The sequence below is a fragment of the Pleuronectes platessa genome, chromosome 3 (assembly GCF_947347685.1).
Source record: "Pleuronectes platessa chromosome 3, fPlePla1.1, whole genome shotgun sequence".
NCBI lineage: Eukaryota > Metazoa > Chordata > Actinopteri > Pleuronectiformes > Pleuronectidae > Pleuronectes > Pleuronectes platessa.
Genome location: NC_070628.1, coordinates 30,840,508 through 30,912,596, shown reverse-complemented (window position 1 = coordinate 30,912,596; position 72,089 = coordinate 30,840,508). Strand labels below are relative to the sequence as shown.

Below are 72,089 nucleotides of genomic sequence, written 5' to 3'. Positions count from 1 at the left end.
CTATTGTTGCTAATAATTCTAGTTGAACGTTCTTTGTTGAAATTTTAAGAATTTCTTTTAACATTTGAATATCACATATTCAATGTTAACTGGTCAAGCTGCAAAATTGCCTGTAACTGTTAAATGCTTTTGAATTAAGACATAGCGTGCCACCGGCCCTATGTAACAGAGCTTGTACCCGGCTGTTACTGCCTAGCATATCAGCCAAAGTTGGATAAGAGAACATGAGAAAGAGCCACAGCGTGCTTACAGCCCTGTGAATTTATAGAACCCTTAACTGTTACTGCCCTGCATATCAGTTATTGTGATTCAAAGTTTGGTGAATTGTTTTACTCACCATAGTTTTGGTTAGGCTAGTGTACAATCAAATCCACACTACAAGGTGTCTGCCATCGCAACACCAAAGCCAACCACACTGTTTTTGATTTATAAAATTAAATCTAATCACTACATTTCAGATCCAACAATGGAGAATCCCTGTGTAGAACAATTTGTTTCTTCCCTAGCACCAAGCCTGACCCCTGGCTATCCTGAATTCATCAACAAGTTGAACTTCAATGAGTGTAATAAAGAAATAGATTCTTTACTTAATGACAGGTGTGATGCACAAACAGCATCAAAGGGTCCATTGTTGAGATGTATGATTCTTAATTTCCACAGGCAAATCAACCTTGCCTGTCAGAGCAAAGCAGCCATGGAACAGGAGGTAAATGCCCTTAGAGCACAAAATGCTTTTCTCCTCCAGGAGGTTCAGACTGCTAGTAAGAAAACTCTGCACTATTTGGAAGACCTGCACTCAGCAGAGTCAGATCTGTTTTCACACAAGGAGGAATTGTTAAAACTTAGATTAGAAGGCGCGGCCTCACATCAGTTTTTGAACCAATGTGATTCTGGTTACTCCGATTCATACTCCTCTGATAGTGTACGGTTAACTCCCTCTTCACTCCCAAGATGGGACAGAATCCCATCCGACCCGAAGTCTTTGGGAATGAAGTCACTTTCTGATCCTCCACTGACAGGAAGAGGTAACAGCTTCCTAACCGCCCATCTTTCTGACTCTGAGACTGACATTGATGACACATGTAGTTTATCTTCAAGAACACATTGTGCCTCATACACTTCTCATCCACTGCTGCATGACACATTGCTCCGTGCACAACTCTCGAAAGGGGGGACTTCAACATTCAAAAATATTTTAGCACCTCCCCCTCAACCAGAAAGACCTGTAGCAGGTGATGCACGCAGCCGGACCTCACAGTGTCCGCGCTTCAAGTTGCTGGAGTTTCTAGCTAAAGATATTGAACAATTTGATCCAGACAACTGTGATCACAACATTGATAATTACTTCAGAGAACTAGATCTCAGCTTAAGTGATGTGGCAAATGCAACAGAAAGAGAGAGGGTTAGACTTGTGTTAAAAACCAGCTCTACAGCTGTTCACAAGTTAATTCGGTCACTTCCTTCCAGTGTCACAAGTAACTACACAGAGCTCCGTCAAGCACTAGTCGAGGAATTCTCTTCTACTGCTAATGAGATAACAGCCATTGTTACAGCATCCGAAATTAAACATTCACGTCGCGAAAATCCCAAGGATTATTTCAAACGTTTGAGGCATGTTTATTTTCAAGGAAAGAACGAACCAGGCCTAGAAGAAAATCCCACCTTCAAGGCCATGTTCTTACGCAATTTACATCCATGTATACGCACACATGTTGTACTGATGACCCAGGAAGGAAAACCTTCAATGCAGCAGATCAGGAAGATGTCACAGGTGGCTTGGGAAACTGTTATCACTCTCAAGGCTACAGTTGGTGCAATCGAGCCTGTCAGAACAAACACCAAGGTGTCAAATTTATCCACAGCCTCAAAAAGGCCCCCTCAAAACAAAACGAGGGGGGGTGACAACAGGCAGCATGGGGACACAGAGCGTATCCGCCATGTTCACCAACTGCCCAGAGATAGGCATTCCCACAATAGAAGCTGCAGGAAGCCGTACTCTGACATTCTGGCCCAAACAGACAACCACTACTCAGAAGATGATGACAGCATCTCTGAGTACAGTTCAAAATATGGTTGTGACCGAGCACACAGTGACAGCGCCTCTGAACGCAACTTAGAGCCTTGCCCCGCAGCGCGTTACAGCCCTGAGCCGAGACACGGGCGATCAAGAGCTCGCTCCTCACGGCCATAACCAACACACAGTTAAATCCTGTACGGACAGTCAGTATTAAGTTTCATGCAGTTAAATAGGAAAACTGTTTTTGTTAGCAACAGCAGCAAACTCAAAAACCTAAATTCTGATTAAACTTATATACCACTGCCAACTTTGTAAATATGTTTGGATCGAACACCTTTCATATCATAATAAAAGTCCATACCACACAGGTTAGGACATTAGCATATTATTACAGAAACAATGATACAGTCATTTGAATTTTGAGATTATGAAAATTATGACATCCCTCTGCAGGAAACCTGAGGAGTTTAAAATTGTTAAGTCTAACAGATACGACTGAGTACTACATTAAGTAAGATCCAATGAGGTAACAAAACTCTTGGACATTCCCCAAAAAAAGATGACCTTACCAATGTACGTGTCTCTCTCTTCATCTTGTCTTACAATTTACAAATGTCACATTTTTTCAGTTTTCTCCTTAAACCTAGTGAACAGCAGAGGTTATTCATATTGTACTGTTACTTTACTCTGAATGATTTGTCTAATTTGAATCTTGCTTAGCTTAACTAGATAGTATATACAAATGCCCAGATGTTACCGTCCAAATGAACTGACAATTGACTTTTCCAGCCTTGCACTAAACATGTTCAGATATGCCCTCAGGAACACACGTCAGGTGCGATCCCTGAAGCCACAGGGGGGATGTTGGGATATGTTTTTTGTGCAAACCACAGGCCTCCCTTCAGTCAAACTTGAAACAAGGGAGCCGCATGTTCTGGAGTGAACTCAGTCTCCCAGAGTGCCACATGTTCCCTTTGTCTTAAGACAGTCAAGGAACTCAGTCTCCCAGAGGATGTTACAGGATGCTGCATGTCCTGGGATCCGGGCAATATCACACAAAGGTGTCAAGAACCTGGGGGGTCACTCCTATTGGTCACTCTGGTCCAAGACCTGTGAGGTCACCGGTGCCAATATAAGGAGAGGTCTGCCTAAAATCTCTTTTCTTTCTCTTCTTCCATCCCGCCGAGGGCGGAAGGCTGCTCTCTTTCTCCAATCCTTCAAGGGCCTGGCTGATCCAGCTCCCTTCTCTATCCAACCCACAACTGGAGGTGAGAGGTGCAGCTCCCAGCTCACCCCTCTCAAGGAAATCTCCTCGCCCTTCAAGCTCTACAAAACTCCTCGTAGCGACGCGATGTCCTGCAGGAAAACTTCAACCAGCATCTGAGCACACGGCTCGACAGAATCGCGAATGCAGAACTCTACGACCACCAACCCAGGAGACGTCACAGAACTGCAACTGGACTGCAACTTCTTTTCCCCTTTCCCTCGGACTGGTAACATAATCTGGGCTTAATAATTATACTACGCTAAGCAAGACTGTTTATTTGATCGGTGTGTGTTTATAAGTTTGATATATGCTGTGATGTTGTAGGTATGAGTTAAATGAAGGTTAATGGCAGTTAGGCTCGCCACAGGCTTTGTCCCTGACTATCATTATCTGATTAACATACACACAGACACGCATAACATCTCACCAAGTTAAACCTTCCCCCTCAGCCGTAAAGCAACGGCCATAAAGCAACCTCAGAAGAAGGGGGGGGGGGCTCTTATCTTAGGGACCATTTTTAAAGCATGCTAATTTACATTCACACACACACACACCTCCTTGTTAGTTAGTTTGATTGTTTAGTAATTTGTGTTTTTATACTTTATTATGTTCATAATAAATGTTCTTCTTTCACAAATGTGCTGTCATTAATATTGCATAAGTGAATCTTGCCAACTGTTACACTGTTAAGAACTCCATAAACCTTCATTGTTCATTATATAATCTTTAATGGTAAAATATTGAGATTTCTAATTGAACTAGATCTAAATGAGACTGATCTTAATCAATAAATTGGCTCTCTTTTCCCTTCTATGAAGGGTGGTGCCCCGCGAGAACTTTAACCAATTAAAGTTATGATTTAATATTAATATTTTAAATATTAATGTTTTACATTTTATTTTGATAACCAAATTTATTGAGTGCCTAAAGGCACACCATTCTATGGTAACACTTTTTAAGCACTATTGCACAACAGCAATATGCACTAAGACAGGAGAAACCACACAGTTGCACCTTTTTCTTTGGGGACTCGAGAACTTTACAAACTTTGTATTAAATACACAATTAAGAAGAAAACAAGATGGTGTTCCAGCCTCTTGTATTTCCAGATGTCCATCACAAAAGGCACTGTGAATGAATAGGCCATAGGACAAAATTATTGCAATTTGTTTTCCATTAACGACTGCTTCCCTATGGTGAGGCCACTTAAAGAGGACATGTGATAGATGAATGTGCAACTCATTCTGCTGCTGCCTAGAAATGTCCAACACTTTTGGTTAGGGAAATAAAATACATGGGACACTTGTAGGCACTTTACATTAAAGCAAAATGCCTAGCAATGTCCCACACTAGTGGTTACAGAAGTGCAATACTTGGGACACTTCTAGGCACTTTTCATTAAGGCAATATGCCCTGAAATGTCCAACGTTTGTGGTTAGGTATCTGCAATACTTGGGAGTCTTGTAGGAACTTATCAATTCAGCAAAATGCCTTGAATTGTCCCACACTTGTTGATAGGGATGCACAATACGTTGGACACTTGTAGGTACTTTACATTAAGCTAAAATGCCTAAAAATGTCCAACTCTTGTGGTTAGGTATCTGCAATACTTGGGACACTTGTAGGAACTTATCTTTACAGCAAAATGCCTTGAATGGTCCTGACCAATCAGAATGAGCTTGACACTTCCAGGCACTTATCATTAAGGCAAAATCTAGAAATTTTCCACACTTTTGGTAAGGGAAATACAATACATGGGACACTTGTAGGCACTTTAAATTAAAGCAAAATGCCTAGAAATGTTCCCCACTAGTGGCTACAGAAGTGCACAACTTGAGACACTTATCGTAGTAGCAAAATGCCTAGAAATGTCCCGACGAATCAGAATGAGCCGGACACTTCTAGGCACTTATCATTGAAGCCAAATGCCTAGAAATATCCCACACTTGTGGTTCAGGTATCTGCAATACTTGGGACACTTGTAGGAACTCATCATTATTGCTAAATAAAATAAAACAGGTGAAACCAAACAATAGGCGTGGTGAATGAATAGGCCATAGGACAAAATTATTGCTAAATTGTATTGATTAACGTCTGTTTCCCTATCATGAGGCCAATTAAAGAGGACATGTGAAAGATGAATGTGCAACTCACGCTGCTGCTGCTGCTGCTGCCTCTGCTGCTGCTGCTGTTGTTGTCTAACTATCAAGCTGGGCCCCTGTCAATCCGAACTATAGGAGCCCCCCCTACAGACCACCTCCACTGCCTCAGTCAATGATCTCCAGGAGCCCTTACGTACTTACCACCTCCACTTGAGCCTGAGTCAGTGAGCTCCACGAACCTGGTCCCCCTAGACTTATCACACCGTTTCCAGCCTTTTTATGCACTTTGAGCAAATAAGACAGGAGAAACCACACAATTGCCTCTCTTTCATGGGTGACTCCAAACTTAAAAACATTGTTTTAAAGAATTAATTTAAAGTTGACCCAAATATTTCAACGAATCATTAATCATGATAAACATACACTGTCTGAATGTTAGGTATCAGGTAGTTTGACCGAAGAAGTTTTGCGAAAATACTACAATGAGTGACCCTATTTTTATTATGGCAGCCAAATAGCACTGATTTTGAGCTTTTGTCCATAAAACCTCCAAACCTTAAACATAGTTGCAAATTTAGTCTTATCTTGCCGTTTCCAGCCTTTTTTGTGCAACCCAGAGCATCTCTGTGATGAAAATGTGAAGATTTTAACCTTGTTGCAAATTTAGTATTATCTCACCGTTTCCAGCGCTTTTGTGCACCTTGAGCATCTCTTTGATGGAGGGGGTTCGGCCAGAGGGCCTGTGGAGACTGGCTTGAGGATTGAAACATGAAAAGATGAGTAGACAGTCAAAGTGTGGGGGGGGGGGGGGGGCAGTTCAGTCTAACCATACACAGATTAATGACACATTCAATTTCATATGGGCCAATATACCTTGGTGCCAGTTTCCAGGATTCAGTTTGAAGAGGGATGGCACAGGAGGATAGCCAGACCCTTTGGCCGGGTAGGTAATTTGGGGCTGGAGTGCGGAGGCGATCAGCCAATCTCTGGTTCCGAGCAGGGGTGTGTGTGAGAGCTGTCCAGGTTTTGTGCCGGACTCGGCAGGCAAGCCGGAGATGCCCCTGTAGAGAGGGGACTGCCAGTAAACCAGGGAGTTGTTGGCATATTTAACCTAGGTGAGGTGGATCGACCAGGAAGCCAGGTGACGAGAGATTACACAACAAAGGCCTGACTCCAGGTCCTAACCTGTTGGTTTGTGGGTAGTAACCTGATGACAGGCTGAACGATTCCCCAAAGCCTGGCAAAAGGTTTTCCATACCCGGAAGGAGAACTGTGGACCCCTGTCTGACACAAAATCCTGTCAGATGCCATGCTGTCTAGGCAGAGTAGCAGTCTTGAGGGCAGAAGGTAGTTTAGGCAGCGGAATGTAGTGAACAGCCTATGAAAAATGGTCAACTACTATCAAAATGGTAGTGTTACCTTTGAAGGAGGCAGGCTAATGACAAAAGGCCGGTGAGGAATTGGAAGGGGACACGTTACTGTGGGCGCAGACAGAGCAGGCAGAAGCGTACTGTTTAGTGTCTGCAGACATGGAGGGTCACCAGAAGCGTTAAGTCCGATGGAAACCTTGATGGCATGCGACCTTTGTAGCTTGTCACCACTGGAGCACTGATGATCTCACAGACAGACTGCTCCCATTAGAGAGAAGGGTGCCATCCTCTGATGAATCCTCAGCTGAAGGGGCAAACTGACGTGAATGGGCGTCTGGCTTGATGTTCCTGGGGCCTGGTCAGTAGGTGAGTTTGAAGTTGAACCTACCCAGGAACAAGCCTTGCGTGAATTGAGTCACCGAGTGGAACGGAGGTAAGACAGGTTCCTATGGTCATTCCAAACCAGAAAAATGGGTGAATAGAACCCTACAGTCAGTGCCTCCATTCTTGAGGGCTAACACAACCGCCAGCAGCTCTTGGTTCCGCACATCATATTTGCTCTCTGCTGGGGTGAGCCGGCAGGAGAAAAAAGTTCAGGGATGCTACTTCTGGTCAGAGGTGGATCGTTGGGAGAGGACCGCCCCAACACCAGAGGCTGACACTGCATACAAATACAATTTTTGGTTAACGGCTGTACAAAGGAATCTGCAGGCAGCACAGATAACTGCCAGGAACTGCCGGGAATTGACACAGGGTTCCAGTTTCTGGCAGTTCTACAATGCTTTCACATGTAAATGAAAATTCTGTGAGCTTTACAAATGCACAGAACCGCAAGAATCATGTAAGATAGATAGATAGATAGATTACTTTATTCATCCCCGAAGGGAAATTAAGTCGTCATAGCCGCAGGTATATTTGAATACAATAAAATACAATACAAAAGAATAAAATAAAAAATATTGAGGTAGAAAGACTAAAAAAAAATTTAAAAAATAAAATAAAAGTACATTTAGTTATCACCAGAAAGAATAAACTTGTCCTCAGTCACCTACTCATCCCATATAAAAGTACAATTTAAAAACTGTTATAACCGCTGCTTCAAAAGTGAGAAGGACATTTGTGAAGTTTAACTCTGAAAACGTCACATCAGTCGTTAACGACATTACCTGAGGGCTCGTCCAATCAAAGCCTCGTGAATGAATGAATGTCCCACCGACATGAAACTTCAGGCTCGTGTTTTGCGTGGTTCGAGGAGTGACTCTGTTTTCGGTGTAAAAAACTTCCTGTAGTCGACAAGACACCATTTCCCTGGAAGAGACATTGCTAACTGCTAAGCTAACTCTTAGATCTGAATAGCGTGTTAACAACTGGGATTAGAGCTAAAAGAAGAAGAGACCATCGAGTGCCTGAGCAGAACTAGTGCATGTTTAAATATGTATAAACTGCTTAAACTTAAGAGTTTGTTCTAGTGATGTGTCCTTCTGTGTCGAGGCTTCGAAGTTGGTGTCCTGTAAACGGTGTGGGCTTTATAGATAATTGGCTAACTTTTTTGAGAAAACCTGGTCTTGTTAGGAGAGACTGCGTTCATCCCACTTGGGATGGAGCAGCTCTCTTATCTAGGAATATTACTCAGTCTATAACATGACAACCCATAGTTGGGACCAGGAAGCAGAGCTGCAGTGCTAAACACTTCTCTGCGCTCCCTCTGGATCAGTCACAAAACCCCATAGAGACTGTGTCTGTTCACTGTCCGATTAAATTATTGAAATTAAACAAAAACAGAGCGAGAACTCCACACAAAAATCTAAGACAAATTAAAACAACCTCTGAAACAACACAGGAAACTCAGACTTTTAAATGTGGTCTTTTAAACATTAGATCACTGTCAAAAAAGGCTCTTTTAGTTAATGAAATAGTCTCCGATTACAACATAGATTTATTGTCCCTCACTGAGACGTGGCTGCATCCTGATGAATATGTCAGTCTAAATTAATCTACTCCCCCCAGTCATATCAATTCACAGGTTCCTAGAGAAATTGGGCAAGGAGGTGGAGTTGCTGCCATTTTTAACTCCAGTCTATCAATTAATCCTAAACCTAAACTCAGCTACAAATCATTTGAATGTCTGGTTCTTAGTCTTCCACGCCAATCCAGTAACCACCAACAGCCAATCATATTTGCTGTAGTTTACCTTGCTCCCAGGGCTTATTCTGAATTTTTAAAGGAATTCCCTGAGTTTTTATCAAACTTAGTCCTAAAGACCGATAAAATTATTATTGTTGGTGACTTTAATATTCATGTTGACAATAATAAAGATTGCCTTAGCGTAGCATTTATTTCAATAATAGACTCTATTGGTTGCAGTCAGTGTGTGCACTAACCTACTCATTGTTGTAACCACACACTTGACTTGGTATTATCGTACGGTGTCGGATTTGAAAATTTAACAGTACTTCCGCGCAATCCAGTTCTATTAGACCATAATTTAATAACCTTTGATTTTTCAATAACTGAATATATGCCACTAATAAAAAATTCATTTTCTAGATGTCTAACTGATAGTGCTGTAGCTAAATTTAAGGAAATATTTCCAATTACATTTAAACCCGTATTAGCAGTAGATATAAACAACAAATTCTTTAAAAACCTGAGCTCCATTGAGATCGACCACCTCGTCGATAGCTCTGCAGACTCATTACGATTAACGTTAGACTCAATAGCGCCTCTAAAAAAGAAAAATGTCAAACATAGTAAATTAGCTCAGTGGTATAATTCCCAGACAAATGAGTTAAAACAATTATCAAGACAACTAGAAAGGAAGTGGCGCTCCAGCAACCATGTTGAAAATCTAATAGACTGGAAGAATAGTGTTAAAGAATATAAAAAGGCTCTCCACAAAGCAAGAGCCGCCTACTATTCAAAACTAATAGAAGAGAATAAAAACAACCCCAGGTTTCTCTTCAGCACTGTAGCCAGGCTGACAGAGAGTCACACCTCCACCGAACCCAGTATTCCTCGATCCCTAAATAGCAATATCTTTATGACCTTTTTTAATTATAAAATTCAAACTATTAGAAATAAAATTAACCATCTCCTGCCCTCAATTGGCACTAATACCCTCCCAACAACAGAGATCTCAGAAACGGCTGACAATCCTACCAATTACTTAGACAGCTTCTCTCTGATCACCTGTGATCAGCTAACCAAATTAATCTCAGGTTCTAAACCAACAACCTGTATCTTAGATCCCATTCCTACAAAATTACTTAAAGAAATTCTGCCCCTAATTGATAATTCGTTACTTAACATTATCAATCTGTCATTATCATCAGGTTATGTACCACAGTCTTTTAAAATAGCTGTCATCAAACCCCTACTCAAAAAACCCACCCTAGACCCAGAGGTTTTAGCCAATTACAGGCCAATATCTAATCTCCCTTTCATGTCTAAAATCTTAGAAAAAGTTGTAGCCAATCAGCTGTGTGAGTTTCTCCAAGAAAATAATATATATGAAGACTTTCAATCGGGGTTTAGAGCCAATCACAGTACAGAGACAGCCTTGGCAAAAGTCACTAATGACCTTTTAATAGCCTCAGATCAGGGACTTGTGTCGGTCCTCGTTCTGTTAGATCTCAGTGCAGCATTCGACACAATTGACCATCAAATTTTATTACAAAGACTCAAACAGTTAATTAACATTAATGGAACCGCCCTTAACTGGTTTAAATCGTATTTTTCTGATCGCTCCCAATTCGTGCAAATTAATGATGAGTCATCTGTGCGCACCAAAGTTAACCTTGGTGTTCCACAGGGTTCTGTGCTCGGCCCAATTTTATTCTCATTATATATGCTTCCACTAGGAAACATTATCAGGACACACTCTGTAAATTTCCACTGCAATGCGGATGACACCCAGTTATATTAAAACCTGAACAAAGTAATCAATTAACTAAACTTCGAACATGTCTCAAGGACATAAAAACCTGGATGACCCGCAATTTTCTCTTATTAAACTCAGACAAAACAGAGGTTATAATACTTGGCCCCAAACATCTTAGAGATACATTATCTAATGATATAGCTGCACTAGACGACATTGCCCTTGCTGCCAATGAAACAGTCAGGAACTTGGGAGTGATCTTTGATCCTGATTTATCCTTTAATTCTCACATAAAACAAATGTCTAGGACCGCTTTTTTCCACTTGCGTAATATTTCAAAAATTAGACATGTCCTTTCACAAAAAGATGCAGAAAAACTAGTCCACGCCTTTGTTACATCGAGACTGGACTATTGTAATTCATTATTATCAGGCTCCAGCAGTTAGTCATTAAAGACTCTACAGCTTGTCCAAAATGCCGCAGCACGTGTCCTGACGAGAACAAAGAGAAGAGAGCACATTTCTCCAGTATTAGCATCGCTACACTGGCTTCCAGTTAAATCTAGAATAGAATTTGAAATTCTCCTCCTCACCTCCAAGGCCCTTAATAATATAGCGCCTTTTTACCTTAAAGAGCTGTTAGTACCTTATAAAACCCACTAGAGCACTCCGCTCCCAGAATTCAAGCCTACTTGTCGTCCCTAAAGTCTCTAAAAGTAGAGTAGGAGCCAGAGCTTTTAGCCATCAAGCCCCGCGGCTGTGGAATAATCTACCACTTTCAGTTCGGGAGGCAGACACCATCTTTTCGTTTAAGAGTAGGCTCAAAATCTTCCTTTTTGATAAAGCTTATAGTTAGAGCTAATTAGTGCACCAGAACGTTACTTGTTCTATTTTATTACACATGACACACGGAGCTTCTCTTTCCAGCTTCTCCTTCCTCTTCTCCATCCCTATCCCCCTTCCCCGGAATCCCTTTGCTTTATCACCCGCAGATCCAGGGCCTCTGTGGCCACACCATGGATTGCGGTTTGTGGATCGCGGTGTTGGATCCAGTGTGGCGGATTCTGAGTCATGTGGGCTGATCGTGGTGCTGGTGGCGGACCCTGTGTCGTGTTGGCATTGGGCACGGGCGATGGACCAGGACCGCGGTGGTGGCTCGTGATGGGTCCTGGTGGGCGGCGGTGGACGGTGACTGAGAACTGGAGTGGCGTCTGGTCTGGATGGTGGATCGTGGTCTGGATGGTTGATGACCATGGACTGTGATTGCAGCGGGACTGCTTGGCATATCATGTTGGGGTTGTCCTTCGGGATGTCTACCCTCATCAAATGCTGCTAGAGACTTTGATTATTGATGATGTTCTCCTACACGTGGCATCTATTGCACTTCTGTCCGTCCTGGGAGAGGGATCCCTCACATGTGGCTCTCTCTGAGGTTTCTACGTATTTTTACCCTGTTAAAAGGGTTTTTAGTAGTTTTTCCTTACTCTTGCTGAGGGTTAAGGACAGAGGATGTCACACCCTGTTAAAGCCCTATGAGATGAATTGTAATTTGTGAATATGGGCTATACAAATAAAATTTGATTGATTGATTGATTGATTGGGGAAGATTCGGAAAAAGAACTTATGAACCAGAGGCGGCAAAGACACATTTGAAGCTTCCCATGATTAGTTTTTCACTGGCTAGGCCAGTTTTTTTGACCAATATTTGTGCTGTATGTAAATAAAGCTTTGACTCAACATATACCGTGTTCATGTTTTTCCTCCTCTACAATATGTTCTCAACATATAACATCAGCATCACATGAATGAATGTATAATCTTCAGTAACTGCAGTGCTTTTGGTAAAGGCTTACTTATATATATGTATAAATCAATTATTAGTAACAACTATATATTAATTATTATTATTAATATTGTGTAGGAAGGGTTTACCCAGGTTGACCAATCTACCAGCCAATCACAAGTGACTTTTCGTTTCAAAGGTCTGTGGTTTCGTCCAATGGTGAAGACAGGTAAGTTCTCACAAGCGATTTCGCTGCTAATTCATATGCTAATTAGATCACACCTCCGCTCCGCGACTCCCCGGCGGCACTCCCGTTTCTCCAGCCACCACTAATGCGATCTCGGGGGTATGTTTCTGCCCGTTAGAGCCGTTTGTGTTGCGGACGAACTCGGAACTCGCATCCTGTAAACGGGCACTAACTGCCAGGAATTAGGCGAGTTTACAGACGTTTGCAGTGGCAGAAATTCAGCTTTTCGTCTAGTGTGAGTCGTCAACTTCCACCGCTCTAATCGTTCGGCTGGACACACTGCCAGTTAGCCTTTAATGCCCAGCCCATTAGATATGCTAGTGATGCTGCTGAGATCGCTTACCTGGTTGGCTGTGTCTGCCGAGGCCTTCACTACAGAGCTCAAACGGATGCTCGATCACCCGGGCCAGCAAGCCGGGCAGCGCCTTTCGAAGATCCGTCAGGGACGACTGACAGTCCGGGAGTTTGTGATTCACTTCCAAAGTTTGGCGGTGGAGTCGGGCTGGAATGAGGCCGCACTGATCACAGCGTTCCAAAATGGTTTAAACCGTGACATTGGGAGGGAGATTCCACTCCGAGGAGAGTTTAAGACGTTGAACAAGGCAATTCAACTCGCCATTAAAACCTGCGACCAACTCCTCCTGTGGCGCGCTGACTCCGCTAGTTCCCCGGAATACTGTCGCTCTGAACAGCTGACTTTCGTCCTGGGGCCCGCCGTGATATGCCGGAGATTCCCGAACAAGAGCCCATTTATATAGACGGCCTCCATCTGTCCCCCGGAGAAAAGAACCCCTTCTCCTGGGAATTCCCTAGCTGAAACTCCACAACCCACATTTTGATTGGACTACAGGAAAGATCCATTCCTGGAGTCAATATTGTCACTCTCACTGGCTCCGTTCTGCCCAAAACCCCACATCTGAGCCGCCGTCTCTAGCGGAGCTGCCGTACCTGTCCTCGGTTCCCAAAGCTTACCATGACCTCGCCCTAGTCTTCAGCAAGGAGCAGGATCTCTCTCTTCCTCCTCATCGGCCGTATGACTATGCCATTGAGTTTCTGCCTGGGGTCCCTCATCCCAGCAGCCGACTGTACAACCTTAATCGTCCAGAGCAGCTGGCCATGGAGAAGTACATTCAGGAGTACCCGACGGCTGGGATCCTCCTTCCATCATCCTCTCCGGTGGGTGCTGGATTTGTCTATGTTGGGAAGAAGGACGGCAACCCTTGTGTTGTTCTTGGGTCGAATTGACCCAGAGTGTGTGTGTGTGTGTGTTTCTGTCTGCATGCGTGTGATCATCCGCAAGCCCTGGCTATTCGGGTAGAGGTTTACGGTAAGCCAAGGATTATTATCATCCAATTCTCTTGGGTGTAGTTAAGACAAATGGATTGTCTTTCTCGATTCTTCTGGGGGTTGCGATTTGACCCCCAGGGAGGGTGCTGGGATGCTGCAATGTGGGATCAGTCAGACTCACACCTGATTCAAATTGTAATCTAGAGGGGTATATAGAGAAGCCGGTTTCCCATTCAGCGTGTGCCACCCTCCCTGACCATGCCACGATATCACATAGGCGCGTTTGCACGATTGAAACAGCTATTCTCAGAGGATCCCTCCTCTGAGCCCGAAGAGGATGTAAAAGAGCCAGACCTAGAAGCGGACGGACAACCTGATGGATTAGCAGACCGGGAAGGAGACAGAGACGCCTTTAGGATGACGTGGAAGACAACTTGGATAAGAGGGACTAGACAACAGCTGGACCACCACCCCCACCGGACTCGGGGAAAGAGAGACCTTCAAGTCAAGAAACGGGGAAATAATGTGGGCATCGCGGGCGTACGGCCGACGGGGAGCCGCTGCTCTTCCTCCGCCGTTGATGCGGCTCTAAGTGGGGGTCTGTCCGGGCCCCACGATGCACGAGATGTCCCGCGCCGGTGACATAGCCTCGACAGTGCAGACAGTAGAGAACATCATCCTGGAGATGACGAACCGGGAGGGTCGTCAAAAATACGCTGATGAATGGAAAGGGATGGATGAGACCAACCTGCGCGCCTACGTAAATGGTTTTGGTAAATGGTTTTGTATTTATATAGCGCTTTTCTAGTCATGATGACCACTCAAAGCTCTTTACATTACAGTTTTAAATTCACCCATTCACACACATATTCATACAGTGCATCTATTCGCAGCACTTTGTTGTTCTGCGGGGGGCCATTCAGGGTTTAGCATCTTGCCCAAGGACATTTCGGCATGCAGATGGGTCAGACTGGGGATCGAACTGCCGACTCTCAGGTTGGAGGATGACCAGTCGACCCCTCAGCCACAGCTGCCCAGGGGCGTAGGGCTGCTGATCTTAGTGGGTGTGTACAGGTTCCGGGGCGAGGCCGGCGCCAGCCTGTGGCACCCCGAGAACGGCTGGCCACGATGCCCCTAAAACTATTCCACACGTACTCCAGACTGCTGCTCTTCGATGACCGCGAGATGAGTCGCCCCCGGACCGGTATTTGATGTAACTGAGGGTACTACACAGTCGTAAAGTCACAAGCGACAATTACTCCACCTCCTACAAACTCGCACGGCAGCTGCTGGAGAGGAAGATCACTGTGGTCAGCACAGTTCGGAAGAACGGGCTGCTCACTGTCAGGGGAAGAGAGGTGTTCTCATCCAAGTTTGCATTCACACCCACCGCCACTCTGGTGTCTTACATACCAAAGAAAAACAGGAACGTGTTGCTCCTGAGCACGCTGCACACCACGGCCGACGCAGGTGACAGCCCAGACGGGAAACCGGTCATCGTCCTGGACTACAACCGCAGCAAAGGTGGCGTGGACAACCTAGACAAGGTGATCTGAACATACAGCTGAAGGAGGATGACCGCTTACCCATGGTTGTCTTTCACAACATTATCAACATCTCCTCCTACAACGCCTTTGTGATATCGAGAGAGATCAACCCCAGACTGGATGCTGGGCAAGCTGAACAAGTGGAGGGTGTTCCTAGAGCAGCTAGGATAGGCTCTCGTTTCTCCGTTCATCGAACGAAGGGAGCGTATCCCCCGCACGGAAGCGTCCGCCGTGGTTGTAGTCCACATAGACGCTCGACCCAAGCCTCCGGCCTCTTTCACGGACCTAGCAGCAGCCCCGCTCAGGGTGAAAAAGAGGAAGAGGTGTCAGATATGCCCCAGGAAAAAATACTGTAAAACTTGCACCGTGTGCTGCCGGTGTAACAAATACATTTCAAGGGCTGCTCAGGTGTCTATTGCCCTACATGTGTGTCATAATATGCCGGGGGAAGCAAGGACAACACAAGGGTTAAGACCTTGTATTGAATATAGAGGGCTCAACAACATCACCGTCAAGAACAAGTATCATCTGCGTCTCATTGACTCTGCCTTTGTCCCTCTCCATGGAGCCTCCATCTTCACCACCCTGGACCTGCGCAACGCCTACCATCCGGTGCGCATTAGGAAGAGCGATGACTGGAAAACTGCTTTCAATACCCGTTAGGTCATTTCGAATACCTAGTTATGCCTTTTGGTCTCTCCAACGCCCCAGCAATCTTCCAAGCCCTGGTGAATGATGTGCTCCGTGACATGCTAGGTCGGTTTGTGTTTGTCTATTTGGATGATATTCTTATTGTAATGGGACATTCTGTATTTAGATAAGTTTAATGAAAGAATGAAAAGTATATAAGGAATATTATGACAAAATGTGTTTCTGTAGTTAAGACTTGGGACATGTGTTGGTTTGCTCAGGAGACTAACATGGTTCGTAACTTCCTCTGCTCAGATGTGTATTGCTTCGAGACTCCTGTGCATGTTGACACCCGCTCATTTGTAGCAGCCTGCACCGTCTGTTCCCGGAATATAACCTCCACCAAGCCCAGTTCTGGTTTGCTCCGTCCTCTGCCGATCCCCGGTCTTCCGTGGTCACACAATGCCCTGGACTTCGTAACCGGTCTTCCCCCGTCTGGAGGTAATACTGTGGTCCTCACTGTAATTGATGGTTTCTCCAAGGCTGCTCATTTCATTGCCCTGCCCAAATTGCCCTCTGCTCGGGAGACTGCTGACCTATTGGTGCAGAATGTCTTCCGCATCCATGGTCTGCCGTCAGACAACGTCTCCGACAGAGGGCCGCAATTTACATCCCAGGTGTGGAGGGCCTTCTGCACGGCCCTGGGGGCGACCACCAGCCTGTCTTCTGGATATCACCCCCAATCCAACGGCCAGACCGAGCGGGCCGATCAGAAGATGGAGGTGGAAGGGCGGGCAAACTTCTTGCCCATCAAGCTAGAACCGCAGCTCTTTCGAGACTGATCCCTAGGATAAAATGACCATCGGGGTCGGCCGTCACCGACCCCAAATTGATAAATGATGCGTTTTTGAATTTCTATTCTGACCTGTATACTTCAGAGTATTCACCTGAAATCTGGAAGGACCACAATCCTCTGGAGGATCGCTCATATCCCAAAGTTGATGGCAATCTGGCTGATAAACTGGGCGCTCCGATTGCAGCGGCGGAAGTGCGGGAGGCAATTGGGCAGCTACAGAACGGCAAATCCCCTGGCCCAGATGGGTTTGTAGTAGAATTCTACAAAACATATTCAACCCTAATAATCCCACATTTGGTTAATGTCTACAACGAATCCTTTAATAGTGGGAGATTGCCTCCAACCCTATCAGAAGCCAACATCTCTCCTTTATTAAAAAAAGACAAGGACCCCCTTGAATGTAGTAACTATAGGCCCATTTCACTTTTAAATGTGGACCAAAAGATTCTTGCCAAGGTTCTAGCCACTCGTCTGCAGCAAGCCCTACCTACCCTAATTTCTACAGACCAAACTGGATTCATGGCCGGAAGGAGCTCTTCGTCCAACACCAGGAGACTTCTCAACATTATTGGCTCCCCCAATCCTGTCACACCTGAGGTAGTAATTTCTTTAGACGCTGAGAAAGCGTTTGACAGGGTTGAGTGGAAGTATCTGTACTGCGTCCTGTCTAAATTTGGTTTCGGCTCCGACTTTATTGCATGGATTAGACTGCTTTATGACTCTCCAACTGCCCATATCCTTACAAACGGTTTGAGGTCGCCCCCTTTAGCCCTCTGTCGGGGCACCAGACAGGGATGCCCCCTCTCCCCCCTCCTATTTGCTCTGGCTATCGAGCCGTTGGCGATCTGGCTTCGGGGGGAGGGGCGAGTTGAGGGCATCACCAGAAATGATGTCACACACAAGCTGTCCCTTTATGCCGACGATTTGTTATTATATGTGTCTAACCCAGCTTCATCCGTCCCTGTTATCTCAGACATTTTAACCCAATTTGGCAGATACTGTGGTTACAAGTTAAATTTTAATAAAAGTGAACTTCTTCCAATAAATGAACTGTCTAAGAAGATGCCGCCATCCTCTTTCCCATTTAGAGTTGTTTCAGAGGGGTTTCGATATCTCGGCATATTTGTGACTGCATCTTTCAAGGACCTTTTTAATAAAAAATTTCGCCCCCTCCTTGACAAGTGCAAGCTAGATCTGACTCGTTAGTCCTCCCTCCCTCTCTCCCTAACTGGCAGAGTTAATCTGGTTAAGATGGTGATTCTCCCCAAATTTCTTTATTTGTTCCAACACATTCCGATCTTTATTGGACGGTCCTTCTTTAAGCAACTGGACCAGACAATTTCGTTGTTTCTGTGGTTGAATAAGCCGCCCCGTACTAGAAAAACTGTCCTACAACTCTCCAAAAAGCAGGGCGGTCTTGCACTGCCCAATCTTATCCAATACTACTGGGCATGCAATATTAATAAAATCGGTCATTGGCTTGACAGAGGAGCCGACGCAGGCCCATCATGGGCTCTGACAGAACTACGGTCCTCAAAGTTTTCCTTACCGTCCCTCCTTACCGCGCGGCTCCCCCTCAAGATCCATAACATCTCACAGAACCCTGTTGTTACTAACTCGCTGAAAATCTGGAATCAATTTCGTAAAGATTATGGCTTGAATGAACCTTCAACTTTAGCCCCGGTTGTTAAAAACCATCTATTCCCTCCCTCCTCATCTGACCCTACCTTTACTATCTGGCGAAACAAAGGTTTATTATATGTTAAAGACCTTTACAAAGAAAATACATTTACTGATTTTACAGAGCTCGCAGCCAGGTTTGAATTACCTCACTCTCATTTTTTTCGTTTCCTTCAAGTCAGGCATTTTGTCCAAACTGCCTATCCACACTTCCCCAACCACCCGCCCGGGTCTCTGATTGACTCTTTGCTCGCCCTTGATCCCGCTCAAAAGCGCTCCATTTCTGTGATTTACAATTCCATTGACTCCCTCAACCCTGACCAAACGGCTCGTCTGAAGCAGACCTGGGAGCAGGAGATAGGAGTTCCAGTTTCAGACGACCAATGGGACCAAATCCATAAGCTAGTTCACACGTCCTCTATATGTGCCAGGCACAGCCTATTACAGTGTAAAGTTCTTTTCAGAGTGCACTACACAAACGTACGATTGGCGAGGATTTACCCAGGCACCAGTGACAGTTGTAATAGATGTAAGCAGCCGCCTGCTAATCACACACATATGTTTTGGTCCTGTTCGATTCTCACCAGCTTTTGTTGCCAAATTTTTGATACACTTTCAACAGTGCTTGAAGTGGATCTTAACCCTGAGCCTTACAGGGCCCTGTTTGGCCTGCCTCCACTTATGAGACTTTGCCTCCCTGCATCGAAACGCCGGGTACTGGCCTTTACTACTCTACTGGCCAGACGCCTTATTTTGTTTAAATGGAAACAAGTTGCTCCACCTTCACATAATAGCTGGCTTAGGGAGATCCTTCTTTATATCAAACTTGAGAAGGTTAGATTCTCTCTGTCGGGTTCTGATAACGCTTTTAACAAAACCTGGCAGCCTTTCTTAGAGTACTTAAACAGCACTACTATTCACCCTGAAAGTGACTAGATGCCCCCCCCCCCCAAACTCTGTACTATTTACTACTCTATTATCTCAACAACTAATTTCTTTTCTTTTTTTCTTGTAATGTAAAGTATGTTTTGGTTTAATTATGTATTTATTTTGCTTTTTTCTTGTCAGTGGGTGGGAAGGGTTAAGGGTTAATTGTGGTTCATGGAGTCCGTTCTGGCTCAGTTTAAGCTCTTTGTTAATACCATACATCGTGTAAGACACCCTACTGCTATTCTCTACCTATAACATTTTTTGTATACACTGTATGTGTGAATTATTGCTGTATGTGAACGAAAAAACAAAACAATAAAAAGATGTGTAAAAAAAAAAAAAAGAAGATGGAGGTGGCACTCCGCTGCGTCTCCGCTGCTGAGCCATCGTCCAGGAGTGCTCGGCTTCCCTGTGTCGAGTACGCCCACAACACACTCCCTAAGGCCGAGATCACCGTCCCTTCAGTCCAGGCCAATATGCGCCGCTGTCGTGGCACTTGGAGGCATGCTCGTGCTGCCCTGCTCCGTGCTTCCTCCAGGACTCAGGCCCAGGCCAACCTGTGCTGTACGGCTGAAGCTCCCTGCCTCCTTTCATAGGATTCACCCCACTTTTCATGTGTCCCAGTTAAAACCTGTTCAGTCCAGTGCCCTCTGTCCCCCCTATCCTGCCAACTGGACTACTTGGATTCAGGCAAAGTATATTCTTTAATAAGCTTCTCTGCTAGATTACTATTGTATCTGCTGCCTTAGGTTAACTAGATTGATAGTTTGAACTGTTTGGTCTTACCTTGAATTGTATGAGATAGGAGATACTGTTTATAGTTTCACTCAAGTGATTGAGAGTTAAAAAGGAACCAGCTAAGGTTAAAGTGCTTGATTTGTAGTCCAATTCTGTTAAAGACTAAGTTCTATTTTACTTTGTACATTTTGAGATAAATAGACTTTGTCCAGAAACAGTTTCTGGCTAATTAGGAGTTTTTGGAAAACTCACTGATGACAAGATTCCCTTGTTGTTGATCTCTGATGAGTTTCTATTGCTGGGACATTTCCACAATGTGCGTGATTGGCTCATGAGCAGGGGGACTGGTCAGCACAGCTGTAGCCAACCATCGTCAACTCTGGTTAAAACCAGGAAGTGCTTGGAGTGTCAGCTTCAGTGTCTGTGAAGACTCATCGTATGAAGACTCGGAGGATAAAGACAAAGGAGTCTTTCGTTGGAGTCTTTCGGAGGAGGCTGAGGGGGAGGCTGAGTATAAAGCTGCATTTTTATTTCGAATATGTGTATACTTTCTGTGTGCATTTCTACTCGTAGATACTATAGGCCTTGCACTCATTCACACCAATACCGTAACCTTTCCTCTCTTATCTATCCCACCCGTTCCACACATACCCAAAACCTTGTCACAGGGGGCCTATAGAACTGCCAGTCAGCTACCCGCAAGACAGACTTCATCTCTGGCTTTGCTACACAGCAGTCGCTTGACATCCTTGCGCTTACTAAGACCTGGATCACACCGGACAACACATCTACCCCAGCTGCTCTCTCCTCTGCCTTCTCTTTCACCCAGACACCCAGACCCACTGGTAAGGGTGGTGGAACAGGTTTACTCATCTCCCGCAAATGGACTTTTTCTCTCTACCCTCTTCCACTTTTTACCCCAACTTCTTTTGAATTTCATGCTGTGACAGTTATTCATCCTGTACAATTAACTATTGTTGTTCTCTACCGTCCACCAGGTTCTTTGGGAGATTTTTTGGAGGAATTAGACGTCCTTGTGTCAAACTTCCCAGAAAATGGCCCTGCACTTATCTCTCTGTGTGACTTTAACATCCAGACATCTGACCTTTTACTTTTACTTCTTCTTACGTCTTCTTTTGCTCTCTCACTCAGTCCTTCCCCTCCTACTCACAAAGCCGGTAACCAACTTGACTATATTTTCACCAGAAACTGTTCAACATCTAACCTCACTGTAAGCCCACGTCATGTCTCCGACCACTTCTTTATCTCTTACTCTCTCCCACTATCTCAAACTGACAACCCTACCACATCAACACAGTCTGTACCTGCCGTCGCAACATTAGTTCCCTCTCTCCTGCCTCCTCTTTTTTATCAGCCCTCCCTTCCACTGACTCTTTCTCACTCATGCATCCTAACTGCCACAGAGATTCTCCTTTCTACTCTGTCCTCCTCTCTTGACTCTCTCTGTCCTCTTACGTCACGACAGGTCCACAAGTCCTCCCCAGCTCTGTGGTTGTCTGACTCGGTGCGTGCCGACAGAGCCACTATGCGAGCATCAGAAAGGAAATGGCGGAATTCTAAACACCTGGACGACCTACTCGCTTATCAGTATTATCTCTCCTCTTTTTCTGCTTCTATTTCCTCAGCCAAAAGCACTTTTTACCAAACTGCAATTCAATCCTCATTTTCTAACCCCAAAAAACTCTTGTCCATATTTTCCAACCTCCTTGACCCCCCCAGTCCCCCTCCTCCTTCCTCCCTTCTACCAAGCCACTTTGTCAACTACTTTACAAAACAGATTGATTACATACGCTCTTCATTTTCTGATCCTCCCTCTATAACTACACTTCAACTTCATTTTCATCTCCTTCGCTTTCCTCTTTCACCCCCCTGTCTCCCAATCAAGTTCTGACCTTGGTAACCTCTGCCCGCCCGACCACTTGCCCCCATCCCCTCTCACATTCTCCAGTCTATCGCTCCTGACCTTTCCTCCTTTTCTCACCCATCTTATCAACTGGCTGTTTCAATAATTCTCTGAAGGGGACAAGAGTAAATCCTCACCTGAAGAAACCCACCCTCGACCCGTCTGAAGTAAATAACTACAGACCTGTCCCTCTTCTTCCCTTTGTTTTCAAAACTCTCGAGCGCGCTATCTTTAATCAACTCTCCTCCTATCTTAACCATTATAACCTTCTTGACCCTTGCCAGTCTGGTTTCAAGGCAGGTCACTCAACTGAGACTGCCCTCCTTGCTGTCTCTGAGCAACTTCACGCTGCTAGAGCAGCTTCTTGCTCCTCTGTCCTTATCCTTCTAGACCTCTCTGCTGCATTTGACACAGTGAACCACCAGATCCTTATTTCCTCCCTTCAGGACCTGGGTGTCTGAGGCTCTGTTCTCTCTCTGCTCTCTTCCTACCTCAATGAATGCACTTATTGGGTAACTTGGAGAGGATCTGTGTCTGAACCTTGTCCACTGACTACTGGGGTCCCTCAAGGTTCTGTCCTGAGTCCTCTCCTCTTCTCTCTGTACACCAACTCTCTCGGCTATGTCATTAACTCACATGGCTTTTCCTACCATAGCTATGCTGATGACACCCAACTAATCCTGTCTTTTCCCCGATCTGAAACACAGGTGGCAGCACAAAGCTCTGCCTGTATAACTGACATCTCTCAGTGGATGTCTACACACCAACTGAAAATTAACCTTGACAAGACTGAACTACTTTTCCTTCCAGGGAAAGACTCTCCCACCCACGACCTGACTATTAACTTTGATAACTCTGTGTTAACCCCCACTCAGACTGCTAGGAACATGGGTGTGACACTTGATAGCCAACTCTCCCTTAATGCCAACATTACTGCAACAACACGTCCCTGTATATGTTATGTTATACATATATTCATATTATTTTATTTAATATTCCCCACTCCTTCACCCTGTAAACTGCTGCTTCACTTGACTATGTTATATGTTACGATGTTATGTTATATGTTATGTTACATAGTATGTTATTTTTTTTCCTCTGAACAGTCACCATGTACATTCTGCTCCCCCACTCATACAAATACACTTACTTCACATATATTCATTTTATTTAATATTCCCCACTTCTTCCCCCTATAAACTGCTGATTCATTTGACTTTGATTTGACTATGTTATACGTATATTCATATTATTTAATATTCCCCCATCCTTCACCCTTTAAACTGCTGCATCACTTGACTATGTTACGATGTTAAGTTATGTTACATAGTATGTTATTTTTCTATTTTGTAAAGTCGTCTACTGCGTAGATGTTGCCTGCCATGTCACAAGAATTTCACTGCTCCGATGACGCTTTCATTGGTGCATGTGACAATAAACTTTGATTTGTAGATTCATTCTGTACAACATCCGGAGAATACGCTCCATTCTCACTCAGAAGGCGGTGCAGTTTCTGGTCAAGGCTCTGGTCATCTCACACCTAGACTACTGTAACTCCCTCCTGGCAGGTCTACCTGCTACTGCCATCCGACCTTTGCAGCTCATTCACAATGCAGCAGCTCGACTTGTTTTTAACCAACCTAAATTCACTCACACTACTCCGCTCCTCCGCTCCCTTCACTGGTTCGGCCAATGGGCTTGTTGCTCCCTCACTGCGAGCTAAACACTCATCAAAACCATTTTAATGGCACTTAGATATAGCACTTTGTAGATTTGCTTTATTTTGAAGAAATTGTACTTTCTTGATTCTTGTTGTCCTGGGTCTGTACCCTCGGGGTTGAATGCACTTATGTAAGTCGTTTTGGATAAAAGAGTCAGCTAAATGAAATGTAATGTAATTTAATGGGAGGTACTGTCATGCCCTCTGCCCCCTAGTGTCTCTCTCTCTCTCTGTGTTACGATTAATTGCAGCTGAGGACCTGGTGTGCTGGAGTTGGGGCCTTGATTGACCAGCTGGACTATAGACTAAGTTCAAGTTAGTTCCACCAACCTTAGTTTCTCTGTCTCCTTGCCAAGGAGCATCAGCTGGACAACTAACCATATGCCCGCCCGCCCGCCCTCCCGCCTGCCTTGCTGCCTGCCTGCCTGCCTTGCTGCCTGCCTTGCTTGCCTGCCTGGCTGTCTGCTTTATTAGACATTCCAATTAACCCTATTTTTGACTTTACTTCTGCCTCAGCCTCTGTCTCTGCCTCTTTGTCCAAAGCCTGGCCCTAACACTTATTAATAAATGCCTCAAAACAGCTGGTGCATTAGTTAACCAAAAAGACATGACAAGAGACTCAAAATGTCCCAGAGGAGTATTAAATGCAATCTTCCACTCATTCCTCTCCCCCCTTTTCACCAGGGGGTAGGCGTTTCGAAGGACTAATTTCGATAAGATGGTGGCTTGATCAACGGGCCAAAGACAGAGTCAATGATTGGAAGTGGATACTTGTTAACAGTAATGTCATTCAATCCCTTGTAGTCAATACATGGGGAAAGAGTCTTGTTTTTCTCGACAAAATAGAATCCAAACCCCATCGTTGAGAAAGAGGGACGAATTAATCCAGCAGCAAGAGAGTCAGTAATGTAGGCTTCCATGGCATCCCTTTCGGGCTGTTGGCAGGAAGGGATAAAGCCCTATCCTTGTTAAATACCTCCTGGAAGTTATTATAATCAGTGGAGATGGAACCGAGATCAACAGGTTTGGTAGTAACAGTGGTAGGGAGGGAAAAAATTGATCTTGGGCTTGAAAAGGTTGGTGACCAACGCTCTAAATAAATAAATACTGCTGTGACACTGGTGCATGATTCTGCACGCAAATGGAAGGATGAGGAGAAAGCGAGGGTTCAGCGATGACTGATCAGCGGATATAGATTCTATATATCTGTGAACTGTGATCTTTGTGCTGAACTGAGTCCAGTATCACACAGATCAACTGACGGAACTGAATAAACCCAGTTCAAACACAAGCATGTAAGGATAATTCTGCTAAATTCTATAGATTGAGGACCAGTGTTGCGCATGAACGAACGCAAACGAACGCGTTCATTGAACACGTTCACTTTTGTGAGAACGGTGAACTCAACTCAACGACAAATAATGAATTTGAACGGTGAACACGTTCATATTTCAGCGTCCTCGCTTATAGACGACAGGAAACTTCTCTCTTTATGTGTAACTTTATTAAAGTCCAGCGAACACGACACACTTCTTGTTGTAACTCCGACACGCCTATCATCCACCACTGTGTTCTTCACTCCCCTTCCTCATTCACCCTTGACATGCCAACTCATCAGCCAATGAGAGCGTGTCATGCCAGGTAACTCTCCAGCCATTGGTCTAGAACTGTCACTTGCCCCACCCCGACTGGTTCACTGTCCCTCTGGAAATCCCAATACTTATTGACATGGTGTAGTTAGCTGGACATAAGTCATAACAAACACATAGCAGTCAAACAGAACATAAACCTAACTACCAGTCCGTTACAATATTATCTGAGGTCTAGCTAAAACGTTATGGAATGTTTTCCTTCTCCTGAGGAGAGATGCTGTCTAAATCGAATGCTTGCATCATGTCGTTGCTCAGTGCCCGTGAAATGTCCGCGATGTAGCCTAACCTGAACCAAGTAACTCGACTTCACACTACGTTACCCATGATTCATCGCACACACACACCAAACAAGCAACGTATTCCAAGTGTTTTCTTCTTTGGCCAGTGTCTCGGCTCCGAGCCGTAGTCTGGAGCTCGGCTCACGGGTTATCTTGGCTCGCTGTCTGGCCGGTAACCAGCCGTCCGGACCGCTCCGTGAAGAAGGAGGAGGAGATGTTTCTTTACTTGGAATGCGGCCACTTTATTTCTCGGATATACAGCAGGAGCAAGACTCGCATCACCTCTAGGTGGTCCGTCACTTCTCGTTATAAACACACTTTTAACGTCTCTTCCCACAATACCCAGGTGCACTACGTCACACACTACAAACTTTCCTTAAAGGGGCAGGCCATACCTGCAACACAACAGCTCTGGCCTCTTACAAAAATGGCTCACTTTCCACCTTAAACTATGAAATGAACTGAACTATGAACTAGTTCAGAATTTAAATGGTGAACTATGAACGTGAACTATTCATATTTACTTGTGTGAACTAAACTTTGAACTAGTTCATGAGGTGTGAACTTGCACAACACTGTTGAGGACATCACAGCTGTCTCTAAATTGAATAATCCTGCAGTTTCGGATGATTCAAATATGAACCGTTCTTATTATCGTACTGCCTTTCACACATTGTATTATCCACAGCAGCAGCAGAGTATCAGTGTATTTTCTTTATTAGTCACATTTTTTGGACATTTGAGTCCAAGCAGGACCTGTATTTGCATTAATGTGATTAGATTGGCTAGTTCTGATTGGCTGGTGCCTGCACTGCATAAGTTAAGCTTTTCTCAACTGCGAAGGCAACGTTAAGCAACGGAAACACAACGCAGTTTTGCAATCACCACATTAAAAACTGAGCAGTGTTTAATTCTAAGCTTCCAACGTGGTCGTGTGATGTTGGATGATGGAGGTGAATGTAAACTGACATCAGCAGGTTAACACTTATTTTTATATCACATATTAGGTTTTAATTTGCAATGGCTTATTAACAGTGCATGTACAATATGCTATTAATCTATTTATTTTTATTTCATTTAAAATCATGTCCCAATTAATTATTAATTCAAATCTAATTTAACAGTGTAATTTTTAAATGATTGAATTTTTTCTTTTAATGTTCAGGTTTTCTACATTTGATACGTAGATCATTTTTTTAATTTTAATAAATATCTGTAAAGAAGCTGACAATTTTAATTGGGCCATCTATAGGTCTGCTCATGATAATACCAGGCATTATACAACCCTATGTTGTTATATATTTCTAAAGAATGGATCCATAACAAAGGAGATGTTTTAAGGTGAGGATTAGAGGAGCTGGCAGACACTGAAGGGTCAGTGCTGTTTTGGAGGCAGGACAAACAAATAGATGGACAGATGGATAGATGGAGGAGGTAAGAGTTGCGGCAAGAGGGGGTATTGGGGGCAGATAGAAGGAGAGAGTGTTGGGCAAAGCCTCCATCTACATACTAAAAATCAGGAAGACTAGGGATAAGTAGAGCAGTGATTGATACCTCTATTGGGATTTTCTTTGTTTGCCTCAATTGTTGATGCTTCACGCTTGTCTGAACCCCTTCTCTTCTCTCCCTCGCTCTATTGGGATGCTTTATGTTTATATATTTCAGCAGCCATTGAATCTAATATGTTGTTATTTTGATCCCTGCTCAAACTAAAAGTTTTTCCCTCCTGCACATATGCAGAGTTGCCCTCTCTTAGAGCATACTCCACCTCATATGAGAATGTCGGAACAACAAATATCTCTGGCCATCGACAAAGACGCTCTGGTGTTATCAGACAGGAACACTGTGTCATCTGTGCTGGTTGAACTAAGATCTAAATCAACAAATCTAACTATCTTAATGGTTGCCTTGGATGGAAGGTCCTCTACATTAACTAAATTACAGAGAGCATTGTCAAACTCTGGGTCTTGGAACTGAAGGCGAAAGTCATAGGCCAGGTTCAACTTATCTTTCACCTCCAATATAAGGGCGTTTACAGTCTCAAGACGAGAGGGCAAAATAAGCCTTTCAGCGTTTCTATCATCTAGGATGACCCTTAGTCTTAGGACAGCATTCGGATCCATTAACATTGTATTAGGAAGACCTGTAACACAAAACGTAAATAGTTACTTCAGGTGCAGGCTCTCTGTTTTTTACTAGCTGAATAGACCACCCACAATAATCTGTACATTAGCTGCTCACTTTTCTGCTGCTCTTCAATTTAACTTTCCCAAAATATTGAAAATGCCCTTTAAAAAGGCATGGACTGGTTAAATATTTTACAACAGAGCATGGTATAATTGGAACAATGCAATCTTAAGTGTACGCTAATTATTGAACTTATTCACAAATATAACTAACCATTATACAGTAATGATATACGTCAACACATAGTACCTTACCGGAAAAACGGCTGAGGAAGGCTGCTTGCCGTTGTGCTGCTCCTTTACTCAGAAACTGGAATGAAATGTTAAGTTGTCAGAATTAGTTTGCCTGAAACTTTGTAGGCAACGTGTGGCATTTGATCAGTTAGCTGTCACACAGATTTCACTGTATAGCCCTCCATGCTTTTATGATCTGTTAGCTCATAGGACCGTAAATGTTCAATATACCAGGTCTCATAGTCTTTCAGAAGAAAGATGATGTTATTTCTGATTAATAATATGTTTCTGATCTCTTTAAACTGTGCAAACAAACATGCTCACCACAAAAGTTGTCCCTTCAATGGTTACCTGTTTTGTGCCGTATACACTGCTGCTGTCTGTGATGTTCGATATTAATGCATGTGTATCAGTAGGCAGTGACTCAACTTAGATAGACTCCACTTTTGAAGTTTGTACTTGTGGCTTGAAAAACCTTGGAGATGCCAAATATAATGCAATCATGTCTTGGTGTCTCTCTGCCAAAGTTTTCAACACATTTTTGTAGTTATGAGTGTCATGAATAATTTTCTTGAAAACTTTGTGCTTCCCCTCAAATCGCATTGTCCAGAGATGCACCAGAGGACCAAAGCACTTAATGAGATGAGGATAATGCTCTATGTCAGGAGTCTTCAAGTTGTGAGCAGGCAATTTATTGAAAACAATTTAACTGAAGTAGGCTGTTCATCAGCTGATCAAAAGTTTAAGACCACAGCTCAAAAAAAAAAAAAAAAAAACTCCTAAAACAGATATTAAAGTGTCAAAAACTGACTCAGTAATGAGTAGCTCCACCATTATTGTTGATCACTTCAAAAATTCGTTTTGGCATGCTTGATGCAAGTGTTTCCAAAAGGCTAGTGCGAATGCTGCGCCAAGTGGTGAAGATGGCTTCACGAAGGGCATCCACTGTCTGGAACTGAAGTCCATTTTTGTAAACTTCCCTTGCCATCCATCCCCATATTTTTGCAAGCAGACTATCAACCATAAATGGTCAATGCAAAGCAAATTATGAATTTCAAATTATCCTGCTGACCAATGGGTTTCCACGATGAGTCACAGCGTCAAGCGATGACAAGAGGAAGCAAAACTTTCTGACACTGACATCAAGGTGTTTGTTACTGAGGTGGAGTTGAAGAGTGATTTTATGGGACAGCAGTGATGTCCCTAATAGAAAAAATACAGATACACTGCTGCTGCAGATAATATAGTGAGTAAAAGTGAGAATAGTAGAAAGAACAGTGCCTGAAATAAAAAAAGTGTAAGTATCGCTTCACACTGTGGGAACTTGTTGTATCGCCTGTTAGTATTTTAATCATCCAAAGTTCCAGGATTATTAAATTCATAGCAGCTGTGATGCCCCAAAGCTATAACAAATTTCAGAATTATTTTGATATGACTGTTTGTGTACTGGGATGGTTCGGTTCCATCGGTCCATCTAGTACTTCAGCACAAAAATCCAAGATTACAGATCTGTAGGATCTATATTAACTGATGAGTCATCATCATGGGACAAAAACTCTGCGATCAATGAAACTTAATTTCCTCATTCTTCCATTCGCGTGCATCCATGTCATCGATGTATTTATTTTATTTAGAGCAATCGGACTAATTTGTAGCATTTACCTCGAATACACAAAGTACAAAATACTGGACTAGTCCTAGGTTCTAAGGAGTGGGGTGAAAGCATGAACAAAGAAGCCAAAGACCAGGCACTTTAAATTTAAGCCGGCAGTTTAGTAAACACATTTAGACAAGACAATAAATAAATAACATTATAAACATAATGACCTTAATAAACATATATACAAATAATTCAAACAATAAATAAAGGAGGGTTTGGATGAGTGGAGCTCACTCTTCTTCCCTTATTCTCTTTTTAGTTCATGGTGATTGTCTTTTCAAAATAAATAATAAAGATCCAAATCCATTCAGTTCAGTTAAAAAATATAAAGAAAATACCGATACTCCTACCACTCTGGCAGTGAGTATCCGACGTCCGATCCGGGCAGGTCCAGGTAGAAGGGATGTTCTCTTCAGCCCTTTAAAAAAAGACTCAGCCGGTCCTCCTAGCTCGCCATCTTGTCCGTGCTGCGTGTCTGTTGCTCCAACACGCACACACACAGGTGTCTCCTCCCAGGTTCGCCTGATCACCGAACCTCTTCAAATACGTGATGCACTTTTAAACAAACTTTTGGTATATCCTTCAGGTCTTCACATATCTTTTTACACTTGATTTCAGCTGTACGACTTCTTACTATCGTTCCTATTTCTTTTTCCTCTCGTGGTCTCGTCTAGTGGTCTCCTCTAGTGGTGTCGTTAAGTGGTCTTGTGTCTTCCCTCCAATTTTCCCTTTTCTAATCTTTCTCGTTCCTGCCACCTGCTGTCACCTGCGCAGGGCCAATTCTCTTAAAGGGGAAAGCGCCCTTAAAGGGAAAGGGTCACTTTTTAGTCACCAGACTTTTAACCATTTCTCCATTAAATCCTTTACATGGGTTTTAACTGAATTTAAGTTAATTACATGTATAGATATGAACCAGTTTCACTTATTTAATAATTTAATTGACTATTTATACATTTACAATACATAGTTATATTTATTTATTTCGTATTTATCTATATTATTAATATTTAATGAGGGCAACATTAATGTGGACTATTTATTTATTTAGTATACATTTTAATGCATATTAATATATATTTCAAGTTTATCTATATCATTACTTTTATAATATATTATAATTTATAGATATTAATATGTGTTACATCCTCCCCGCTTTACCTTTTGCACGTCCCTGTGCAAAATACTAAATCTATACTATGATAATTCTATGTGGTTTTGAGTCTGTGAATACGTCACTTAAACTCTGATACAGAGACTGGACTATGGTAACTAATGGATTTCAGGGTAAGTCAGTCGTTCAATAGGCTTTCTGTCTCTGGTGGATCTTCTCAGGGGTGTTGGCTCAGTGTCAGGTCGGTCTTTAATAGTTTCAATGTCATTCCTTTTTTCAGTGGCTTGATTAGGGGATGGGGAACTGTTCAGGTCCTCTTTGGGAAGGTCTTGAGGATTCTGTCTCTTGGGTAAGATGCTCTCCTCAGGTAGAGATGAGTTGCTTTCCTCAGGTTCAAGTCTGTCGCTCTCTCCAGGATCAGATATGATGCTTCCTCCAAGATCAGATTTGACGCTTCCTCCAAGATCAGGTAAGCAACTCTCATCTTGGTGAGGTAAACAGTTTTCATCAGGATCAGGTGGGTTTAAGTCAAAAGTTTCTGCTGGAGCATCATTAGGGATAGTCCTGTCTGGAACTTGTTCTGCGGGTTCTGAGACTTGGTTAAAACCCAGGGTCTCAACTCGTAGGTTTCTATGACCGTCATATTAGTAGGTCTGATTGAGGTTCACTCCCATCAGCAGTATCTGAGCTGTCTTCTCTCGGATGTTGTCGGGTTCTTGGCCGCCGGGCAGTCTTTGCTGTGTCCGTTTCACTCTCTGCTGAGGTCATCGGGAGGTAACCACATGCCAGCAAAAGTTCACAGTGAAGGGTTCTCTGTGGACCCTCTCTGGTCTCAGGTCTCACAGTGTACACTGGAACGTCTCCACATTGTTTTAGGACAACATACACGTCTGACTCCCACTTGTCGGCTAACTTGTGTTTGCCTCTTAGGCGGACATTTTTTACTAAAACTCTGTCGCCTACTCTCAAGGTGGACTCAACAATGCGCTGGTCAAATCTTGTTTTGTTGCGTGCAGCTGTTTTCTTTGCATTTTCAGCAGCAACTCGGTAACTGTTTTCTAGATGAGATTTCAGGTTCTGGATGTATTGAGAATGTGATCCTGGTTGGTGGTGGACTGGTAGACCAAAGGCAAGGTCTATGGGCAATCTAGGCTGTCGCCCAAACATCAGTTCGTAAGGGGTAAAGCCTGTCACTTCGTTTTTTGTACAGTTATAGGCGTGTACTAAAGGCTTGACATAATTACGCCAGTGACTCTTTTTCTTGTTCTCCAGGGTTCCCAATGTGTTTAGCAGGGTTCTGTTGAAACGTTCAACGGAGAACTGGCGACAAAAACAGCATTTGTTGGGTGCATAGCGACTCCCTTTGACTGGAACGCCACCAGGGCCGGTCACATTGGCCGCTTCTGAGCCCTTGGCAGCTTCAATCACGTTGAACTCTACGACCTCCCCGTCTCCGATGCTGCGGAGGAACTTCCTGGGATTGTTCTTCTTGATCGCCGTCTGATGAACAAATACATCTTCTTTGGTATCGTTCCTGTTTATGAAGCCATATCCGTTGCGTACATTGAACCACTTCACCATGCCTTGGACCAGGGTGGCTATGACTTTCCTCCCTGGCTGTGGCTTGTCCTCTTCCACCGGTGCTGATTGTGGATCGCTCTGTGCCTCGCCGTGAGTCATGCTCTCCGTCTGTTGGACGCAGGTCTCAGTCCACTTCATGGTTTGGACGGGGGCTGCGTCCAGAGAAGGGTCGGAGTCTAAATGAAGCATGTGTGTGCGTTGTGACATCTTCATGCTTGACAATGTGCTCAACGACAACCCTTTGCATTTCAGATGGGCAGATATTAGAAAATCTCATGGTGGTCTTTTCTTTTGGGGGATGTTGATACTGAGTTGGATCAAATTTCACATCATATTTAGTGACATAAAAATGTTGTGGGAAACTAGCACTGGGCTGAGGGTTCACCTGTGCTGCAGTCGCAAGAGAATGTTTCTGGGGTTCATCTGGATCTGTGTCTTCATCTTGGTCGTCCAATATCTCTTGAACAGTCTTGCTGATGCGAGAGAGCTCTCCTTTGAGCACATCTGCAAAGTCCTTGCCGCTTTGCTTTGCAATCTCCTTTAGTTCTTTGAGAAACATCCTTGTGGCTGACAGAGTATCTGCAGGTGTGTAGACACTTGCTAAGGCCTGGATGTAGTAAGTCACGTCTACCTGGTCTCTGGCTTCTTTGTTTATGCTTTCACCCCACTCCTTAGAACCTAGGACTAGTCCAGTATTTTGTACTTTGTGTATTCGAGGCAAATGCTACAAATTACTTCACACGTCATTGGATCCTAACCTCCCCTCTGAGGTGTTATTTGTAAAAGAAGTTTGAAAGTGAATAGTTTCTTTATTTTTTGTAAGTGATCTCATTCACTGCAGCAATGTTCGAAGATATAATTAAAAACTATGAATTACTCGGCTCTGTAACTCCACTGTTTATGGAATCTGAACGTAATTTGCTATAAATTGTTTTATATCTTTTTCAATTAAAAGGTTCCTATGGAGCAGTTATGTCGCGCGAGCACAAATAAGCTATTTGTTTTAATGTTAATGATGAATTGTTTTAATAGTCTGGCTGTAATTCACCTCCTCACGTCAGCATCACCATTTACCATGTCCAAAATGTCTATACGCATGGGTCCGAGTTAGCCTGGAAGTGCGCATTCAATATAGTTTTTATAAATCCCATCGTTTGTGCGAGAAGTGGCGTACAAGTTACAGGCCCTATTTTGTGCGTATGCAACTGTTGTGCAATAGTAGTAGATTTGACGTTGGCAAATTATTAATAATCATGAAAAATTATTATTATTATTAAAATAAAAATTTATTTATTAAAAATAATTAAAAATTATAAAGCTATTAATTAAGAATAGTAAAATAATTAATTAGAAATGATACGGTTATCCATTAATAATAGTTAAATAATTAATGAAAACAATAAAATCATCAATTAAGAATAATACAATCTGTAATCTTTGCTTATCGTTGCGGGGCACCACCCTGTTTACAGGGACCAATGAGTCAATCTTTAAATATCAGTCTCAATTGATATACGTTATATTAATAGTCTTAATATTCAATATTAATGATTATATAATAAACAATGAAGGTTTTTAAGTTCGAGCACAGGCTATAGTAATCCAGCTGTATTCACATACATATGTACAAATAATCACAGAAATACAAATATTTTAATTACAAAAGTATTTATTAAAAGGGAAATAAAGTTAATGTCATTCAATGATTCTTCATTTAACAAACTCCAATATTTCAAAGATGACAACAGCAGCACTTATCACACATGTAATACTGAGTATCTATGTATGTGTGTGGTCGTGTGTGTCTGCCTGTCTGTGTGTCTGTGTCTCTGTGTGTGTGTGTGTGTGTGTGTGTGTGTGTGTGTGTGTGTAAGAAAGAGAAAGGGGAGTGGCTATGGCGTAATGACGAGATCACGTGGTGACGTCGTCTGGTCGAAATCAAGATGTTACGTTCAAGTAATCTCAAGATGGAGGTTTATGACCTCTGTGACGACATGAGGTCGAAGACAAGATGGCGGTCGGTCGCCAGTTACACAAAGGAATATTTCTAGACAAAGAGATTTCTTATCTCCTGGTTCTGGCGCCGAACGGCGTCGAGATGAATTTAGGCTCTTTTAGTCAAGATTTAGCTATGTAACATGAAATATGTAAGTGTAGGTCGGGACGTGTGTAAAAACAGGTTTGGGAGAAAAGAGAGAGAGAGAGGGAGAGATAGAGAGAGATCAGGAAAGCTCTCAAAACATCGTCAGAGACAAGGTTACAGAAACTTTACCACTCGGTACTCAAAATGGGAGTTGTGTACCGAACTTTTTATCGGCAAAGTCTCTGCAAACCCAGTTGGACGATAACAGTGCTGCCGGACTCTCCATAACGGCGCGAAGCACTTTAAAACATTTCAACACGGTACAAAGGAACCGGAAGTGACGTATCGTTTCGCTGCGTTCAAACACGGACTGAAAAATAGATCCGCAATCTTCAAACATACAATCAAATAAATGACACGCTAAATATAAATACTAGTCTCTGCCCAGACAATAAAGCCTCTTACTGTGACCTTCGCGGTGTTGCATGCGCGTCGCACAGATTTTTCCGGAAGTCCAGTGAATCTCTTGTTGTTGAACCTCAGGATGCGAGCACGAACGGGCGGATTCCTGGAAAACAATGAGTGAAGTCCTGGCCTCTTAAGCGGGGCTCCGGTGGGTCTCGTGGTTACAACGGAGCTTAGCGCTGGGCCGAATAGAGCTAATTTCTCTTGCTCTTAGAACGGAATTCAACTAACTGTGAATAATTTTATTTAATGAGGAAAAAAGCATGTTCAAACCAAAACTATACGGAAAATATAAAGTGTTTGTGGACTGAAGTTTTCTAAACCATTTGTTTCAGGGGATCAACATCACAAAGTAAAAAATTACCTTGCTTCTCCACAGCAAGTCTGAGTAACCATAATTATAGGTTATCTCCTCTCCTGGAACTATGTCCCGTATGGCAAAAAAACACAAATGGGGTTTCCCTTGCACAGTCAGGTACTTCATTTTCGCATTAGGGCTGATATGGTCATCATTTACTAGTCTTCCGAAAGATCCATCCTCTTTTGCTGCATCAACACTACAAAGAGACAAGTAACACTTAATTACAAATCTTTCAATTTATACACAAACATGAGTAGTATATATTAACCTGACTCAAGAGCCTTCTATCAATAATTTGTATATGTTCAGCACCAAAAGCAATGAGTCATGGAATTTGGATTTAGACGAGTTAGCACTGAAATAATATACTTACCACCACAGTTTACCACTAAAACGGAACTCGAACATGAACACCTTAAGGGTGTCATGGTATATTCTCTGTCTCCTTTCACATTCTTCGTTTGATATTAGGTCACCTCGATATTCGCAGAGAAAGTCGCCTTTTTCAAACAGAGCAGAGGTGAAGATACCACCACCTAGTTAATACACAAAACCAAACAATAAATAAATCTTTACCAAATAAGTGATAAAAAGTTAGGACACATTTAAGTTTAAGATTCAACTTACCTTTGAAAGCATTAATGTAATTGATGTCCAGTCCAAGTTTATCCCTTCCAGTGTGAGCAAAAATGTTTGCATCATCCGTTGGATTTATGCGCCTTCGCCTCTGCATGATTCACTGGCCAGTGTCAAAAGCCAGAGTAACATCATTAAAAGAAGATTGTTGTTAGGATTATTATGTACTAGAAGTCTAGTAATTTACATGTGGCATCTGAGCAGAAGCCATATTCTGAGCTCATAAATCAACATTCAAGTTTAAATTTAATACAAAGGACTTAATGCTTTACCGAAATTAATTTCTTTACATATGCCCAATAAAAGGTAGAAACCCATTTCTACAACAGAAATAGGCTGCACATGAACTAAATATTAACAGGAGGATGATGTCTCTTCTAGTGTAGAGCTGTGTTGGACCACAGACTGAACTCTCTACAATTTAATGTAACATAATCTCAGTGTACAGAGATTCTATAACTAGATCAGCTGCATTGAACCTCTTGTGGGATTGATGTCCCATCATTAGCATCCAGTAGGAACAGACACACAAATAAATGCAGTCTTTCATCTGCTTGAATGATCATCCTCAGTCTCTGTATCTCCTCCTCACTCACTGTCCTTGTCCTGCTTCTTCAAACAAGAACTTAACCTACATATATAATTTTACATTAACATTCAATTATATTTACAGCAGCATCCGGATGACTTGACTATTGTGCGATAGCACACTGCTGGGTTCACATTTCCGATCCAAGGTCCTTTATGACATTTACACGGACCATGGTTTGTGATGTTTTCACATCAGTGCTTCTGACATGTGATTAGTTTGTCATAATTTTGTTTTAATTCAAATAACAACCCAAAACAATAAACAGCTCAACCTGTTATCTACCAGATGCAAGATGTTCACTTAAAAATACTATATAAGACAACATGAGTGCTGTGAGTCTATCTCAGGGGGGAAAATGAAATGGAAATAAAACCTGCTGACATTTCATCCTTGCGTTCAGTTATGGAATAGTCAATAATCGACATGAACATTAAACAGCATTTTTAAATGGCACACACTGCACCAGATACTGTACCACAGCTTTGTTGCTCCTCACTATTGTACTTTACACTATCATAATAACGATAAAAGCCAAAAACCTCTGTGGAAACACTGATAGCTTACAGTTTTAAGCACATAAGATTTAACAAGCAGACCTAACAATACAAGTTAACAAGAACAGTGTAGCCACTAGCTTGTTTAAACAAACGACTCCCCATTACCTTAGTTGTTTTGAGCTGTTTTCAGCTCCCAAACACTGACCGGACCACTCTCTAACTGCTCAAAGCTTCTGTCCTCATCCCCACCACCTGTGCTCATTACTATCACCTGTTTGAAGGCACGCACGGACGGCTCAACGAGGTTGCATGAAAAGAAACTGCGGCTTGTATGGCTTGAAATGAACACGAATCAAACATCCTCACCTTCTCTAGTCCACAAAACAGCTGGTTACACGACACGAAGCACATTCCTCCAAAATACAAGACTGATCCTCTCCTGCCTGCTCTGAAGCTGCTGCAGCTAAGCACATACGATTTAACAAGCAGACCTAACAATACAAGTTAACAAGAACAGTATAGCCACTAGCTTGTTTAAACAAACAACTCCACATTACCTAAGTTGTTTTTAGCTGTTTTCAGCTCCCAAACACTGACCGGACCACTCTCTAACTGCTCAAAGCTTCTGTCCTCATCCCCACCACCTGTGCTCATAAATATCACCTGTTTGAAGGCACGCACGCACGGCTCAACGAGGGGGCGTGGCCGCTCCCGACACGGAGCTTCCACATGCATGAAAAGAAACTGCGGCTTGTATGGCTTAAAATGAACACGAATCAAACATCCTCACCTTCTCTAGTCCACAAAACAGCTGGTTACACGACACGAAGCACATTCCTCCAAAATACAAGACTGATCCTCTCCTGCCTGCTCTGAAGCTGCTGGAGCTGAGAGCTGGTAGCTGTTAGCTCTACTACTAGTGCAGCCTTGTGAAGGTAACACAGGCCTCAACAGCATGCATTAGCACTGCTGTAAAAACAACCTGATGCCAATATGCATTGAAGTTAAACTAACTTTATTTCCATTAAAATATGCATCAATAATAAAAAAAAAAAACTTAGACTTAATAAGTTATTGTTATGGTGTAAAATACTTCCACATGCAAATATATACTTTGTTTACAAGTTTTAATGCTTACCTGTATGTTTTAAATCCTATAGTGCTTCCATTGGTCACCAGCAGCTTCAAATGGGATTTAATGTTTAAAAGCCCAGTCGGGGCGGTCCTTGGAGCAAACTTCCTGTAGACGCCACCCACTTGTTCGAACCAACCAATCAGTGAAAAGGGTGGCAAAATCGAACCGTGTGTGTAGGAAATGTGTATGAAAGTGCAATATAAGCATAGCAGATAGGTTGCGCTATTCTATACACTGGGATACACCTAAAAACAGGTTTGTGGTAAAAAAGGACTTTGAACGAAAATGAGAGGATGTTCCTCAGACAGTCACAAATGCAAATAAATTGTTTGAAATCCAGGGACCTTGGCATAGTCCTCAAATTACCCTAAGGTCCGCGGATTGCTGGTGTGTAAATGGGCACACACACACACACACACACACACACACACACACACACACACACACACACACACACACACACACACACACACACACACACACACACACACACACACACACACACACACACACACACACACACACCTAGTTGTTCTTTGTGCCATGGTTATGCATTCAATGGTCATCATTTTATGATTAAAACAAAAATGGTAATATTTCCCACTGGCACTGTTCTGCTGTTTGTTTCAACATTTTCAGTGTGAAGTTTTTTGGCTGTTTCCTCTTGATAATGGTGTTGTTAAGATTGCTTGCTTATTCCTTTGTTTTCCACCAGAGCAATATATTATAGCAGTTTGCCAGCAATCTATTCCCATAAATCGCTAGCATACAAATGAATTAATCATCTATTATTGCAATTCCTAGGGATATGTTCACGTTATTATTGTTTGTTAATAAAACAGATTTTCAAACATGGTGTAATATATTTCTCTGGCCACCCATTATCCTTTACTCACCTCTGCTCACATCCTCTTCTTCTGTCTGGGCATAAAAGCTACTGTCTCACCACAGTTGCTCATGTCCGCTTCAGATTTTTGTGACTATATTTGACTGACCGTGACTCGTTTGATTTTTTTCTGCTGATGTGCTTTGACATTGCATGTTTATAAAAGAGTCACTGATACATAAGTAATAGCTTCAAATAATAAGCAACAAGTGTAGTCAGCACAAATATCCAGAGACCTTTATATAACAGACGTTAATGATGCAAAAATTATCATTCAAGCTAGTTCTAAAGATTAACTTTTTGAACAGGCAAAGGAAGAATCAACTACTGTTTAAACCAGTAAGAGAATGTGAGATGCTCTTATTTTCTTACTTTCTTTATCCTTAACTCTTTAGGCCACGTCTCTTTGAAAAGAATATGTGTATTGACATTTACTAATCCTGAGGCTTTCTTGTCTACCTGCTGACCACAGCTGAGAATGTACCAACTTAAACATTCCATGATCCTGACCAAAAATTGATTCGATTCAGAAAAATTGGCCATGTCAGTGAGATAAAGCACACAAAATCAGACCTTCTGTGCAACAACAGCTAAGCTGGTTTTCACAGGATGAAAAGTCAGATTATCTTTGCCTGAACAAAGTCCTATGTTCATTGTGAACTGAATCACAAAGCTAAAAGTAGATGATGCCGTGGTCTGTGACCTTATATTGATCATCATGTTTTCCATCGTTGCATTATGTCCGTTTGGACATTTTGGACATGGGGAGGAGAGTTTTTTTGTCTCTCCATGATATTCAAGACTTTTTGTACATCACTCTGGTTGTTTAGTAGCAGACTTTATCTTATTCACTCCTTCAATTTTGTACATATCTGTGCCAACAGCTTGGGCAAACAATGTCTTTTTTATTTGTAAAGACAATAACTTGCTTGCATATATAAATAAAACAAAATAATACACTTGTGTACTTTTTAATAATGGAATATTGTGAGTTTGACTTCATCTTTTCTTATGTGTGTTGTATTTATTGTTTTTATGTTTCTATGTTCATTGTATGCACCAATTACCAGAGCAAATTCCTTGTAGGTGTAAACCTACTTGGCAATAAACACTTTCTGATTCTGATTTCACTTAAAAGCACTGTCACACTGCTGATATCATGAATATTGAAAAAAAAAAAACATTATCTATGATAACATGCCAGCACAAATACTACAAGTTTAGAAGAATACGCACACACACACACATTGGTGAAAATCTCAAAAGTTGTAAATGGATTCTTCTTTGGCAAATACCCTTCCACCAAGTTTGAAGAAAAATGATTCGGTAGTTTATGTGTAACCCTGCTGACAACCAGAAAGACAAACATTAACGGAAACATAAACTCCTTGACCTAAATATAAATATCCTTAGTAGAGGTTTCTGACTTTCCTACAAAATAATCAAGTTGCAGGTGTAAGGGTATCCTTTTTACAACTCCAAATATTGTGGTATCTCCAGAGGTTTAACCACCAAGCAAGGTGTAGCGCAGTGTGTCACAGAGGTACAGAGTAGTCAAAAAAGGGTTTCAAACGAAGGGTCCGGTTTATTTAGTAAACAAAAGTCTCCCCGGAAGCAAAACATAAAAGTTCATGAAACGGTTAATATATCCTCCATAAACTTGCCTCTCACGTGGATCCTTCCCAAAGTATTTTCTTCCACGTCTCCTGCCGGCCGCTTCGTGTTTGTCTCCACTCCTTTGTGCTCTCCTCTCGCTCCCACACCTGAGCTCCAGCTTTAATGAGGGCTGAGGCTTTGGCACCTCCCCCAGTAGTGCCTTCTGGGAGATGCAGTCCTCCCGGCAGCCATCTTGTGGCGTGGTAGCCACTCCCAGGGTGAGGAACATAATGCCCCTCTATCACATGCCCTCTTGTTATGCCACAATATCTATAAAGACAAGCATGTTCACACTCAAAATAGCCTGTCAGACATGTACTATACCCATACTACTTCCCTGAGAGCATAAAAATTGACACAAATGGACTCATGCTTACCATTCTTTTCCAAAATCCATTATTCTTCATGATAAGGGTTAAGAGATTTTGCAACTTTTAACATTTTGTCTTAATAACATACAGTAATAGTATCAACCATTCATGTGAAATCATTTTGATGATCAAATGAGATGAAGTTTTTTTTTTTTTTTTTTTTTTTAAATGGGACATATTATGCCCATTTCATCACAGTTGATATGGCTCCTTGGGGTCTTAATGAAATGTCTGTAACATTTTTTGGTCAAAAAACCACAAGGATAATTTAAAACAACACCCTTTTTACCCTGTCTAAAACAGCCTTCCTCAGGTTGACCTGTTTTGAGTGCCCCGACCCCCCCCCCCCCCCCTTCACCAACAACCCATCCCCCTTCTCACTGCCCCGCCCCCGACACACACACACACACACAAACACAGACACAGACACACACACATCTTAAATCTGCCCTTAGCATATTTAAGGTTGTTAAAATATTTTTTTAAGTCACTGTCCTACACATACATTTCTGTATCTGTTTGTTGTGTTTCTTCATTGAAGCTACAATTTTCTAAATACTACACCTTCTGATAAAGATGTACATTATTTAAATACATGCATTAGATATGTGTGTATACACTATAGTTGTATGTGTATATTTCTTCATACAGGGCATATATTCTGAGCGCATACACACACACACAGACACACACACGCAAACACACCTCGTTTCACGTCTTAAATCTACCCTTAGCATATTTAAGGTTGTTAAAATCATTTTAAGTCACTGTCCTACACATATATTTCTGTATCTGTTTGTTGTGTTTCTTCATTGAAGCTACAATTTTCAAACTACTACACCTTCTGATAAAGATGTACATTATTTAAATACATGCATTAGATATGTGTGTATACACTATATAATTGTATGTGTATATTTCTTCATACAGGGCATATATTCTGAGCGCACACACACACACACACACACACACACATCCAGTTTCACGTCTTAAATCTCCCCTTAGCATATTTAATGTTGTTAAAATCATTTTAAGTCACTGTCCTACACATATATTACTGTATCCGTTTGTTGTGTTTCTTCATTGAAGCTACAATTTTCAAACTACTACATCTTCTGATAAAGATGTACATTATTTAAATACATGCATTAGATATGTGTGTATACACACATATCTACACTTAAAATATGCGCTGCCCCGATGAGAGACCAGCTAGCCGCTGAGAGCTAGTTCGATTTGACGGTTCTCGACGTCTCAGTCCGGTTGTTGTCACGCCCTCACTCCCGGAACCCCTCACCCAGACCCGGGTCTGGGTGAGGGGTCTGGGTGAACTGACGGTCCGTGTGCGGACATGAAGCCGAGCAGCGGAGGCTTAGCTCCGGGCTGCTTCGTTCAGCTGCTAACAACATCGCTGTGCTGCATGCAGGGTAACTCGGATATCCCGACCTCCTACCACATAGGGAACATGAAATAGTTTTCATCGATGAACATACACACAGACACGAACACACACACACACACACACACACAGACAAAGGGATCGTGGAGGGGCTACAGCTTTGAACACTGCTGCAACTTTTGCGGCGAAATGCACTTAAAACCCCGGGTATGAGTCTATTTTAAAGCGAGCGACGGAGTCGGCAACAAGCTGCTGGTGACCGGCACCAGTTCATGCAGCTCGGGGTGTGTGGAGAAAATCTGTACGGGCCACAAAAGTTATAAGGCGCAGCTCTCTCCCCCTCTCCTCCTCCTCCGCTTCGCCGCCCAGGCATCACAGGAGAGGCTGTCGGCTGCAGCCGGAGACCGGGGTCCTGGAACACGTCCCGGTGCTATTTTCTAACAAAGCTCCACAAACAGCTGTTTTAAGTTATACCTGCTGTTTCAACCGGGGACACACACAGAAGCAATGACTCGGGTTAGCCTCCCGGCCGGGGTTCCACATGCAATACTGCTGTAAAAACGTGCACAAGCAGCCATTTGAAGCAACTTTAAACACAAACTAACAGCCAACTAGCGTTAGCTCCCTGCTGCTAACCGTAGCGGGACACACACAGGGGACACACAGGCTGGATATTTGTCACAGATCGCTAATGATCAATGATGAAAATGAGACATACCCTGCAGACGTGGGGAACCCTAAGCCGGTGAGACGTGTCCGGCTCTCAGGTGTGTGAAGTCAGCGGGACCATCGCCAGCCTCGCAGTGAGCCGCCCTTGTACAGCCGGGATCCAGCCGGCTGCCGCTGCCGCCGGCCGGCACTGATTGCTATGAGGCTAACGCCACCTAGCTTACATGTCACCGTCAATTACCGAAACAAAACAACAGCTTTTCTAGTTGAAGACACTCACTGCGACACGAGACACGCACTGTCAATGCTCCCCTGTCCGTGGGGAGATCAGTCAGGCGGCTGCTGCCAACCGTAAACAAACACCGACAGGTCCACCAGAAGCGAGTCGCAGACAGGGGTCCAGCAACCCGACCTCCCCTAACGAGCCCAAGCTGAGGAGGGAGCTTTGGCATGTGACTTATCCCGACCGCAGGCTCTGCTTCTCGGCCAGATCTCCGCCTCTCACCCAGCTCACCGGCTGGTTAGCGTCCCCCCTCGGCTAGCTTCCCAGCTAACACCCGCCGCCTCGAGCTGAGGAGGGTGCTGTGGCTCGTAACGTAACCAGGTCTCCTCCTCCACCAGATCTCCGCCTCCGCGGGGGGGGGGGGGGGGGGCTATGCCATGTAGACCGACTGTGACGTCAATTCTGGTCGTATTCCCATTCGACGCACTCTATCGTATAGTTTCTTACATAGAGGAACCACAACACATCGCGGGAGTTTTTGGGTCGGTAGACATGCCAGATACCCAAATGAACGTGTAGAAGCACTACAAAAGTGGAATTTCCATTATATGTCCCCTTTAAAGTAGCTCATATTAAATGTTCTTATGTATCAAAAGGATCTGGTGTTGAAATGTACTTAAGTATCAAAAGTAAAAGTACAAGTACCAACATTTTAAATGCATTCACTTAGGTGCTTTTTATAGTAGGTATATACAGACACAAAACAACCCAACATTTTTCTCTTCAGGATTTATTTCAACTGTTCAATTATAACAGATGCTGAGGTTCAAATAGTAATGGACTAGTCTATCTGAACTTCTAGGGAAAACAAAGAACCAACACAACAGAATATACAAGTGCCTCAGAACACTAATAGACCACAGTATAAACACTACAAAAATTCTGTAAATTTCACTAAACATGAACCTTTCACTTTCTTATCAGTAGCAGGAATGATACACAATGCCCCTCATGATAACTCAAACAAGTTCTAGGCACACAAAATATTATAGTTTTCCTCTTTTGTTAACAACCTGGACAGTGCTAGTAGGGGAGAGCGGGGTAAAGTGGGACATCGGGTAATGTGAGACACCCCCTGTATCTAGGCAACGGAACACATTAGTGGTCATTTGACCATTATGTGTTCAAGCCCCTCCCATCCCCCCCTCGCCATGAAGGAGAATTTGGTGCTGGTGCTGTGGAAAGCATGTTTTTTGCATGTAAAAGTAAATTTTCTTGCTTTGAACTTAATCAACTGTTGTGTCAAAACAAATTGAATCAGGTAGAAAAACTTATATCACACATGTTGGTGAACTTCCAACATATAAAACCATGTGATTGATGCTAGCTGAAGATTAGCCTGAATTGCTAAGAGATGTTGTTTTTTCTAAAACGGTGGCTGTGGGGTAAAGTGGGACAAATGCTGTGCACCATGAAGCATAAGTTAAGTTTAGTCTTAAACATATGTAAGTGTTATATTAAGTGAACTGGCATTTGAATACGCAGAGAAAAACAATATCCCTGTCCGTGCCAATTGGACAGAGAAAGAATGTGCAGGTAAGCTAGGGTGTGCAAGAGATCACATGAATCATAATAATCATAAATGTGCTTAATTGACCAATCCCCATGATTCTGTTACTAGTCCGATATTAGTTTTGGAATGTGTGGTTGTCAATCTAGCTGTCAGGATTGTAACTATTACAACCGGGGTAAAGTGAGACACAAGACCACTTTTTTAAAAACAATCATATTTTCACTGCCCTCTGTCCTGAAGACATGCTGATCTTTTCCATTGCTATAAAACATCCTGAATTAATGGGAAATGTGTATATTTTATCGCCTCGAGGGGAGCAAATGTAAAAAATGCCCCACATTACCCCACTCTGCCCTACACAGAAGATACAAATCACTGGACACAGTCTAGTTTAGTTGCAGGCCAAATTTCACACAGAATAAGAAAGACTGAACTGAACTTATTTCCTGCATGAGCCCCTGTATTATTCCAAAGGTAATAAATGGATGGGGAATGTGCTTGTGTTGATTAAGTCCCTGCCCTTTGTACACACATCGCTACTACCCATTGGATGGTTTGGTAAGGTCCTCGGATCGGCCCTGCCAGATTTGGTCACGTCCCAGGCGGAGTGCCGAGAGGACAATCAAACTTGATCATCTAGAGCAGTGGTTCTCAACCTTTTTTCAGTGATGTACCCCCTTTGAAAAAAAAATTCAGCCAGGTACCTCCTAACCAGCGCAAAGCATTTTTGGTTGAAAGAAAGATGCAATACACAGTGCTGTGCCATTAGTGTCTGATTTTAATAAACCTAGTAACTAGACAACTTCTCTCTCTCTTGATCTATTTGGAAATAAAATGATATGAAAATAACTAAAGACTTAAAATAAATAATTATCTCAATTATAAATAAAGATTTGTGCACATTAAAATATTTATCAACTTAAAGTGACCTTTTTTTGGATCATAATAAAGATGTTCTCAAACTGAACTCATGAACTTTATTATAGACACTTCTTAAACATCTTAAATTTACAAACTGATAGCACTTAAGATTACATTGTTGCATTGAGCTGAGTGGGTGCTTTTGCATTTACATTTTAGTGAGAAACTTGTGCTTATGCTTCACTGAGGATCTTTGTCAGTCTTGGTGGCAGGGAAGCAACTGCTGTGATCAAGCTCTTCTCATTGCACAGTCTGTTTCTTTGCTTTTTTTTGATCACACTCATTGCAGAGAAGGAGACCTCACATAAATGTGTGGAGGCAAAGGGTAGTAGCTGCTACAAAGCTTTCCGTCCCAGGTGTGGGTGCTCCTGCTTCACACACACCCAAAACTTTGTGAGTGTGGATGTGGCAAACTTCATCTGGAGGCCACGGTCAGATGACACTTCCAGGAGTTTTTCCTGATAAGTGACAGGTAGCTTGTTTCTGTTTGCTTCGGGGAGGCTTTTCGCATCGTTTCTTGAGATGACCTGAATTCAGAAACTTCCTTTTAAAAAAACCTCAGGTGGTTTACCAACATGACTTTCATGTTTTGTCTGGAGATACCGCTGAAGATGTGTTGCCTTAATGTCACTGTGGCTAATGTCTCCCCATAGAAAAAACACGACGTGTTAATTACCCAAACTATGTAATTGTTAATATTGTTGAAGTATCTTTCTGTTATTTTTATTGTGAAATATTTGCTCGCTTTAAGGTCAGACAATTTCATTTCCGTTTTTTTATCAAATGCTTTTATTTTGAAAGTGTTCCGGTAGAGACGCAGAGTTCCTGTTATGAATTTGTAACTTCACAACGGAAAAGTGTGATTTAGCGCCCCTCCAAAGAGGCACAAGCTCTCACGGTGTGGTTTAGGGAAGTTTCAAATAAACCTGAAAACATCAGTTAAAGTCTCGACCTTCTTGTGAATACTGACGGAATTTAGCTGGCTCTGGTCTCCCCTTCTTTGGCAATTGTCCCTCCGTGTTTCAGCGGCATTGCTGCTTCGCTTCAACCCAAACTCCAGAGTTTTCAAGGCGGCACTGCAGTGATGACAGGTGAAGAGAGGTGGCGTGTGGGGGAGACTCTGGGTTTTTAGGTTAATGAAATTGAATAGCCTACTGAATATAAAATTCAGTTCATGAACTTAAACTTATATTTTATTGAATATTAATTAAATAACAAATTTTAAAGGATTTTTGAATGGATGCTAATTTGAAATATATTTAAAAAAAATCTCACGTACCCCCCTGGAGTACCTTCAAGTACCCCCATTTGAGAACCACTGATCTAAAGGAAGTAAAACTCGTGACAAAGTTTCTGAAGGGGAACCTGCAGAGGGATCATTACCGGGATGGCCTTCTCGACCCCGGTCGACCAAGGCAGCCCGACCAACCTCCGGATGCTTAGGGTCTTGCGCTGCCCCCCGACGGCAAACACCGCCGAGCCTGCGCATCTCCCGAGGCAGTGGGCAGGCGAATGAGTGAGATAGAGGTTAGCCGTGCATAAAGGCGCGCGTTGTGCCAACTTCTGCTGCTCAGGTTACGAGCCAGTTTTGAGAATATAAGAAGTAGAAAGTACCGACATTTGTGTTCAAATGTATCGAGTAAAAGTAAAAAGTCGTCAGCAAAATAAATACTCAAGTAAAGTACAGATATTTGAAAAATCTACTTAAGTACTGTACTGTTACTTCCCACCACTGGAAAATGATTACCTAAATTATGACATCATCAAGTGCCAGGTCCATGTCATATGTTTCTGATGTGTTGCCAGTAACAGAATAAGAGGGAGCAGAGCAGGGAGGGGTGGTGTTAGAGGATGTTGAGGGACAAGTTGACTTGCATACTTGAGCATACAGGTGGGCAAATGGGTCATGTGTGTTTTCAGTATTATGGAAGATCTTCTCCTTCTCATTCACAGGCTCAGTATAAATGGGGTCATCATCTGTAAAACACTTAGTTTTTTCTCTGCTCTGGGTGATGAGATGTTTAATTTGGACTGGAGCAACTCTGTCATAAACCTCTGAGTAGACTGAATCTGGGTAATCCATGTCAAAGCAAGTATGTGACATTGAGGAGCCAGGAAGGGGAGCAACAGTTGCTCTTGAAGTGGGGGGTTTGAGTGGAAGAACAACTGCAGGGTCCACATACAGAGCCAAGGACAGTTGTAGTTTTGATACAGACTGAATGCATTCTGCTGGGTCAGCATATACAGGGTCTGATTGGCAACGTTGATGACCTCCAAAGAGGCTGTCATTTGTGGGAACCAATGGCAGAGACATGAGGGTGATAGGAGCTGGCTGTGCTGATCCACATTCTGATTGTGAAACCAGTTCTCCTTGAATACAAGCACTCTCTTCTGGAGCTCCACATTTCCCCTCCTCTGTCCTCAGGTCCCTCTCCACAATAGCCATACCGATCATATCAGGTATTTTGGGGATAGGGCAATTGGTCTGTTTATATGTTGCGATAAATTTCTTCCCCTCTTGATTTTGGCTACCTGTTGTAATAGCTAAAGTCTTTCGGTTGATGGTGCTCTGGATCAGGAAAAATATATTCTCAGCCTGAGGTGTCTCGAATGTGAATGTTCCAGGACCAGAGTCACAGCGTCTCCCTGCTTCAATGGTTAAAGTCAGCTGGTGGGAGAAAACAAAGAAGAACACAACGCATGTTCTGACCAGCAGCACTTAAAAAAGAAGTACAATTAAACACTCCGGCTCATTGTGAACAGTAAATGGAGATATGATTTTTTATTATACCTTATCTTTTCCATATCTTCTCAGCAGTTCATAAGGCCACTCCATGACAAGTTTCTTTCTCTGTGTTTCTCTCAGCTGAAGTGCCTCCTGTCCCACCTGCAGCCAGGCAAACCCCTGTAGACCACAACTTGTTGCTGCATCCGTCCTCTGAACTATAACCCAGAATTCTGCAAAGCAAGAGAATATTCTCTGTAATCACTATGGACATAAAATAAGTTTTCATTTTTAAAAATGATCCTTCAGGAATAAAGAATATTTTTTTGGTTATAAGACATTAACATTGCACAATTTCTTTGCAAGTTTTTGCCTCTACGTAAATCACAAGTGGCATTATTGAGCCATGTTTTTATGATGGGGCTTGGTTTCTGTCCTCTGTATGTGCAATGTGATGCATTTGCATAATTCCATTAATTGATAATTGTTAGCAGGAGTGACTCAAGAGACAAACCAGTCTCTAGCCCTTCAGACAAAACACACCTCTGTTAAGTGCTGTGAAAAAACAATTAAATAAAAGTACACACATTTTCTGAGAAATGCTAAAATAACGACAACACAGAAAGTTATTGAGCGCAAAAACTTAATAAACAAACAAAACATGTTTTACGTATTCCCTACGATTCACTTTGCTAATACAAACGACCATTAACAAACTAATGCATTTTGTTTCGCAAATACAAAATACACCTGACAAACAAATACACTAAATATTTCTGATATATAATCTTCAGCAACAAATAGTCTTCCGCAAAGTCCCAAAAAACTAATCCCAAAAGTAAAAAAAAAAATACCACATGACTTTTGTCATGATTTTTCACCATTGTGTAAATTTTCTCAAAAATGTCCTGAGTATCTCACCCTCCATGCCACATCAGGTGGTGCTATGAGGCACCAGGAAGTCAAGAGTCAAGAGATTGAACCCAATTGAATGCAACCCCGATTAGTCATTATGGACGAGAGAATGATGGCTTTCTTGCAGTGTAAGCTAAAAACACTAAATATGTTACCTGGTCTGATGCTATCTGTCCTTGTGTTGTTTTGTCAGCTTAATATGTCCTTTTCCCTCAAATATGTAAACTGTCCTTTGGTCCCATGAAAGGCGCTATAAAAATGTTTGTTATTATTATCATCAAATGAGTGCATGAGTCAACACTGCAGTAAAACCAGCTGTTGTTTATCTCTCCGTAGTCAAACCACCCACCTCTAAATTTGGAGTTTGCCCTTGATCAGATGTTTACAGTACATTTTGAAACAGCCCAGAGAGCATATTCTGTACTTGTTAGAAAAATAGTAAAATTTTTCTATGCTTTTATATTCTGTTTCTGAAGCATTATTTGTTGAAAATATGCATTGTACTTGTTTGTTGGATGCGTTTTGTGTTTCCGAAAAAAAATACTTTTGTTTCTGACTAGGGTTTTGTTTTTGCAAACCACATTGTGTTTGCAAGTGAATTGTAGGGAGTTTGTAAAACTTGTTTAGTTTGTTTTGCCATGAATTTAGCTTCATACAGTTAATCAAATGGTGGGGAAAAAAAGAGATGAAAACGAATGAAGTACAAGATTTACCTTCATCTGATGAGGCATATATCTGGTTCTCCTCCAAATGATGCTGATTTGAGCCTGAGGGACCTACTCCCTGAGAGATATCATATAAATATTAAAATAAATACAATTTCATAAAAAAATTGGACTGCAGCGCAGCACTGAGCAGGCCCGAGCACATGCATTTTTGAAGTGTTGCATCGTTTTGCCTGAAAAGAATAATTAATGACTGAGGAAATATTGACACTTAGAGCTGTTCAGGCTTGGACTCTGATCATGATACAGAAGTTTGGTGGTGATAGGATAATGCACACTGGAGTTACGACAACATCGTCTCCTTTGGCAAAGGATGAACCTTCGCCGTACCTCAATGTTTACACGGTTTTAGGGAATGTCCAATTCTGAGAGAGAGAGAGAGAGAGACGTCACCTTTGCAAAGCATAAAGATTCCTTTGATCTTTGAACACTGTCACTGCAGGAGTGGAGTTGTTTGTTTGCGGCTCAGCATCAAAGGATTCATGGTCCAGCACATCATGTTTTAATGGCGTGTAATCAAACTTTGACGCCACGCCACGGTCACACTGTGTGACGAAAAATCGATCTTTTAATAACTTTTTATCTGCATCTTGTCGTGATGACACTGATCTCAATTTGAAGTTGATCTGATGAGAGCCCTGGTATATCAAAGTAAAAATGTGGAATATGGCCAAAATGGCCACTAAATGCAAAATAGCAGGCTTCCTGTTGCGTTTTTCCAATTACCCCTAGAGACTTTTTTGTTTGTCTGGTCATGATACACCTGTGTATTCTATTTTTGTGAAGATCGGTCAATGTGAACACGTTCCGGGGGTCTCGGGGTGCACCATTGAGACATTTTGCGACGCCCATTGAAAATTCCTCCAGAATACGTACATTTTCACCACTTTCTAACTGTCCGCTAATTTTTGTAAGAATTTGAGCATGTTAAAGCCCTCAAAAAGCAAATTCATTTGCCTGAATAATAATAATAATAATAATAATCATTACAATTTCAATAGAGCATCCCACTGTCAGTGCTCGGGCCCTAATTATCACTCTTATTATTATCATTATAATAACCAGTCTGGCAGAGTAAAATGTATAATGTTTAATTATATCATTTAATTTATTTTGTAATCCACAGCAACAAAATGGGTATGCTGCATTATTTTTTCCAGGTTTTTTCTAGAATAAGTAAGGTTTAAGACAATTGTCACAATTTGACAAAAATTCATCTCACCTTAAACATGCTGTGACACAGTTTTTTTACCCAGTCCACACAGTCGTCTTTGAGTGCAGCAAACACCAATGTTCTGTCCTGTGTTTCCACACAAAATGCTGACATGTTCTCCTGCAAGCAGCAAAAATAGTATCTTGTAGTATTTATTTGAACCATTATTGCTACATGGAAAGATTATAAACCGTCTATAAATATGTAAAGATTATAAACTCACCATCGGGCAGGCCTCAGCGTTTGAAGGCAGTCTGACAACACTGATCAGCTTGGACAGTTGAACCACCTTCAGCTTTTTTTTCCCCGGAGGCTGGTGGTGTATCCTGACTGCAGTGCCATGATTCACTTCTGCACCACCACCTGGGGGATAAATGACAGACACACAGAGACAGGTCAGCCAGGTTCAACTACAAACCCATCCAGACTTAACGAAAGCAATCAGATTGATTCCTTTGTAACTGAGAGAGTTTGTTTTTGATCTGGACCCAAAATCAGACACAGAGATGGATTGGTTTGTGATTGAGCAAAAAAAAATTTAATAAAGCGCAGAGGCAGGAAGGTAACAAGCTTGGTGCTGGCTGAGGTGAGCCTGTGACCTAGTGAGCTGGAGATAAGGCAGGCTGGTTGACTCTGGCAATCCTGAGGCAAAAATAGAAAAAAACATTAAGAGGATTTACGAGTTACATAAGTAATAGTTTCCACTAGAAGACAACTTTAGATCGGCCGAGATTTTGTACCATTGAGGTGAAGGAACAATCTGGCGATGACTGGAGAAAAAACCGGGGTTCTTGTAGGGCTGTTGATGAGTTTATTGGGACCAGGTGTTGGACTCGCGCTAGGGGTCAGGACTGTCGCAATCACACACATACTCACATGCAACACAAGGGAGGAGGTGAACAGGAGGGAAGCAGGGAGAAAAGGGGGAACCACTAGAGGAACAGCCTGAGCCATGACAGTTGCAACCTTATTTCCAAGAGAGAAAATATCATTCAAGAATACACAAACCCTCCCTTGAATCTTTTAATGGAAATTCAGGCTGTATTAGATTTTGTGGATGGATTAATGGATGTTTAGGACAAGGACGAAGATGGATGAAAAAAGGCACTGTTGGGCTTGTCTGTGAGTATATGCTGAGGACTGGGAAGATAGATACTCAGTGTGGGGGCTCCGTCTCAGGCACATTTCCGCCAGCTGATGTTGGACCACCTAAGGGGGAGATATAAATTGAGTTGAGTTGACCTTGGGCTTGATGGATATCGTTGAGGTTGTTACGGATGTAGAAACGATATTCTCGTGATTACCACAGGCTCAGTACTAGAGATGAGCCGGATAGTCGGCTGAAACGAGTATCCGGTACGGATAAAGCACTTTTGCCGAGCACGAGTATTATACGAGTAATACGAGTCAATATCTGTGCTCGGACTGAATGAAAATCCTCACACAGCGTCACAGCGCTCCTCCCCTTCACACACCGCTCTTCTCACTCACTCACAGAACAGCTCTCTGTCTCTCAGTCACTCAGGTTCGCGGGTCTTTTCCGTTAACGTTTAGGGTTTCTTCAGCTTGAAGTTTGTTTTTATTTCAGTTTGTACTTACTTATTAACCAGTAGAGTTCTGTTAAACGTGGGTTCGTTCAGACGTGGTGCTGGTAGAAAGCGACTCGCGTTGCGTCTCTGCCTGTCGGAGATTTTTTTTTTTTTTCTTTTACTTCACGCATTTAGTGTCTGACTACTCTCTAGCCTCTCTCTCTCTCTCTCTCTCTCTCTCTCTCTCTCCCGGTCGTTGTAGTTTTTTTTTTTTTTTAAACCGTCAGTTGGCTCTAGCCAGTTTTATTTTACTTCACGCACTGAGTGTCTGACACTTTCTAGGTAGTAGTGGTATAAAAAATATTACAAATTAAGCTACACACACACCTGGCGTGGAAATAAAGTTAAAAAAAATAAGAAAGTTATGTTGAGTATGAAAACACTTGTTATTGCATTTCACTTCATAATTGCAACAGCATGTGTTGTATTCATTGTTGCAAAACTTGTTCTGTAAATAGTTCGTTTGCTATTGTGATCAAAATCATTGATCTGAAGCTCAATGCTGATGCTGTCCTGTAATAGTTTTCTAATCAGCAATAAATATAACAATTTTTCTGATCAACCCATATCAATTGCATGCTTAAAATAACATACTGGTTAAACCGCCGCCCGTTTCAAGACAACCCGGCCTACTTCCGGGTTAAATCCAACCCACGTCCGGGTTAAATCACACCCACTTCCGGGTTAGGCCCTGCCCACTCCGAGTACGGATACGGATACAGATAATTCATATGGTTAACAGATACAGATACAGATACAGATAATGCTGTACTCGCTCATCCCTACTCAGTACCTTCAGGGTTTAAGGTTCAGTGTGTAAAGGGCAGGCAACATCGTCTCAAACTGAGCGCTCATCACTCCCCAATCCATTCCTGAGTGTGAGGAGTGCTACGATGGCCTCATGCGTCAAAATACCAGTCGACCTCACTGAGCTGTCTTCTCTCCAGTGAGCAGTATATAGATCAATATATTTACTAATGTCACCTATGTATTTCGTATTTAAATAGTAGTTGATAGTTTACATGTAGAAAATATGTTACCACGCTGTGGTAGTGCTTTATTACTGACGTTTGGTAGCTGAATGCTAATGTGGGCTAAAAATGCTAAGGTTAGCAAACAGTCGTTTAGCATGATAACAGGGAGACGGCGTTAGCAGGAGATGCGTGCCTTCCGTTTACACACTGAAAAAGCTGACTGCTGTACCGAGTTGAGAGAAAAGGGGGAGGTCCTGGAGCTGCAGCAGTGAGGTGGAGGAGAAAATTAACCACTGGGACCAGACTGAGGCTACAGGTTTGTTTTTTTATAATATTACTACATGGTCAAGAGCAATACAACATTGTGTTTTTATACCACAGCTCTTTACATCTCACTGAGTAATGTTGCTGTAACATTAGGTGTGTAGTGCAAGTCAGTTACTGACTGTAAAACCTCAGAGACACCACTGAATAATACATATATGAATACTGTATGTTACAGGAATATTTTGTTAGCCAGCTCAAGGTAAGCAGCGAGTTAACACGCGGCAAAAGCGACGGGGGGAGCTGCGGTGACACGGTGCGATCTGGGCTGTCCGAGGCGGCGACGTTAGCTGAATCCCGTCAGACATCTAAGTGGCCGCATAAACATGCCAGTCGTCGAGGTGGAGACCCCGGGACACCTCTAAACGTTGACTCAACAGTGTTGAATGATGCTGCATGGTTTCGACAGTGACGTACTTATTGGTCATAATCCCATTCGACGCACTCAAGCATATCGTTTCTGACATAGAGGAACCACAACAAGCCGCGTGAGTTGTTTTTTTCCAGCCGTTTTGGGTTGGGAGACATGCCAGATACCCAAATGAACGTAAAGAAGCACTACAAAAGTGGAATTTTCATAATATGTCCCCTGTAAACTTGTTTTTTAAAGAAAACTGTATCTATCATTACCCCTTGCCTTTACTGTCAGAATCTTTATCAGACAGTGTGTAAAAATCCCTCAGATAATAATAAGGTGCATTGGATGAAGTCGCTGTGTCTGCGTCTCTGCTTTCACTTGCCATTTTTATATGAGACCAAGAGCTGTTGTCTTGTGTTGCAGGTATGGCCAGCCCATAAGAAAGTTTGTAGTGTGTTACATGGCATTCTTGGTGTTAACTTCACAAAGCGATTTGCCAGTTTTGAAGCCCAAAAAGGCAGGTTTGAACTGCTCAGTAATCCATTTGCAGCTGACGTGGAAAAAGCACCATACAACCTCCAAATGGAGCTGATTGAGCTCCAATGTAGTGCAACACTGAAGGCAAAATATGAGTCTGTGGGCGCTGCAGAGTTTCCACGTTTCATACCCGACACAATGCTCCAGCTGCCCAGACTGCTCAAACGCTCTCTATGTTTGGCAGCACATACTTGTGTGAACAACTGTTCTCTTTGATGAAGATAAACAAAACTTCACACAAGACTCGTCTTACTGATGAGCACCTTCACTCAATCCTGAGGATTTCCTCAGCTTAGAGCCTGATCCCAGACATTGATGAACTTGTATCCAAGATGAGACACCAAGTGTCTGGCTCAGAACAGTGAGCATCACAGAGCAGCAAACAATGCTTTGACACATTTTCAGTTTTTAATGCAATTTCATTTCACAGGACATTTGATTTGTCTTTGAAGTAAATTATTAAAAGTAATTTGCTGTTGTTTGCCTGTAGAAAATGTTTTCACTTGAAATTACTATGGAAAAACTGCAGATAGAGCTATAAGCAATTAACAAAACTGATTTTATTCCTTTTATTTTTATTTATTTATGTATTATTTATTATTTATTATTTTTATTTCATTTATTTCATAATTAATGTTGTTTTATCGGCAATACTTTATAGGCCTTGTTAGTTCCAGGTTCAATATGTGTACTAAGGTTCTTTCAATAAGTTTTCAATAAATGTTGAACCCGTCTGGCCCTTGACACCCCTGTTCTAAACCCACAACTTGTATCTGTCACAGTCTGCTCATCTCTTGTCTGCCAGTATTTTTCCACTCACCTGTCTCTGCTCCACTCTGCCAGTCAGCCACACCTCCTCATCAGGTCAACTCTCCACACCTGTTACAGCCCTGGCTGCATTTAAGCCTGCTCCTGTCTCTGCTTCAGTATCAGATTGTTCTTGTGTCATGCCTGACTTTCCAGCGTTCTTTCCCCGGACTGATCACCTGTTGCCGACCTGCCTGCCTCGTCTCTGCCCTGGATATTACCTCAGCCTTCTGTCTTCGACCACGAGTTTCGCCTATTCCCTCCGGGTTACGTTCCTGCTCTGCTCTGTGGCTACACAGCTCACCACTGGACCTGTCGGCCAGCTAGGTAACTCATCAGCTGTGGACTTTACCTTCAGTCAGCGACACCAGGCTCGCTCCTGCTCAGATCACGCAGACGATCACTGTGAGCAAAGACTGTTCACCCTGCCACTGCTTGAACTGTTAAAGACTGCAGTGAACAATAAAAGTCATTACCGACTGGTATTTCGTCTGCCTGTGCTGCTTTTGGGTCCTCACCATATCCGTGACAGTATCATAGATTCCAATCCTACAAAATGTCCTCTGAAATTCTGAAAAATCCAAAAATCTGAAATCGCCTTTCTCAAAAAATGCAGAAAAACTAGTCCAAGCCTTTGTTACATCCAGAATTGATAATGGTAATTCCTTATCAGGCTCAAGCAGTAAGTCGTTAAAGACTCTGCAGCATGTCCAAAATGCTGCAGCACGTGTCCTGACAAGAACCAAGAAAAGAGACCACATTTCTCCAGTAATAGCTTTGCTACACTGGCTCCTGGTTAAATGTAGAATAGCATTTAAAATTCTCCTCCCCACCTACAAGGCCCTTAATAGTATGGCCCCATCATACCTTAAAGAGCTCATAGTACCATATAACCCCACTAGAACACTGCGCTCCCAGAATTCAGGCTTAGTTTTCGTCCCCAAAGTAGAGTATGAGCCAGAGCTTGTAGCTATGAGGCCCCTCTCCTGTGGAATCATCTCCCACTTTCATTTCAGGAGGCTGACACCCTCTGTACGTTTAAAAGTAGGCTTAAAACCTTGCTTAAAACCTTTCTTGAGGATAGACTTGTAGTCAGAGTCTGTCCAGGCTTGTCTTTGGACCTGCTCTTAGTTATGTTGTTATAAGTATGAAATGTCGGGGGACAGATGACACATGGAGCTTCTCTTCCCAGCTGATAGTGGATCCTGATGGCACCTCCATCCTTCCATTATGCTACAAAGTGTTTATTCTAATCAATTCTGCATATACCCTTATCCTTCTGATATTTTCCATTACACGTGACATCTATTGCACTGCTGTCCGTCCTGGGAGAGGGATCCCTCACATGTGGCTCTCTCTGAGGTTTCTACTTTCTTTAAAAATTAAATGTATTGATCAATTTTATATATATATATATATATATATATATATATATATATATATATATATATATATATATATATATATATATATATATATATATATATATATATATAATATCTTGTTCCGTTTCATGACGCCTCACTTTAACTATCACCTCTCAGATGAAGCATGTGCCGTTTGTTTGGATTTACGATGGTCAATTTATTAATATTTTCCATTTTTTCTTTTTTTCCCAACCTTCCTAAAGATCTTTCATAACAACCTACTGGTCCCAGTTATTCTTCTTTGTTGTTTTATGGGCACGGTTGTTCATGCAGCTTCTTCAGTAAACAAATGCACACTCAGTCTAGAAGACAACACTCCAGACCAGCTGGTGGCATTAATGCACCAAAACATTCTTTGCCAACTGACCAAAAAGCCAAAAGATGAAGCATTTAACATACGCGAGACGCCACCTCAGACAAGTTTGTGCCTTCTCGGCATCTGTAGCAATATGGTGATCAGAAATGGCACTGGGCGGACCTGCTCGAATGTAGATATTACGAATGAATAAGGCTTATTCTATTGAAATACAAACGGCATGTTCTTATTCGAGGTTCACTGCAGAGTTAATATAACTTACATATAAGGAGTATATCCCGCAGGTGATATATGGAGTGAAATAACTTGAAACAATACCAGCTGGTAAAGTAGGCTGAGTGTGCTTGGGGCGAGGCTGTTAAGGATGCCTTCTTGGGAGGCATGAACAAGGATTTTCAACGTTAAAGCTAGTGAAAATTGTGGCTGAAAACGGTGGGAAAGGTATGGGATGAGTATGCAATTCTGAGGGCTGCAGTCTGAATTTCTGAAATGAGATGCCAGACAGTGAATCAGGAATATTGTTATGAATCAATCTCCAACCTCTAATTACCTCATTCCCTTCACCTGAGTCTCCACACACTCACCTGCTCCCCATTCCTTCATTAGTTCCTCTGTGTATTTATTAGAGATGAGCCGGATACTCGGCTGAAATGAGTATCCGGTACGGATAAAGCACTTTTGCCGAGCACGAGTATTACATGAGTAATACGAGTCAATATCTGTGCTCGGACTGAATGAAAATCCTCACAGAGCGTCACAGCGCTCCTCCCCTTCACACACCGCTCTGCTCACTCACTCACAGAACAGCTCTCTGTCTCTCAGTCACTCAGGTTCGCGGGTCTTTTCCGTTAACGTTTAGGGTTTCTTAAGCTTGAAGTTTGTTTTTATTTCAGTTTGTACTTACTTATTAACCAGTAGAGTTCTGTTAAACTTGGGTTCGTTCAGACGTGGTGCTGGTAGAAAGCGACTCGCGTTGCGTCTCTGCCTGTCGGAGTTTTTTTTTTTTTTTTTTTTTAAACAGTTTTTTTTTTTAACTTCACGGATTGAGTGTCTGACTACTCTCTAGCGTCTGGCTACTCTCTCTCTCTCCCTCTCTCTGCCGGTCGTTGGAGTTTTTTTTTTTTTTTTAAACCGTCAGTTGGCTCTAACCAGTTTTATTTTACTTCACACACTGAGTGTCTGACACTTTCTCGGTAGTAGTGGTATAAAAAATATTACAAATTAAGCTACACACACACATTATATATTATATATATTATATTATATTATATTACATTTCACTTCATAATTGCAACAGCATGTGTTGTATTCATTGTTGCAAAACTTTTTCTGTAAATAGTTCGTTTGCTATTGTGATCAAAATCATTGATCTGAAGCTCAATGCTGATGCTGTCCTGTAATAGTTTTCTAATCAGCAATAAATATAACAATTTCTGATCAACCCCTATCAATTGCATGCTTTCAAGACAACCCGGCCTACTTCCGGGTTAAATCACACCCACTTCCGGGTTAGGCCACGCCCACTCCGGATACAGATAATTCATATGGTTAACAGATACAGATACAGATACAGATAATGCTGTACTCGCTCATCCCTAGTATTTATACCGGTTAGTTGCATTCACTCTGCCAGAGTGTCTAGTGTGTTCCTGCCTAGTTATCCAGCGTTATGTTCCTATATTCTTGCCTGCCAGTTCCTGACCTGATTGTGACCGTGTTTCGATTTTGGATTCTCTTTTTGCCTGTCCCTTCAGATGTGTTTACTGTTCGGACTGATATTCTGGTTTTAACCCTCCTGCCTGTCTTTTTGACCTACGATAAATAAATCACCTTATTCTTTGCATTTGAGTTTGTCGGCTGTCGTGATTTTGGGTTCAGTTCTATCTTTAGTCTACACAACAGCGCTCCTGCACCTACTTCAGCTTCAGGTAATATTCTGATGACAACAATGCAGTCCCTGGTCCAAAACGCAATTCAATGCATACATGAATTGAACCGAATTAGACACATAATTACTCATAATGATAGCTGAGGCCCTCAAACTCTCCTGTAATTCCTGCAGCAGGTCATACATCTCTGTGACATTTCAATTCTCAAACTGATCCCCACTTTGTCTCCTCCTCGCACCTACATGCCATGTATATATTGAATGCCATTTTCTTAACATTTGCTCCATCCTGGTCAGTTTGTCCCAGGCGCTTGAACCCCTGCCGGATCCCACACATTCAGGAGAAAAGAGATTTATTTCGACTCTGCTCGACGCTCTGGTCCCTTTGCAGCGGGAATAGTCTCATTCACCAGAGTCTCTCACTCTAATTGCGAAATAAATTAATAGAGCTTGCAGGTCAAGGAGCTTGGCTTGCTAAATCAGACATAACCAACGCTTCCAAATCATCTCATACAACTTTCACAGTGGATGCAGCTGGTGGATAGCAAATGTAAAATTGTTGGCATTCTAACTATCACAGAAGCGTGTTCCTGGAAGCTCCTGCTGACCTCGTCTGCTGGATGATTACCTCCTGATAGATTCCCCTTAGCTCAGGTGCGTCCCTCTCCAGCTTATACTCTTTAAATTCCTTGGTGTCCCTCTGTCAGATAACAAAAAAAGGAGATGTCTAAAATCCTTACATGCAGTTAAAACATTACAAAGCAGCAGCTGCTCTCCTCCTCAGTACCATTACATAGCAGTGCGCGTCATCCCTAATGGCGCTCCTTCATATCCTGTGTATTGGACATGACATTTCCTGCCAAATGTGCATATATTATCACTCGAGGAAAGGTGAGAGCCGGCGTTTTGGATACAGAGGAAAGGTGTATCCCTCTGATTCTCTGCAGTTATTCGCATATGTTTCATCTGTGTTTAGTTTTTTTCAAGGTGAGTGGCTCACAAGCCGCTGGCCCCCTCCTTCCCAGGTTGCAACTCACTATGTTCTAAATCCCGCCCATGGCATATTATGCTCTAGAGACGCGAATGCCTTCTGTTCTTGGCAAAAACCAAGCTGTAGTCAATATCTCTAATAAGGAGCACTCCTCATTTGAAGACATCATGCCGGTCAGGAGAAGCATTACATGGTCAACATTGTTCACTACTTCATTATTACAGTATCATGTGCCGAGGCATTATAACATAAGCTGCTTTGCTTAAATTTCCACACATTAAACATATCTGTCCAGAGGCCTGCTCCTTCCCTCTTTCCATGTTCTAGCACTGATTAAATATTTCAATCAACCAGGGCTTGCATGAGGAATGGATTAGCATCTTCTACCTAAAAACCAACGTTTTTTACTGCATTTTACTACTTTGCATTGTTTATATACTTCATACAGAACCAGTTCACATAAACACAGAGGGTGCCTTCATTTGTTATTGTATGGAGGTCTGGCACTTTAAATCTCCAACGTTCATGGCCTAGTAGCAGGGATACAAAAACAACAACTCAATAGCCAATGAGAGCGAACTGTACAGCTCTACTAAAAAAAACAATAAATCTCCAGATCACCTCAACCTCATACTGCAAAATGTTTAAAGGGGACATATTATGAAAATTCCACTTTTGTAGTGCTTCTACACGTTAATTTGAGTAAATGGCATGTCTACCGTCCCAAAAACTCTGGAAAAATACAATTCCCGCAATTTGTTGTGGTTCCTCTATGTCAGAAACGATACACTAGATAGCGTCGAATGGGATTACGACCCAAAAATATACGTCATAGTCTCGCTACACGGCCTTGGACCACCCCCCACCATCTTCTCACCGGCTCCGGGGAGAGACGGCCCGGCTCCCCGGCTTCCCGGGGCCCTCTTCCCGGGGAGACGGCACCTACGGAGCCGGGCCGGTGGAGCCCGGGCTGACACTGCCAACACTGTGCATTAGGGTGAAGCTCGGATCCTGCGGAAAGCGTTTAGTATCCCGGGGGTCTCCACCTAGACGATTGTAACGTTTATGCGGCCCATTAGATGTCTGAGGGGTAGCAGTGTAGCAGCAGCGATCTAACGCTAGCTAATGCAGCCCGGCTAAAGGTAAGCAGCGAGTTAACATGCGGCAAAAGCGACAGGGGGAGAGACGGTGACATGGGACAATCCGGGCTGTCCGAGGCGGCAGCGTTAGCTGTTCCCAGCCGCTATGTCATCGCATCAGCAGATCCGCCGCTGCCTTGGACGTCCCTGCATCACACCGTGTCACCACCGCTTCCCCGGCTACACTGCAGGGAAGTCTCCAATGCTCCCAGTGAGCTTCCCTCACGTAGATCTTGATCTAAGTTGCTGCAAGCTAGCGTTAGTACGCTGCTGCTACCCCTCAGACATCTAAGTGGCAGCATAAACATGCCGATCGTCGAGGCGGAGACCCCGGGACACCTCTAAATGTTGACTCAACAGTGTGGAAGGATCCTGCTGCTGCGCCAGCTCCAGCTCCCACTGCTACCTCTGAGGAGCTGCACTAGGGAGTTGGGGCTGTCGCAGGCAGGCTCTGGCCCACCTGACTTTGGTTCAAAACGATTTGTTTGCAAGATTGTATCTTCGTCTCCTGTAGCCATATTTCTACAGAGGTAATGGATAGCTAAAAATCTGGGCGATTGTATCTCGTGAAGGAGGGAGGAGGGGATGGGGGGGGGGGGGGAAAGAGGGGGGGGGGGGGGGGGGTACTAAAAACAGGTCAATCTGAGGAGGGCTGTTTTAGACAAGGTAAAAATGTGCTGTTTTAAATTATCCTTGTGGTATTTTGACAAAAGTATGTTACAGAAATTTCATTAAGACCCCAAGGAACCATATCAACTTGTTGTAAAATGGGCATACAATGAGTCCTTTAAGCCAATTCTGCCATCTGAGCCATAACTACATCCATAGATTTACACATTTTTTCTAAGAAATGCACCTAAAAGTTGTTTGACAAATGCCCAAACCACTGAAGAAGAAGAAGAAGAAGAAGAAGAAGAAGAAGAAGAAGAAGAAGAAGAAGAAGAAGAAGAAGAAGAAGAATCACGCGAGCTTCTAAGAGATTTCAAGTCCCTGGTGACATCACCGTTAGTTCGTCACTGGCTAGCCTGTTGTCTGCTAAGCTTCACATGAGCTAAGTGGCTAATCCCAGTCACTGAAAATGATTGGGTGGAGTCTGTGGAGAAGTTTTTTTGTCACATATTGGATAAATAATATGGTTTGTTGCTCGGCTGATAATCCTGACACAGATGTCAAAGACATCTGTACTCCAGTTTCTGTGGTAAGTAATATACACTATTTTAAGACGCGTTATCAGTGATGAGCAGGTATTGGTGTCTCTGTACCAGGCTTGTTAGTTTAGCTCTGCTAATCAGCCAGTTAATGAATCAGCCTTGGGTTAGCCTCCAGGCAAGATACCAGCACTAAAGACAACGTTAACCGTAGCGTATGATTGTTCCCTACAGTTATTGAACAACACAACACCGACATGAATCGGTACACAAGTAAGAGAGAAGTGTTTGAGTTTATGGCCATAAAATCTTTAAACTGAAGGTGAATGTGTGTGTTATAGGAGAATAAGCTCCCCCACGTTATCATTATAGTAATGTTAACATTAATCCTACACTTGAAACTAAGTATTAATGTCAAGTGTTTTTGTAATGGTATGTCTTGTATGTTAAGTCTATCTACTCCATGAACTTTCCTTTACCTGTTGTGCACGAACCTTCCTTGACCTTGTTTGGAACAAAGAGGCTGAGGTGACAGACAGACCTGGCTCTGATCCAGTACTGACTGTGTTAACGAAAAAATCCTAGTTGAAAGTGTTCCTTCTTCCTGAGAATAGTTGTATGACTAGAGTATCATAAATATCAGAAGAAGTGAACTCCTCTTTGTCCGACTTCTGCATCACATTGTGGTGTTGAGAATTCTTTCATATTCAGCTGAATATAGATTTGGATATATTCTGATGGATTCTCGATTATATTCTTAGCTATACTCTTGTTTTTTGTTTTTTTACATTCTCTGTTGTATTTCTGCGTCAATAAATTCACAAAAGACAGTTCGATCTGAGAATTCTTATTTAATTTTTGTCACAACAATATTTGATTATGGTTCCAGAAATAACGTAAGTGCAGGTGCTACTGATTATATTTGGTGGAGCTGTACTTTGTTTTTGCGTACAGTATCGTAATGTAGAATTTTAATAGTTTGATAATATTACCAAAAACTACAGATTATTATACTGCATAAACCGATTTACTGTGATGACGACTGAAACGTCACACCGCATTTTAAGAGGAGCTGTTAAAAGTGACATAACGTCTCCTTAAACCTTTTGATGTGTCGTAATGTGTTATAGGGAAAACTTAACTTAACATTACTTATTAAAAATAATAGTGTGACATTACTAGAATAGATAGTAACAGAGAGAACCGGAGACTGATGTCCACCACCTATTTCCTCAACTGAAGTGAACCGATTATGATCTAATGAACTTTGAAGTAATATACATAATTTTTAGCATGTAAAAGTCTGTGAAGGATTTAACCTGCCACATGTATTACTTATCATACTGTATTTATATGTCTGTGTAGAGTTTTTCTCTAGGTGACTCAGACAATCAGCACCAAAAAACATGAAGTTTTGTGCTGATGAAGATGGTGCAGGTCATCGTCATGTTTACCAGCCGGAAGCTGCTGTTCTCCACCATGTTGTTTATGCCACTCTACACTAATAAACTCTGGAGCGAATCAAATAAACACTAAATTATTCATGTATTGATCCGTAACTGATAACTAGTTATGAGTGTTTATTAGTTAAAGTGAGAGCAGTCACAATGGAGGAAGAAACAGAAACTCCAGCTCAGTACAAACCAACTGCAGCTTCTGGTCTCATAATTGAGCAGACGTGACCAGAAAAACTCTGTGTTTTCACTGTTTCCACTGTTCAACAAAGTCCCTGACCGGCTGCTTCATGTGAACTAGCTCTGGGCTCACTGCGTGTCTCTATGAGCGAGTGAGTTGGGGCAGGGCCTCAGGACCTCTGTGTGCGTGAGCATGCACACATCATAATATTATTTTACTATGAATGCATTTGTTACAATATGAATATGATTAGTTGGTAAAGAAGTGACAAGTCTGGCTTTCTTAGATAAATAAGAATTGAAAAAGGTGGAGAACAACGGATGCGGAGGGCCCCATGCCTTTGTTCGCCTTTAGCCCCAAAATTGCTAAATCCGCCACTGCACACACACACACACACAAATACACACGTATACTCACATACACTTGTATAGTAAGTACACTTAGTTAGTTTGTGTGTTTACACTTTTATCATTTTCAGTAAAAAAAAATGATTGTTTAATACATATCTTCATTAATGTTGCATAAGTGGGAATTCTGCCGACCTCTACACTGTCAAGAACTCTATATCCTTCAACTTAGCCAACTATCTATATGGTGATTTTGGTTATAGTTATTAATTTAATTGTTAATCAGAATTCCAAATTGGTAGTTAATACTTTTATGAGACTTAATCCATAAATTGGCTATATTTTCCCTTTCTTTGAAGGGTTGTGCTCCGAGGTAACTTTAATCACTTAAAGTTTTTATTTAATATTAATATTTTGTATATTAATATTTAATATTGTATTTTGATAACCAAATTTATTGAATGCCGAATGGCACACCATTTTATGGTATCACGTTTAATTAATTATTGCAGAACAGTTATCCCCCAATATGTATCAGGCTTTCTGTTAAAACATCTGTGTGTCTATTACAACACTGCACTATAACCATGTATGGCCAAATCCTCCAATATAAGACCAACCTAGCAATAAAGTGAAACATCACACCAGGACAAATAGTTGTAGAAGTAGTCACTGTAAGGTTGCTGTACCTCCTATATTCTGGATCTCCAGTCGACCCACTTCTCTACTGCTGGAGGCAAACAGAGACAACAACACTGTCTTCCAGTTCTGTGAAGAAAGAAATGAATGGTTAATGATTCGTAATGACAGAGTATTCAGAAACTGGGTAGGACAGTTCAGGGCGGTCTGACTTTGCAGTAATTCAAAAATGTTGGACACACATTACATATGGTAGTCTTGTATACTTTTCACCACATTTCCTTCATAACACCCCCCTTCCATTCCCACACACCTGCAATATGCTCTTGCTAAACATTGTCTTTATGAAAGTGGTTTCAAACCTTCCAAATTTGATCAAAAGAGGAAAACATTAGAGACATCATTTCTCTGTTGTCCATATATACAGGTACAGAGGAGCATCAGCATGAGGGAATGGAAAAGTCAGTTTTACTCAGCAGTTAACCATGATTAGGAATGGACTCTTTGTATTTCAAACTTGTCTAATAACTTAGACTTAACTAAAGGTTAAAGTTAAATGTGTACTTCAGTGCAGAACAGCAGCACACAGCATACTACCTGTATGTACTGCACAGGAATGTGTTTTGTAGAAACTGTGTTGTGTTTCAACATGTTCCTTTGGATTCTTGTGCCAGTTTCCCATTTGTGCAGAACAAAGCATAATTGATCGTAAGCTATGGCTCATGTCTCATTCCGTTAGCAAACAGTTGAATAAAACTGGTCGTTGAATATCACTTGTTAGTTACTGTGCAGAAGACACAGAGCCATAGTGTATTATTAGCTTGTAGTATAGTAAATGATCTCGTAAAGACATATGACTTTATTTTACTGTGATCCAAACACAGAATAATTAAGAAGCAATACAAGAAAACAACTGAATACTCAACTGCAAATATGTCACTCTAAAGTGCTCACTAAAACAAGAAGACAAAACAGCCAAATGTATGTCCATACTCACTTTGCCAGTTTTGTATGGTTGGAGGTAAACCTTCCCTGTTTTGGTGTAGGTGTCCATCTGGGAAGCAAATGCACTGCCCCTTAGATTAGGAAATAGGTATACGGTTTTCTGTCTTTTTTTTCTCATTTGGGTTGGGTCACGCCCACACAGAGACATTTTTGAAATATGATCCTTACCTGCTATGCGTGTACACACAGGTAGAAGCCTTCATGACTGCAGAAGAGAAGAGATTCAGTACACTTTTTCCTGTATATATATACTAACAAATACATATATATTATTTTATGTCTAAACAGCAATCAATAGTTACAGTTATAGAATTACTAAATATAAATTATGCAGCCTACTATTGAAATTAAAGATGAGCTTAAGGCCGATATTTGTCATATTAACACATATACTCAAACACATATACGGATGGCTGCATATATTCTAATAAAATTTGATATTTTAATTCACCTTTTGTGCTTATCCAAAATGACACCAGACAATTAAATTAGAGCTAGGAAAAGTCAGGGCTTAATATCATGAGTTCCCATTTTCTAGCAAAAAGACTAAATCTGCTGCCACATTCAAACTACAACAAGGAGGCAAATACATTGTATAGCCTTTAGATTAAGCACAACAGACCCATAATAAATATTACCTTGCACTGCATGAAAAGAAGAATTTGTGTCAGTTAGTGTCGCTGCAAATTTCATCACACAATGAAATCACACAAAGTTACAATATAATCATAAAGCATAAGAGAGGCTGTGATAATGTATTAGCAGATGCTCTTTCGAGGTTGTGATATTGTTTGTATTTTTGGGGTGGGGGGGGGGGGGGGGGGGGGTTAACTACCCCTGAGGACTAAATGTTTTTCTGATGCTCTTGTGTGTGTGTTTGTGCATGCTGCTCCTAGGCCTCAGTTAGCTCCAGATCCTCAGCTCTGCATCTACCGTGGGTGGTGCCTCTGTAAACCTGGAGCCCTAATCAAGCTGGAAAGTATAAAGCTGAGGAACTTCTCTTCAGTCCTTCTCTGCCTCCTGCTCTGCTCACTGCTCTCTGCTCTCATCAACTGCCTTGCTCTAACCACTGCCTGTGTATGTACTTGATGAGCTGTGTGTCCACTCGTTCTAGTGGACTGTTTGTTGTTCCGCAACTGCCTTTTGTTAGCTGTAGGATTCTTTATTAGACTTTTGGCCATGAAGCTGTAGGAGAGAGTAGCCATTTTGTTTCTCTTTTTTATGTACTGACAGGGAGGTTCAGATTTTGTACTTATCTTCTTGGTAGACAGAAGTATGTTTGGTTTTAGTTAGAGATGACTTTTGTTTGTTATTTTGGTTAGCCTCTCCCTGAAGTAATTTAGCTTCTGTTGTTGGCAATAAATAACCTTAACTGACCTGCTTGACTTCTGACATCTTTTAATCTGGTCATATGTTACCCCCCCTACCCTAGACCAGGGGTAGGCAACCTTTACTTACAAAAGAGCCCTTTTGGCCCCTCTTCCCCAAGATAAACATTTTCTGGAGCCGCACAAGATATTTGATAACACGGATGATACAGTTGTAATATATAGTAATACTATATATATATATATACAGTTGCAATCAGAAATATTCAACCCCCCAAAGATTTTAAGGATTTATCAATTAAAGTTGACAGAATCTTGCTCTTTGAGCAAGATTCTGCTTCGGATGACTTCTTTATGAGTTGAGTGATGCAGAAAATCAACATGGAAAATGCATGATGTAGTATTTGTGTGTAGCAGTATATTTTGTTAAGATAGCCATGTCACAATTATTCAACCCCTATATAATATTGTTGTTTTTAAAGCTGTTTTTTTGTCCTAAAGTTGAGTTGAAACATTATTAAGCATTTGGGAACTCTATACTGATCCTTCATTTGCTTCATCTGTGATGCATATATAAACCCTACCCATGAAGGTATTCAAGGTGAGTTGCAATCATGGGAAAGACAAAGGAGTTTCCACAAAAGCTGAGAGAGGACATTATTTCATCTCACCTGAAAGGCCTTGGGTAGAAGAAGATTTCCCCCAAAAATTATATTCCAAGAGACACAATTGGGAACATTATAAGGAAGTTTAAAACTGATGGAGCAGCTTCAAACCTGCCTGGCCGTGGAAGAAAGCCCAGCATTTCATCAAGGACCCTCAGCAACTTAGTCAGAACAACTCAGATAAACCCCTGTGTGACTGCAAGACACCTACAGGATGACATTATGAAGGCTAGTAGAAGTGCGTCAGTGGCAACTATAAGACGTGCACTGAATAAAAAAGGACTTCATGGCCGGCTTCAAGACACACTCAGCTCTTGACCACAAGGAACATCAAAAGTCGACTAGGATATGCCAGGAGGAATTTGGATAAGACTACTGAGTTTTGGGTGACAGTTCTATGGACTGATGAAACCAAACTGGAACTGTTTGGACGTATGGACCAGCTGTATGCCTGGCGTGTGAAAGGCCAGGCTTAGGACCAGAAGAATACCATCCCCACAGTCCAGCATGGAGGTTGGTCAAAGATGATGTTGGGCTGTTTTTCTGCGGCAGGAACTAGCTATCTTTATTGTGTACATGGCATCATGGATTCACAGAAATACCATGCCATTTGAAAGAGGAATGTGATGCCTTCTGTTGACAAATTAAACCTTGGTGATCATTGGACTTTCCAGCAAGACAATGATCCAAAGCAAAACCTCCAAGTCCACCAAAGCTTGGTTGAGAAAAAGATTCTGGAACATCCTGGAGTGGCATTGACAGTCACCAGATTCAAATTTGATTGCAAATCTTTGGTGGGATTTAAAGAAGGCAGTTGCAGCATGGAAGCCATCAAACATCACTGATCTAGAGGCTTTTGCACTTGAAAAATGGGCAAAGATTCCAATCGAGAGGTGTAGGAAGGTTGTCCGCACTTACCGAAAACATTTTTTTGAAGTTATAAAAGCTAGAGGAATGCGCCACAAAGTACTGAAGCTGGGGGGTTGAATAATACTGAACAAGCACATGTGTTGAAAGAGTTACATTTTTTATTTGAACTACAAAGTTAACCCAACTTCTGTTGTCAAAATAACTAAAATACGCATCAATAAACATCTTTTGTTGTTTGATAAGTTTTTTTTGTCATTTATTGTCATTATCTGTCATCCACATCACTATAATGTCTATTGCGGGGAGGGGGTTGAATATTTCTGATTGCAACTGTATAAACATTAAAGAAAACTGTTAACATTTTATGCTAATTTTACCTGTTACAACAAAGGAAAACACCAAACTCTTATGAAGAAGAGAACAAAATAAATGTGTAGGCCTACTTTGAAATAAATAAAATACAGAACTATGCTTTTGCACTCTTCTCCAGCTTGGTACTTTGCAGCAAAGGCTGTGTGCTTGCTCTGGAATTGTCTTTGAACATTTTATCTTTTGTTGTTTGCTAATTCCTCGCCACATATCAAGCATACAGGTAAACCTGCCTCGTTGGCAGTGAAAGCAAATTAATCTGTCCACTCAGATTTAAACTCTCTATTTCCCTCCCATACTTTTCTTTTTTGGGATTTTTGGGCTACGTTGTAGCACTGGCGGGCCCGAGCACCCGCACGTTGAAGCCTGTTGCGGTTGGTGGAGAGAGTGATCGATGACCAAGCGCATGTCTCCGAGTTGCATCCATTTTGCGCTCTGCAGCAGTAGGTTTGCCAGTAGGTGGCGCCATCACTATTATTACGCACAGACATATAGATCTGTTCATGTAGGCGCTCTGATGTAGAAAAAATTCAAGATTACAACCTGCAGGGAAAAGCGCCGGGCCATAGATGTAATAAGATGTAATGCATATTTTAGTTGACAAAATATTAAAACAAAATTTGAGAGCAGGTCAGACTGGAAGCGGACACAGAAACTGAAGCTCGATACAAACCAACTGCAGCTTCTGCTCTGATTAAGAAGCTGCGGCGCTGATCTCTGAGCAGATAAGACCAGAGAATTTCTTTGGACTTTCCACTGAGCGGCTGCTTCACGTGAACGAGCTCTGATCTCACTGTGTTTCTCTGAGCGAGTGAGCGAGGGCGAGGGGGCGGAGCCCCGGGGTCTGTGTGTCTGCGCGCTGTCTGGGAGCACACACACACAGAAATGCACACACTTGCCCGCTCCTGGTATATGCACAACACTGTACAGCACATGTGTCAAACTCAAGGCCCGCGGGCCAGGTCCGGCCCGTGAATGAATTATCTTTAGCCCACATGATAAAATCTATTTACTATTAGAGCTGGCCCGCCGGCAGTGTTGTGCAAGTTCACCCCTCTGATGAAGTAGTTCAAAGTTCAGTTCATACAAGTAAACATGAATAGTTCAAGTTCATCGTCCACGATTTAAATTCGGAACTAGTTCATAGTTCAGTTCATTTCATAGTTTTAAGGTGGAAAGTGAAAATGAAAGACTTAGCTTGTTGTTTAAAGAAAACTATCTATCACTACCCCTTGCCTTTACTGTCGGAATCTTTATCCGACAGTGTGTAAAAATCCCTCCGATAATAATAAGGTGCATCGGATATAGTCGCTGAGTCTGCATCTCTGCTTTCACTTTTTATATGAGACCGAGAGCTGTTGTCTTGTGTTGTAGGTATGGCCTGCCTATAAGAAAGTTAATAGTGTGTTACGTAGTGCTCCTGGGTATTGTGGGAAAAGACGCTAAAAGTATGTGTATAATGAGAAGTGAACGACCACCTAGAGGTGATGCAAATCCTGCTGTGTATCCTGCCAAAAAGCACCATACAACCTCCAAATGCAGCTGTTTGAGTTCCAATGTAGTGAAACACTGAAGGCAAAATATGAGTCTGTGGGCGCTGCAGAGTTTCCATGTTTCATCCCCGACACAATGCTCCAGCTGCGCTTCCAGGCTGCTCAAATGCTCTCTATGTTTGGCAGCACATACTTGTGTGAACAACTGTTCTCTTTGATGAAGATAAACAAAACTTCCCACAGGACTCGTCTTACTGATGAGCGCCTTCACTCAATCCTGAGGATTTCCTCAGCTCAGAGCCTGACCCCAGACATTGCTGAACTTGTATCCAAGATGAGACACCAAGTGTCTGGCTCAGACCAGTGAGCATCACAGAGCAGCAAACAAAGCTTCATTTCACAGGATATTTGAGTTTTCTTTGTGCTAAATTATTTTTGGCTGTTGTTTGCCGGTAGAAAATGTTTTCACTTGAAATTACTCTGGAAAAACTGCAGATAGAGCCATAAGCAATTAAC

General features: G+C 42.2%; 1 protein-coding gene and 1 long non-coding RNA gene across 3 annotated transcripts; both read right to left on the bottom strand.

Moving 5' to 3' along the window:
* Positions 1-34,487: 34,487 nt before the first annotated feature.
* On the bottom strand, positions 34,488-38,702 carry LOC128430457 (uncharacterized). 2 transcript variants are annotated; one of them, XR_008334027.1, is made up of 4 exons: positions 38,452-38,702; positions 36,216-36,327; positions 35,962-36,124; positions 34,488-35,784 (listed from the first exon to the last, which is right to left on the bottom strand). It is a non-coding gene; the product is annotated as an uncharacterized LOC128430457 (long non-coding RNA). The 2 variants fall into 2 exon arrangements; XR_008334025.1 differs by lacking the exon at positions 38,452-38,702 and having other exon boundaries at positions 36,216-38,413.
* A 5,722-nt stretch (positions 38,703-44,424) lies between these two features.
* Positions 44,425-66,953, bottom strand: LOC128437195 (docking protein 1). The gene is made up of 7 exons (XM_053419250.1): positions 66,841-66,953; positions 65,894-65,972; positions 51,948-52,087; positions 51,734-51,844; positions 50,500-50,569; positions 48,938-49,104; positions 44,425-48,814 (listed from the first exon to the last, which is right to left on the bottom strand). The coding sequence occupies exons 1-7, from the start codon at positions 66,895-66,897 to the stop codon at positions 47,894-47,896; spliced, it is 1,545 nt and encodes a 514-aa protein (XP_053275225.1). The 5' UTR covers positions 66,898-66,953; the 3' UTR covers positions 44,425-47,893.
* Between the last annotated feature and the right edge of the window lie 5,136 nt (positions 66,954-72,089).

Excerpts from the sequence above, each read along its gene's own strand:
- LOC128437195 (XM_053419250.1), bottom strand. The coding sequence starts at position 66,897 with ATGGACACCTACACCAAAACAGGGAAGGTTTACCTCCAACCATACAAA. Across the intron at positions 50,570-51,733 it reads TGTGTCACAGCATGTTTAAG|GGAGTAGGTCCCTCAGGCTC; the intron begins GTGAGATGAATT and ends GATATCTCTCAG. Across the intron at positions 49,105-50,499 it reads ATATGCCTCATCAGATGAAG|AATTCTGGGTTATAGTTCAG; the intron begins GTAAATCTTGTA and ends CTTGCTTTGCAG.